The sequence below is a fragment of the Coptis chinensis genome, unplaced genomic scaffold (assembly GCF_015680905.1).
Source record: "Coptis chinensis isolate HL-2020 unplaced genomic scaffold, ASM1568090v1 utg1774_pilon_pilon, whole genome shotgun sequence".
NCBI classification, from domain to species: Eukaryota; Viridiplantae; Streptophyta; class Magnoliopsida; order Ranunculales; family Ranunculaceae; genus Coptis; species Coptis chinensis.
This window is the reverse complement of record NW_028238115.1, coordinates 1-72,089: the sequence shown is the minus strand read 5'-3', so window position 1 is coordinate 72,089 and position 72,089 is coordinate 1. Positions and strand designations below refer to the sequence as shown.

The following is a 72,089-nucleotide window of genomic DNA, read 5'->3' as shown; positions in this document are numbered from 1 at the left end:
AACTCAAAGTAAAAGACTTATCTTTTGTTAAAGCACTCTCCTTTGTTCTACTACGAAATTATTTCCTTAAGATTGTTAGAATAGTTGTATCAACACAGCAACTAGAGTAGAGCGAAGAAACAAGATGAACCGAGATAGAATTTAAGTAACAACCAAAGCGGATTAGGCTCGGTCTTAAAGAAAGATTTAAGCCCGCTTCGATGGTGCGAGAAAGGTAGCGGTGGCATCTTTCTCACGGGATTCAATGATTAAATGCGATCGACTTTTGCACTATATAACAGACTACCTACAGAAAAGAATATAACTCTCTGGCGGCTACAAGAAGAAGAGAAGAAGAATATGATAAATTATAGTTTCTGTTTCTCTGAGATGGGTTTCTGATCTGTTGAAGTCCATCCCTCTATGGACTCACAATCCTATTTATAGAGGTTAGGTCAGTCTTCTAAACAGATAAGGAAGAGAGACCAACTCCTAATAGAAACGAAAAACTCACGCTTTCGAGAAAAAGCAAAACAAGTTTAGGCAATTGGTCAAACCACTACCCACAACAGTAAGCCCAAGTTGCATCTTAGTGCATCATCAACGCGTTGCCATTTGCCATCAACAGTAAGCCCAGGCAGCGATTCTTATGTAGTAGTTTAGCCTATACTGCGAGCACTAGGGAAACACAACACAACACACCAAGCTGCATCTTTATTGACTATGTGGGTAGCAAACCTTTTCGTAATCAGTACATCTAGCTAACTTGAACACAAAGCAAATTTTTGGTATGCTGCTCCGGGACATTGTGATCATCCCTGTCAAAAACCGTGATCTAATTTAATGTATTTTATGTTTATCGAAAAAAAAAAATTAATGTATTTTATTAATGTGGAGGCTTTGGTGCCCAAAGAACTCGGAAATTAGATAGAGATAACGAGACAGAGTGACAGACTCCTCTAAGACCTCATTGGTGTGTGGGGTTTTCACATTATCAAGGACGTCTTAGTCAATAGAGTATTGGTGTTTTACCATCTACTCAGATTACAATGCTGACCACGCATACATCCATTAACTTGGACGTGTGGTTCTCACGAGTTGAGCTTCAAGGTCTCACCATAGATTTGGCTTCATGAATCATGATGCTGTAGTCGAAAAGTAAATCAGTTGCGGGTTATGTTTTCCATTGATTACAATCTTTTTTGAATGGAAGACGAACTATTGTGTAATGCGTCTTTGTATAATGTTAAGTCTGGTGTCTCTAGTCAGTATACGAGCAGGATTGGGCTGGGCTATCTCTCTTCTTGTCATTTTTAATATTAAGAGTCCTATATTTTTTTTTCTCCTTATTTTCACCCTGACACAGGCACAGGAGCTCAAGTGGAGACAATTGAAGCCTATATAAGAGTTGCATTTGAGATTTTGAGATGCCCTTTACATTGAAACCCTTTGTAAAGAATTACAACTGTAAATCAGTAGGTGGGCTAGACACAAGAATCACCTCTAACTCTCTAAGACCTCATTGTTGTAGAATGTGATCATAACTATGGAGAGTCTTTAATCACCAGCATATTGGTGTTTAATCTTTCTCTGAATCTAGGATACGAGTATATGACTCTCTCAAGAGATGAATTTCAATGGCCTCATCATAGCGTTGTCTTCATGATCCAAAATCTGCATATAGCCCAAAAGCAAATAAAGTTAATGCGGATTAGAGTCATACTTACTTCATAAGCCTAATGACGTTTGTGCACTCCATCAATTGCAATCTTGAATAAACTGCAATTATTGGTTAAAAGGTTTGTGTACGACTTTGAAGTTTGGTGCGTGTCTAGTCAGACATTCAAAGAACATCAACATATAAAAAGAGAAAATCGAAGGTATATTCATGCTTATATTTACCATGGACTACCTAAACTTTAACAAAGTTGCAATACTTTGAAGTTTGAACTAACTGTTATTGCTTGATGCAGGCACTGACTAGGGATATAAAACATTCTCCTCGTGAAATTATTATAACGTAAAACACTGGAAATTAGCATTTAGAAAGAAGGCATACAACGGTTAGTTACCCTGAAGTCCTGAACAATGTAAAAACTTGAGATCGTATGTCCGCTAAAGCATTTGGCAACCAATGCAACAAAATACCAAATCAAAATTTCCCGGGGCAGCATATAGGCAGGGCGAGCCTACATCAACGGATCCTGGTCTGATAGTGGTCGCATTCAATCATTCAGCCCACAATAATTTTGTGCCTATTTGACTTGGACTCCAAGAATAAAACACTTCAATTATGAATTAAAATAATCTTGGTCAGTACTCAGAAGTCAGTACTCAATAATGATATATTCTCTCCTTTTTTGCTTATGCAGTGTGACAGGCGCCATCGGCATCAATATCGTTGAAATATTCATAATTTTGTTGAGATTTTTGGTTTTCTAAGAATCAGACATGGGTAATGCACACCGGTATTGCGACTGCAGGCTTTCTGGAATTGCTTAAACTTTCGTAATTTGGTAAAAAATTTCAGGTTTAGTATTCTCAGATTAACAAATTTCTGGACAGTGTATGCTACCTAACATAGCAAGAAAATTATTCGGAGCATCTAAAACTATGTAGAATATGCATATCTACTTGTATACGTACTAATGAATTTGTAAACACTTCCCCGTGGTGATTGAAAACATCGTACTGTTTTGGCTTATGGGTTGCTCTTGGAGTCTTCAGCTACGACAAGAAATCAAAGGGGATTTGAAAAGAGGACGTAGCTCAGCCACAGAACTACGTAAAGATCTTTTCATTTTAGATCTAGCTATCGCTTTCCCTACATTATTTTCCTATTCATTGTCCATACATACAGGTGATGTTGATGATCACTGAGATAAGGCTAAAAGGACTTAACATCATCCTCAAGCGTAATCCAACTATGGTATGCGATGATTAGGTGAGCTAATATATACAAACAATAAGAGATGATATGAGAAACTTACATGGCAATGGTACACATAACCGGGCTCTGCAGTAACATCGAACGGATACGAAGCATTAGAATGTAAAAATGAAAACCGAACTAAGATCTTAGTAATGCATCCCGGGATCATTTTGTACACATTTTTCCACCCACTTTCATGCGCGGGCACCGCAATCTGTTTGCCTTGTGCATACTTGTCAATATTGCACTTGATCGCATCGTTCTTTTTAGTCATACATTGTCGAAACTCAACCACATTAACTAACTTTCTCTGTTCCAATGCAACGAATAATCCTAAATGAATATGCAACGGATGATTGTCCTCTGTTAAATTAATCACATTCCACAATTCTGTAGTCCCAGTTTTAGGAGTTTCTGTAACGGGTTCCTCATACGATTTTCCGTTCAAGTATAAATGAGTTGGCTCGTCAGTGCTACTAGCGTATTCGTACATTGCAATATACCTCATATTTGATATGGTGGAAGTATCTGGTTGTGGATACTTAGTCAGCTTTACTGGAACACGCGATGTGTCCACTACCCGTTCTGGTCTTATGATGAACTTCATGACTTTTCCATTGATTTCATCTGCAGGATCACCAGATGGGTATGGATAACGTGCATCGTTGGCTAAGATCGTTTCTCCATATTTTGATGTAGCAAAGTCAATAATCACATCAGCAATTTCTGATGGCGCAAGCAAAATATTCTTGGTAACAACTGGATGTGCCAAATAAGTAGAATCAGATGCCACGTGAATGAATGTCATGCCGTTGGTGAAGAAAAAATCGAAAAGAACCGGGCGTTGCTAGCGTTAAGTATACGGAAACGGTACTTTCTACGCTGTACAGTCAACCGTGGCCATGCTTTGCCGTTTACAATGATTGCATCTCCAAAATACTCTGGTTGCCATTGTGGATGTATAGATGGATTATTTCCAGTGCTGTTCATATATATCGAACCATCCGTACGAAAGCTACGATCAAAGACAACTAATGGACGATCAAATTCATCTCCGTGAGGGAGACCCAGGGCGCCTCGAGACCAGGATCGCGAATTATATACGAGCCAATTAGACCAGCTAAGAGATTGACCCTAGTTAGGCCCATGGCATGATCATGGTACCATAAATTGCCAGGATGTTGGGCATTGTGGTAGTGATACTTTTTCTTCGTCCATTGGGGTCCTTTGTCTTTGAATCCAGCGGTGAACCATGAATTAGAGTTGCCATCGCTCTCAGGTTCATCGATGCCACCATGAAGGTGTACTACAGTGGGAATACCCTTACCGTTGACAGGTATGGCAGTTGGAATAGTTGGGTCCCATGGTAAAATGTGTTGTGAAGGAAGGTGGTTTTGCCATGTCACATAGGTGTCCACACCATGAATTGCTTCTATGGTCGGACCTGGAACAGTTGCTGTTTTTCTGGATGTACCATATGCTAAAACTCGTGATAGTGGCAGGTCTCTGTGGAACTTCTGCAAACATCAAAAGCATGAACGTTCACTTTTGCATTATTAGGATAACTCAAGCTAGTAATGTACAGGACGTCAGGAACCAGGTTTTGTGAAGACTGAAGATGAGACAATCATTTTCTGAACCCCATACAGAGCGTACAACCTACTGAACCTGGTAAACTATAGTGTTATCCAAATTTTAACAAGTCAAAATAAACCTAAAATAAAATCTAAAAGTTTTCGAGAGAATTTGGTAAGAATTTAATGTACGTCATATTATTGAAGAGCAGTTCTTCGGTACGCAGACTGTATGGTGCGCAAGCCTCATACGACCATAGATTCAGTACTTCTGCCGTCCTATACACCCCACCCCCCTGGTATGAGTGGCTGTGATTTCACAGCGCACCATACGCCTTGCGCACAGAAGATTTAGCCATTATTGAAATGTAAGCAAGCGAAATCATATTTGGAGTGGTAGGGGGAAATATACATGTTCAAAGTGCTACCTAATTATTAAGAGTCAAATCTACCTAATTAACTGCGCCCAATGTCCAATGAACATATGAAAAAATAAAATAAAATGCCTAATGTACGTTGAGACACTGAGACAAGTGGACAACACATAAAGCTTGAGAGGACAAATTGGGATTCTTCTTGAGCAAAAACAAACACTAGGTCTCCGATTAGAAAAAGACATAATCAATTCCTATGGATACAGCTATATGACTAAGGAGTTAGGAGTGACTGAGTGAGTACACAGCGTGTCTTTAACTTATTAATATAAGCACTCATTGATTTGATTTAGTTTGTTGTTAGGTAACTAAAAGTATATAAATTAACTAATTAACTAGAAAAAACAAATACGACACACATAACTAGATGTTGGAAATGACCAGTGAAGCCAAACGGTTTCACTGTCAAAACCCTGTATATATAATCTACTGCTGGTAAATACTTCTCCAATTTTATTTTCAAAATGGGTTAATTAGTATTACCCCACTAGATGAGCCAATTAGGATTTCACTCTTAATGGATGGGGAAATTAGGGTCTTCCCCTAAAATTCAAAAAAAAAAATGAACTTGACTTGATCGTATTTTTTTTTGTGTGTATTTCGAGAGAGAAGACTCCATCTAGGAGGGAAAATCCTAATTGGCTCATCTAATGGGGGTAAGACTCGTTAACCCTTCCAAAATTAGTTCTCAATGTTTTTGTTTACTTTCGGATTAGTACTGGATTAGTACTGAACATAATTTAGAAATGAATTGGAGATAGGAAAAATTGACAGGAAGAAATAAGTACAGAGTGATATATCAAAATTAATTAAGGGCGTGATTCTTACATTTTTATTAGAACAACAATATTTTCTTTCTTGATTGAATTGAAAAGTGCATATTCACAATGATATTACCTATCCTATCTATTGGTAACCTAAAATTTAAAATGTATTAAGGAAACAGTTATATTTGACGACACATAATTGGTTGACAGGAAAAAAATATAACTTTCGTTTAAATTTAAAATATAATCAATAGTTAGATATTGCTAATATGGAATTGGATAACAGGATATAATTCTAGTTGAACTTGGAAGAAAACTAACGTAATGACTAATGAAGTTCATAAGTAAATCAAATATGAGTATATGCAAAGCTGAATATTTCGAGCTCTTTAAGGTAAGGACAAGGAATCTCACCCATTTCTTCTCAAACATGCCAATCTTGAATGATTTGGCCACCGTGACACCGTTCTTAATATCAAAACCTCGGATTCTAGGCATGTCCGGAAGCTCATCCACAAACATTGTTAGCCTTGATGCACTAATAAGTGTCCCAACTTCCCATCCACTACTTCTCGCGAGCAGCAAAGAGATGTGGAAGAGAAACAAATAAAGCATCACCATGTTCACCATCTTTAGTTTACAGAATTATTGAAAAGAGTAGAAAAGAAGAGTGTACTGTCCCAAAGAAAGAGATGGAGTTGTGAACATTGTAAGGATTATGCGTTTTATATTACATTATCTAAGAAGAGGAAACAGATTAATTGTGGCCTAGTGTTAGGTGAAAATGAAAGAAGGTATTGTTTTCATCTGTGGGGATTGGATGTTTCCCAAAAAGCAAGAAAAAGCTTGATATTCTATGAACAAGCGTGGTTAGTTTTGCCATCAACTTTCATGAGCTTTTGTTTGTATTATTTGAATGAAATGACCAAGTTTTCTCCAAAGCGTACCTACACCACCACATAATGGGATTAATTTGTTGGGATATCTAGATCTAGAACTTATTAATTAGTACTTTTCAAAGATGAAAAAGAATGAAATATAGCAAAGTTAAACCGAGTAGGCCGGCTCTTGTGGAATTTAATTTCCCTCGATCTGTATTGTTAGTCCATCAGTCCATGTCGTGTGGTGTCCATGGGCGGGGCCCTTAATTTGAATATATACTTCCTCACTTCCTCCTATTAGAGACTTTAAACCCATAATAATATACGTCCAGGGTCGGACCTACAGGCTACAGCAGCGCTAGCTAACCCCCCACCACCCCAATTTTCTCCAAAAAAATTAAAAAATTAATATACTACATATTATATAGTACTAGTATTTGTCCGTGCGTGCACGGTGCAGATCGTCGATGACGAAACCAACCGGTAAGGAGAAGGAGTGATGACGGTGGTGTTTGGAGAATGTAAGTACTTTCCGTTCTACACTACAATATACGTGTCTACACCAGGTCGTTCTCCTTCAGCTCATACCACTCTATCAAAACGTACCAATGACCAGATCCCAGATCATCCCAAGCATCAGTTACAGCTATATATGGAAACAACTCAACTAGCACAATTCTAGAGCTCAGTCAACGCACCAATCAAAGAGACATTAACTTTGTAACATCAGAGTAATGAGGAATCATCAAGATAACACACAATGTGGATCTACACATCATAACGGCCTGGAGTAAATACGGAAGGTCAGCTCAAACAACTATAAATAGAGAGAGATGAACTACGTAAGGCTTGATTCAAGTTTATCCTAAAAAACTTGATACGTAGGCAACTCTTATCCCAAAAAGAGTGCAACCATTCCCTATCAAACAAATCGTCAGGCCATTGTCCCCCAAACACCAAATCTCTACATTGGTGTCATCGATCTGCCGGTTCGTTTCCTTAAGAAAAGAACACTTACTCTTTTCTCAAACCCATGAAGCTGGTCTGAAAAACCACCACGAACCCCTCACTTAGATGTTAGCAGATCAGATGAAGACGCTCCAGGAGGCCTTCATCACGTTACAACAAGAAAACCGGACAATGCGCGAGCATGTTACCTCCAATGCCAACAACGGCACTCCAGACGCAGTGGAGAACAATGTCGTCACAGCCCTCACCACCACCACCACTAATCAAAGGTTGGAAGACTGTCACACCCTGAATTTCGACAGAATTCGGAAAAACATTATTTGTTCCCGACTCTTCGATCTTCGAGGTGTGACGCACTCTCAACTCCCAAAAACCCATAAACAGTTTAAATATGCGGATAATTTAAAAACCAATAAAAATTTTAAACTTAAACCAAAGTCCTCTTCATTACAAAAATTAACAAATGAAAATGCAAATAACTTTATCTCAACTGAAAATCTATATCACCTCAAAGGAAAACAAAGCCTATCTTGAAAGCGACGCTAACGAAAAACCACGAGCAACAACCAATCTTCTTCACCCTTAAACCTGTCAAGACTTATCAACTATGTTCATTTATTGAATACACCGATAAGCAAACATGCAAATCGGTTGACATTATAAAATCTTTGGTGTGAGTAGCTCTAAAATACAACATATACTTATACATATATATACACCATCCATACGGCAGTTAGTTCCTCTACCGAGGTGCCTTAACTTTTAACAACTAATACAACATCCTTAAGTACAATAATTAAGGCAGGTAGTTCCTCCACTGATGCGCCTTAACTTCCCACTAACCACACCACAAATTATACGCATAATAAATAAGGCATGTAGTTCCTTCATCGAGACGCCTTAGGTTCTAACTAAACTATAATCAGCCAAGCATATACAATCATCTATCTAAAGATATATCATTAACCAACATATTACCATAATTATATTAATTAAGGCTTTTTTTGTGTCTCTAAAATCATGTCGTATCTATGTCTTACCTAGTTTCCCTGGCTACCACAATCGCTTCCCCCGAACATGTACATCCACATGCCTCCCCTCACATAATGAACCACTCTGTGCGTAACTACCCTGAGCGGGATGCCGCACACTAGGTAACCCTCACACGAAAGTCATTATGCAAGTACTGTCACTATTCGGCATAAAATATCGCGCGTCTCGTTCTAATATTGCGAACGGAATAATCAAGCCACTATTCGGCTACGATTGCCCAACACATGGGTCAATCACATTACTTACGCCAGAAGGGCCATTCAGATTCACTGAAATGCCAGAAGGGCTAATCAAATTGCACACGCCCACACAGGGCAAATCACATGAGTTGTGGTAGCTAGGTTCTAGGATTTTCGTTACGTAATTTATTCAGGCGTCATACATTTATGACTCATAAAAATTCCACTATATCACGTGCAAGTCAAATACCTTATTGCACTAAGCCATAATATTTAGAAATATCTCAATATATCTCATAACCATTTTCTTTCTTTCACGTGCCAATATATTATTGCACTAAGCCACAATCCCGTGGGCAAATATTCACCAATACTATACTACCTCATAGTAGCATCTCACATATATAATAATGGAGTGTTTATACATTTATTTCTCCAAAACTATTGCATTTAATATATATATCCCAACATATTATATAACGTCACAATTGCTTCAAATGTATTGCATACATTTTTATAGCGTTTTAGGAACATTATATCTCCTAAAGTTTCTATCTCGTCACGTGTCAAAATATACACAATATCAACGTCAAATCATTTTTAGATAACGACAACCAAATTTATACAAGCTTCCACAGCATTTTAGCATTTGATTTGTCCATACAATTTACAACATAAAATATAGCACAATTAAACAGTCCACCGTCCACAATCAAATCCCAATACTAAAGTCCATAAATATAAGTCCGTATATAATTTAATACTCATAAAAACATATATATCAAATTCTTATTATCAGAATTCCCCTCAAGTTACGTGCCAATATTATATTGCACTACTCACGTCAAAACTTAATTAGATAATGACAAACAAGGTTATATAATATCGACAATATTTTATTACTACATTTGTCCATATTCTTAAATATGAGAAAAACTGGAAAAAGTCAACATTCCACAGTCAATGGTCAACGGTCAAAGTCAACAGTCAATGGTCAAAGTCAAACTGTCGTTTCCATGTTCGATAGGTTCAGGGTCATAGCCATGGTTCGTGGCTAAGGTCAAGGTGCATGGCTCATGGGCTCATGACCAAGGTAATTGTAACGCCCGTATTTAAAATACGTAATTATTAATTTATTTATTTATTTATTTAAAATTCGTTAAATTGGATTTTGGATATATGGGCCTGGTTTCTGGGCCCGAGTCTGTGTTGAGCTTGGGCTTCAAACCCAAGTATATAATCACATTGTTCTAGAGAATAGGGTTCTTGGAGAATAAAAAAATAATAATAATGGAGGCAGAGCTAGAAACTCGTTTGCTGGAGGGTGGAGCGAGACAATTCGGACAATGAGGGATTCGTGGAGCTGTTAATCCAAGTGAGTAGTTACTTTTTCTAGTTCGCGTGAATAAGGAAAAAAAAAAAGCTTTACTGTTCAATATTTTTCAGCTCAGTATTTGTCTAGTTTATTCTACGTCATGGGTTGAATAGTTACAATGGTTCCTTGGTGCCGTATGGAGTGATGGAGGATTGAAACTCCAAATTTTTGAACTGCTGGCTCTCTAAAGTGACTGTTATGACAGCGCGAGCCATCATAACAACAACAAAAAAATTGTTAGGTTTATTGCTTTAATTGCAGGTGATTTGATTTGTTTTTGGTTGGTGGAGTGTTGTGTGTGTGGTTGTGGGATGGAATACGGTGGTCGAGTTATGGATTGGAGTCCGTGGTGTGGTTGGGGTGTGATAGAGCTTGGTGGAAGCTCCCAAGACTTGTTAATGGCGGCTTGCCCAAACACTGCTGATAAAACAGTTAGAACGGTTTTGGTTGATTTTGTGGGTTTGTTGAGGTATGTTTGAATGTTGGAATTTGGATGGGGGTCATTGAAAGGTGGTGGAAGCCATTAATGGCGGTTGGAATATTCTAGATCTAGTTTTGGGTGAAGTTTGAATTGAATGAATTGAGGATTTCGCGTTTGTTAAAGTGGTGGGGGTTTGTACCTTCTTCATTTTCGGTTGGTTTGTTTGGGGTGGTGTGTGAAGGTTTTGTGGTGGTCGATTTTGGTGGTGGTGGAGGAGAGAACTGTTGGGGAAGATGAACAGTAATTTCGGGTTGGGCTTGGGCCTTAGCAAGTTTAAATTGGTTGGGCCAAAACTTTATATTTATGTTGGGCCGGTTCTATTTCTTGCTGGGTCGAAATCTAATTTAAGTGGTTGGGCCTTAGCTAGTTTGGAGTGTTTTGTTTGGGCCCTTTTCTATTTGTTTTGTATTTTAGACCAGTTTAATTAAGTTTTGTTTGGGCCAGTTCTAGATTAGTTTTCTTTGGGCGATTTAAATTTATGTAGTCGTCCTTATGTCAATTAATCGGGTCGTAAAATAAATGAGTTGATTTTAGACTTTCGGGTTCTAAGGTTTGGGCTTGGCCAGTTGGGTTCGAACCATTACTTTGGTCATGAGCCCATGAGCCATGCACCTTTGACCTTAGCCATGAACCATGGCTATGACCCTGAACCTGTTGAACATAAAAACGACAGTTTGACTTTGACCATTGACCATTGACTTTGACCATTGATCGTTGACTTTGACCATGAACGTGTTGGCTTTGACTTTGACCATGACGTGTTGACTTTGACCGTTGACCATTGACTGTGGAATGTTGAATTTTTCCAGTTTTTCTCATATTTAAGAATATGGACAAATATAGTAATAAAATATTATCAAAAATTATATAACGTTGTTTGTCATTATCTAATTAAGATTTGACGTGAGTAGTGTGTAAAACATATATATATTGGGCTTTGATTGTGGACTATGGATTGTTTAATTGTGCTACATTTTATGTTGTAAATTGTATGGACAAATCAAATGCTAAAATGCTATAGAAAATTATATAAATTTGGTTGTCATTATCTAATTAAGATTTGACGTTAATATTGTGACCTTATATAATATGTTGGGATATATATATTAAATGCAAAGGTTTTGGAGACATAAATGTATAAACGCTCCATTATAGTATATGTGAGATGCTACTATGAGGTAGTATAGTATGTGTGGATATTTTCCCACGGGATTGTGGCTTAGTGCAATAATATATTGGCACGCGAGAAACGAAAGTGGTTATGAGATATAATTAAGATATTTCTAAATATTGTGGCATAGTGCAATAAGGTATTTGATCTGCACGTGATATAGTGGAATTTTTATGAGTCATAAATGTATTACACCGGAATAAATTACGTAACGAAAATCCTAGAGAACGACTACCACAACTCATGTGATTTGCCCCTGTGTGGTGATGTGATATGATTGGCCCTTCCGCGTTTGATGAATCTGAATGGCCTTCTGGCGTAAGTAATGTGATTGGCCCTTCTGGCGTTTCAGTAAATCTAAATGACCCTTCTAGCGTAGCCGAATAGTAGCTTGATTATTCCGTTCGCAAAATAGAACGAGACGCGCGATATTTTATGCCGAATAGTAGCAGTACTTATATAATGGCTTCCGTGTGAGGGTTACCTGGTGTGTGGCATCCCGCTCAGGGTAGTTACGCATGGAGTGGTTCATTATGTAAGAGGAGGCATGTGGATGTACATGTTCGGCGTTGGGAAACGATTGTGGTAGCCAGGGAAACTAGGTAAGACATAGATACGACGTGATTTTAGGGACACGCAAAGAAAGCCTTAAATAATATAATTATGGTAATATGTTGGTTATTTGTTTAGTTAGAACCTAAGGTGCCTCGATAGAGGAACTACATGCCTTATTTATTATGCGTATAGTTTGTTGTGTGGTTAGTGGGAAGTTAAAGCGTCTCGGTGGAGGAACTAACTGTCTTATGGATTGTGTATATATTTGTATAAGAATATGTTATATTTTAGGGCTACTCACACCAGCATTTTTATAATGCTGACCCGATTTGCATGTTTGCTTATCGGGTGTGTTCATTAAATGAACATAGTTGATAAGTCTTGACAGATTTAGTGTTGAAGAAGATTGGTTGTTGCTTGTGGATTGCGTTAGCGTTGCATTTCAAGATAGGTTTTGTTTTCCTTTGAGGTGATATAGATTTTCAATTGAGATAAGTTTATTTGCATTTTGATTTGTTAATTTTTGTAATGAATAGGACTTTTGTTTAAGTTAAAAATTTTATTGGTTTTTAATTATCCGCATATTTAAAACTGTTTATGGGTTTTTGGAAGTGGAGAGTGAGTCACACCTCGGAGATTGAAGAGTCGGGAACAAATAATGTTTTTCAGAGATTCGCCGAAATTCGGGTGTGACAAAGAATGGTTCGGACTTAACCGCCAAGCCCAAACCTTAGAACCCAAAAGTCTAAATGTTGAAAGACCCATTTGGATCTCTATTAAGTCCTATGGACTGGCCCCAAACAATCAAGCTAAACTGGCCCAACAACTTAAAACAAAACCGGGCCCAATCAAAACAAAACAAACCGGCCCATTGAACTAAACCAAATTGGTCCAAAACTTAATTGAACTGGTCTGGCCCAACAATTTAAAACAAAATTGGGCCCAACCAAAACAATTGAAACTGGTGTGGTCCGGCCCAAAGAAACCCACCCAGGCCCAAGCCCAATTCGTCATCTTCTTCCTCCAGCAGCTACCTCCACCACTGGATCGACCACCGTCGACCTCCACTCGACCACCCAATGCAACCAATTTTTAAATAAATAATTTAATTAATTAATAAATAGAAAAATACGTATTTTAAATACGGGCGTTACAAAGACTTTGCACAAAGGTTGGAGAAGTCGAACAACAAGACAAGCGCGATCCAGATCGCTCAGAAAATACTCCAGACGTACAAGGTGATAGGATTATATACTAAAAGCATTACTTTTGTATTAACTCTAATTCTTTATATTTTGAATGAGAATCATATGGGCAAATGTTATGCATATTATATATGTTATTAGTTATATGCATGTGTCTAATACTTTATGTTGTAGATGATATGGTGTGAACACAGTAAGATCATATCATCGCATACCTTATAAAGTATAAGTAATCGTTCAAAACCTAGATGGATTTGGACAAACCATTGGTACGGTTGTAGTATAATCCGGGTGATTAGTCTATCTTGACTATAGGATTACACTAGTACACTTTGTGTGTATTGAACAAGACCAAGTGAGGTTGTTTCTCCTTATACTGACTATATAAGAGAACAAACACCTCTGTTATTATGGATGCTTGTCCTCCTAATCCGGATATAATAATGGCCACTTACATGCATTGTACATTACTTTAAATCATCAATGAGTGAGATTCATTTGTGAATCAACAAACTCGATGGATTGGGTAATTACATTGTATGTAAGGTGTGCTGTTGATTATAGAAGGAATCCGTGTCCCGCAAGAAGTCGGGTTGATGATGTCCCCTTGAGAAGCTCAAAAAGATTGTCATGTAAACCCTGCAGGTGGATTTATTCCGACATGACAATGAGGTTGAGTGGTACTACTCAAGGACATAAGAAGTTGATTAATATAGTTGTCAGTAACTTGACTTAATCAACGGACATTCGATATCTTAAACACGGGGAGATTGATAAGAGCCCAAAACTGTAGTTTTAACCCCTTAATAATCATACTGTTAGACCAATTATGTGAATATTAAGTAAGAGTTAATACCGATTACGTGTTTTATGCATTTCAGCTTCAAAGTTCATTATAATGCGAAATGTGCCACTTTAAGCGAGATAAAGGAGCAAAAGTTAGTAGAACTTCCGAATGCCATATCTTTGGACTCAGACCTCGGAATTGGGCCTACCTTATGTCAAAACGACCGGCTCGGAAAGAGCTTTCCAATGGTCCAAGCCTTGACCCAATCAGAGGAGCAGAAGTGGACGAAAAGCCTGTGGAAGCCAACTGCAGCCGAAGAGGCCTTTTTGGACTGAAAGAATTGGGTTTTGGGCCTGATTCTCTGGCCCAAACCCTGGCTCCAAGCCCATGCACGATTTTTAGATCTGGATGTATAAAAACAAAAGCTTAGCTCTTTGTTAATGGTAGATAGTTAGGTTAGAAAATAAATTAGGTTAGAATAAGAAAAGTAGCCATTAAACCTTAGTTCTAGATCTAGTTTTAGATTAATTAATTAGTTTTTATTCTTGCCTTAAATTCAGTATTAAATTATTGTTATTGATTTCATTAGATAAATAAATTAGTGTTCTTGATAATCTTGTTCAATTTCTTTACTTATTAGCTTAAATCCTTAGATTCAATTACTTGTCATTATTAGTTTAATTCAATTATCGCATGAGTAGTTTCAATTGAGTTTAAACAAGTAAAGTTCAAATCTTTATATTATGTCTTGTTTAGATTTCACGAGAAATGATAGTTTAATGACTTCTAGGCTAACCCTCCATTAGAGGGGTTGAGGAAGCCTTGATGAAGACTTGATTTTGTTAGTGAGAATTCGTCCTCATAATCTATTCAATTCTAGAAGTAATTAGTTCACCATGAGAATGGGTTTAATACTTCACATGCTAGTTATTACTTGGTAGAGATTGTCATGAATAGTTAGGGATTAGATTTACCAATTGTTATGCGATAACATTTCAATTTGGAGTCGACAGTTCTTTGTTAGTAGATTAAGTAGAGTTAACATGATTCAATCCCCTAATTCCTTATCATAGAGTCTAGTTAGTATTTACGTAGTTTAATTATTATATCTTGTTAGTATAAATTGAATCAGTAGTATAATCATAGAATAGATATTTCATATAACACATCACTCTCACCATTGTTCTTTGGGTTTGATTAGTTGAATTTGTTTAAGTCTTGAGAGTTAAGAGTGGAACGATTCCCGCACTCTATATATTGCATGAATATACATGTGAGAGTAGGAAATAAATTATTGATACCGTAAGAATAAGGTTAGAGTAATCTAATTGAGTTTTTACGGGTTATCAAATGGCCACGCCATCTTAATCTCGTTCAAGACAGGAATTCAATTGCTTGAATCCAAGGGCAATCCCCCATTCTCTACCCACCCACCCTTTTAATTTTCATTCTTATTTTTGAATTTTTGAACCGCTCATTCTTGTTTTAGGGCATAGGGCTGTGGATTTACAGAGAAAAACACTGCGGTGAAGGTATTTCTAAATTTTCGAAAATTCTGAAAATATTCATACATAATATTTAATGTGTTGTTGATTTACTAGAATATTTTCAGATTTTTCAGAGTTGGTTTACCTTGTAAAAAAATACGATCTTTACAGTGCTGCATTTCAGTTTTCACAACGTATGTTCTTGAAAAACAGACAAATAAGGTTACTTAGGGAGTTCTAAAAATTCTATAATTTTTACAGAAGTATCTATCCTAATCCAGGAGTTTGTAGTAAAAATTTGATGAGTTTTTGATTTGTTTTGACCTCCTAAATAGTAGGGTGTTTCCAGTGTGTTTCTGCAGTGTTGCAAACACTTAATATCTGAAACACCAGCCAATAAGGAGAGGTTGTAGAACTCCAATTGCTCTAAATTTTTTACAGGAACAATTAGGATCTGTCAGGAGTCTCCTGTAAAAATTTGGCAATTTTTGGAGTTGTTTTGATGGGTTAACCATTCGGTTGTTTGTATTGTGTCCGAAAACGGTTTTGCAAACTTTGGAGGGCTGTAGAGGGACTTTCACTGCTCCGATCGATCTGAAATTTTACAAGCTACTTGATAGACGTCTTAGCAAATTACTGTAAAAATTTCAGATTTTTTGGAGTACGATAAAAGGCCTAAAACTTGAAAACCCTGGAGCGCGCCCGCGCCCATGTTGAGCGCGACCCGCCCTTATTCACTGTAATTTCAACTTACCTTGAGCGCGCCCGCGCCCAACCCGCGCCCTACCCGCGCCCAGCAAGGAAAATTCATCCGAACAGCCCAATTTTCATAGGAAAATGCATATTTCTATTCCTTAAAGTTATTAAGTGTTTTAACTTGTTAAATACACTGAAATCGCGTGATACAAGACGCTATTCGTAGCGAAGCAAGGAAGCATTCGTCTCTCCTTCTTTCCTCCTTGTTTCTTACGTCGGAGGAGTTTTAATTCTAGTATAATCGGGCTTGTTTTCTTAAAACAAAATACCACACGCCTATCTAGAAATGTATGCTTAGAGTTGTGGTTGCATATTAATGCCCCTATAGTATATTTGAAAACCAATATGACATATCAATATGTAGACCCAACAATCATATGATAATTATGCAAACCCTTCACCATGTTCATCTTTGTGGTAAGATCGACCATTGGGCTTCTCAATGCCCATCATATCAAGAGCAATCATGTAATTATTATGGGAACCCTTCACCATGTTCATGTTGTGGTAGTCGGATCATTGGGCTTCTCAATGCCCATCATATCAAGAGCAATTATGTAATTATTATGGGAACCCTTCACCATGTTCATGTTGTGGTAGTCCTGATCATTTGGCTTCCCTAATGCCCATCATATCAAGAGCAATCTTGTAATTATTATGGGAACCCTTCACCATGTTCATGTTGTGGTAGTCCGACCGTTGGGCTTTCAATGCCCATCATATCAAGAGTCCACGAGCCTACTATAGGATATAATAATAATTATGAGCCTCAATTTTCAAATTTTTATAGTGACTCATACAATCAAAAGTTTCCTAGTCATCCAAACTATTCATGTAATTCCACCAATAATAACAATCAACCATTCAAATTTCAACCTAACCCATCACGCGATGCGACATCAACCGAGTCACTCAAACGCCAATAACTATAACTATCAAACACCATACCAACCGGACCCACACCACCAAGCTTCACCTCACTAACAACATTCGATGAAATGATGGCCCAAAACAAAATAATACTTCAGAAATAAACCGGAAAACCTAAAGATACTAGGTTCACCTACGCCAGACATTTCTACCATGCCAGAGATCGACACTATTCCCATAACTAACCCAGTCAACCTAGTTCACACCTACCCTACATTTCATGAACCATTACCTTCCAAAGACCCTCCCATTAACCATGATATTAACTCCACACCCCACTGGATGAGGAAATTCTTGTAGGCGACTCTTTAGGACTAGTTTAGGATGACCACTCAAACTTGAGCGATGTCTCCGAGGAACTTCCAATCGATCCACGACGATGAATATAATGATTACACTTTAGAAGATATTTATAAAGATGTGACGAAGGAAGAATTTGATAACTATTGGCATTCCCGTAATATGGACCCTCCTGTTGAGCATGTCCAGGCCTTTGAGTTTGCAAACCGCACTCGGCTGGATGATGTCTCAACACATTCGAATAAGGCCATTGAGGATACTTGTAGTGTTTTAGAGGAAAAGGGTGAGGACATGGAGATTAACAATTCAAATCTAAGGCATGAACAAGTTAATGTGCAAGAAAACGAGGAAGTTACATCTTTAGAGCAATGTGAATCTCAATTCAGTTTGGCAGCTGAGGAAATAACAATGGAAGAAATAGAGAAAAATCTTAAAGATAAAGCCACAAACCATAACCTTGTGGATTCACCTAAGCCAGATGTAGAGTTCTTAAGAGCATGTGAGGATCCACCACCCAATGAACCACCAACCAACCACCATCCACCGAGTTACCACCTCCTATAATCCAACCATCTACCACAACTAAGCCATCCATTCACCCACCATTTAAAAGGAACCTCGATTTTGCCCTTGAGCCAATTGCACCGAGACCATCTATAATTTTTTTCAACCCTCACAATGAAGAGTGTTTGCCTAGCACACAATCCCACGAGTACACCATTCCGTAATTGAGAGACAAGCTCGACCGAGTGTAGTGAAAACCTAGTTTGTCTTATTTTTCCTTATCCGAGCTTCATGAAAGACATCATTATCCACACTTCATTCCCTTCTCACCTAAAGTATCGCTAATTCATCTTTTTGGTCATTCCAACTATTTAAAACAATTACAACATGATGGTTTGCATATGTTCTTTGATAGGATGCATAAGTTTTCATTCCTTCGCTTACATGTTTGCTTCCAATTATACAACATTATTACGTTTGGGGTGCATTTAGTATCATGTTTTATGGCTAGACCCTAACTCTTCCGACTATTTGTTTATAGTTGACCACGCGATCATCCACTTTGTGCCACCCCAGTTTCATGCTTGTTTGGGGGTGGTTGCGATCTAGGGAATCGGCGTAAAATGACCCCACATTAAGTCTCGAATCGACTTTTAAAAAAAGACCCCGTTTTAAAACAAATTTTTACAAACCCTGTTTTCAAAAATTTGTTTGGGGGAATCAAGTGTTTGGTTTTTCCATGCTTGATCACTCAAATTCTTATTCTTACCCCCACCTCGCTGCCTTGAAGAGTAGCTAGATTTCTTCTTGTTTGTTGTTTTGATGTTGTTTTTTTATTATTTTTAGTAGATAGGATGTTACGTTGTTAAATTCCGTAGTTAACTTTGAATTTGGTAGTTAAATGTTGTTTGAATTTCAATTTTAATATAATGTGGTTCTTTTCAAATTGTGCATGGATTTTATTGTTAATCCCACCTTCCCGAATTGTTTGGGGGTGGTATTATTTATTATATCATGATTTGTAGAAGATCCTCCATTTTAGAGTTTGTTTTGGAGTGAAGGTTGAGAATATTGTCGTAATTGGCATACCTATGATTAGATGTGGTGGTAGGATGAAATCTAAGAGAGTTTAGAAGTTACTAGTCTAAATCCAATATGAAAGATATTAGGGTTGTTATAGAATCAAGAATATGAGTTGTTTCCGTTTTCGGGTTCGAAAATTTTATTGTTTCCGGAAATTGCCTTAAAGCTTTTTGGCAACCTACCGATTCGTTTTAACAATTCAAAACCTATTTAAACTCCCTTCTTTCTACACTAACAAACCACAATACATTCCACCATCATCCCGCACCATGCACTCCAAGTTTTACTTTCTTTTTTATCTAAACTCCGGTTTCAAAATTTCTTCAGATGACCGCCCTCAGCCATTGGCTCGACCGCCCTCATCTATCGGACCTAGAAGGCCAAGGCAAAAGCCGAAGCGACCGCCCTCATCTACTCTGGACCTAGAAGCCAGCATACAAAATTTGGCGACCAGCTCAAACACTTGGAATTCTAAAACTTCAAAGCGCCGCTTCTATCGAGGCGACTCGCCTCGACTTCCTTTGGACCAGAAAAATTCCGTTTTCTACGGGTAGTTTCCGGATCATTCATAGCTATTCCAGGCGTAATTTTGAGATGACATCTCCTACATTGATATCGGAACAGTCTTTTCGAAGATTTGTTTCAAAGCACTACTTATGGTGCTTGGTTTTGCGAGGTGATCACACACACGTTTGGGAACCGCTTATGGTTCTTGCTAGCATTTGTTCTTGGACTTGCCATGCCATTTGAAATACATTACCCATGATGCTATTGGGTAGATAATATGCATATCTACACTTATGACTTTTGCATGAGGCTTATGGGGCAGGCATTTTTCGTATATCGAGGACCAAGGGGAATATAACGTCGCCCTTGGTAGCTTTGTCCATGAACATTGAACTGTTATGTTTTGGATCATGCTAAACATTTTAGGGAATGTCGCTTTTTTTCTCTTCGTGAATGATGCCACTTGCGCCGTCTTCCTTGCTTTAGCCACGGGACGTATGTGCCATGACCTTCCCGTAACCTTGATGTCTAGTTTAGCACGAGCCCATAGCATGAGGCATAAGTATCTTCTTATGCCTATATTAGTTTGCCGTATTATACTATGTTTCTTCTCTGTTTTTTGTGCCCATTTCACGGACTGGGTTGGAGTCGACATTGTGAGACCCACCAATTCTATTATTCGATCTTTCCGTGCAATGACTTGGTAAGGGTGGAGGATACAACCTCATCAGGTTGCACCTTACACCCCATCCGACCAAGTGGCGCTTAACAGGTTAGCATCCGTAGATGATAAATGGCGGCAAGCTTGGCAAATTATCATGGCATGGCTGAACGCGAAAGAACCTCATATAGAATAGGAGGATGACGAGTAGATGCTGGGGTGCAGGTAAGTTTTAGTTAAGTTAGTGTCTGCTTATGTCCCAAGCAATTTAATTCTGTTAACCCCATAATGGGTGGAACTCTTTATAGAGTCAGCGTCGATTTTTTATTACTATATTTGTATGTTTTAACCTTGTTTTGCGGATGTTCCCCGAATTTCACGCGTTTCAATGGTATTTTTCCTACCCTCTTTATTTAAATGCTTTGAGGACAAAGCATGCTTCTTGTTTGGGGGCATAGAAACACGTGTAATTAAGACATCCGTTAGGATATAGATAGGTATAATATGCACTTGTTTTCTAGTTAAAATTTCAAAACTCAAAAATAAAAATAAAAAGTATGCTATACACTTAGGAATATTGGTATTGTTTTCTTTTCTATGCTCTTAACAATCTAGAAGTCTCGCGTAGCTTTTGCATCGGAATAATAGTTAGGAACTTAGGTTAATATGTAGGTAATAATCTTTGCATCTATCTATAAATATATTACATGAGTATCTATGATTGTTTGGCAAGAAGTTTTCGAAATCTAGGCTAGAGTACTTATTCTACAAATCCTGTGAGAATATAGCCTAAAGCCTTATATGAGTGAAACATTTGAGAAATGACACAAGGGAGAAGTAAAATCCGGATAGAGAAATCACACGTCCACTTGCTTGATCACTAAACCATATCCTAAGCGAGAATTTAGGCCCTCTTTGGATCGATATAGCCAGAAATTCAAACCTATGAATTATTGTCCGCTAGTCGCCCCTCTGAGCCTTTCTTTAGCCTTCCATAAACCACAATTCCTTTACCCTGTTACAAAAACAAAAAAAAATAAAAATAAATAAAAATAAATCAACCTACCCAATCTAGAATAAGTCTGAGAATAGAATGAGTGAAGAAAGAAGAAGAGAAAAACATGTGTAAACAAAAGTTAGTTAATTGCTTCAGAAAATAAAGAAAAGAAGTTTACATCCAAAGAAAAGAAAAAAAAATAAAAAAAAAATAAAAACTCCAAAAAAAAAAAAAAAAGAATAAAAGGAGTCAAAAGCCAAAGAAAAAGAAAAAAAAAATATGGCTAAGGATGGAAACAAAGTGTAGAAGCAAAAGTAAATAACAAGGTTTTCTAGTTACATAATATGAAGACTCTATTATCTCGGACTTGTCCTTTTTGAATATCCATTTCCTTCCTTCTTAAACCATCTCCTAATCCCCATGAACACCTAATAAAGACCTCTAGCTCAATTAGGAATAGGTTAGTGGGATAGTAAAGTGGCAGATGTGTTTGATCGACCCGGCTTCCTTGTTGTCATTGAGATTGTAAGGTAAAGTGTGCCCACCGCATTAATCGGAGTAGCTAAAACTTGAGTGGAAAAATCAGAGTGGTTTTGTCTTGACATTTATGTGAGGACCTACTTAAGGACGCTTATTTCGAAGTTTAAACGGACCCGCTATTACATTTCATAGTATTACTCATTGTTATATGTTTATTGTAGATGATTGATTATTATGCATATATTAGCTTAGGGTTCTGATTGGGGTATTCTTATGTATTTGCTAGTGAGATGTATAGATAGTTGAGACATGAAGGAGAAAACAATAGTTTTATTTCTTAGTCGTTGTAGTATAGATGAAGTTTGTGAGTACCTTCATCGAAAAACTCTCACGAGGCTATAACTCGTCCACTAGGGAATTCCTAGTGGTTTAGGCCTTGTTGCATATGGTCAATGCAATCGCGACTCAAATAAACGAGAGTAGTAGAACTCCCATTTTGGTCACTTATTCTAATTTTCATCTTTGCTGGAGGACAAGCAAAATCTTTGTTTGGGGTGGTTTGATAAGAGCCCAAAACTGTAGTTTTAACCCCTTAATAATCATCTTTGTTAGACCAATTATGTGAATATTAAGTAAGAGTTAATACTGATTACGTGTTTTATGCATTTCGAGGGCTTCAAAGTTCATTATATGCTGAAATGTGCCACTTTAGCGAGATAAAGGAGCAAAAGTTAGCAGAACTTCCGAATGCCATATCTTTGGACTCAGACCTCGGAATTGGGCCTAATTTATGTCAAAACGACCGGCTCGGAAAGAGCTTTCCAATGGTCCAAGCCTTGACCCAATCAGAGGAGCAGAAGTGGACGAAAAGTCTGTGGAAGCCAACTGCAGCCGAAGAGGCCTTTTTGGACTGAAAGAATTGGGTTTTGGGCCTGATTCTCTGGCCCAAACCCTGGCTCCAAGCCCATGCACGATTTTTAGATCTGGATGTATAAAAACAAAAGCTTAGCTCTTTGTTAATGGTAGATAGTTAGGTTAGAAAATAAATTAGGTTAGAATAAGAAAAGTAGCCATTAAACCTTAGTTCTAGATCTAGTTTTAGATTAATTAATTAGTTTTATTCTTGCCTTAAATTCAGTATTAAATTATTGTTATTGATTTCATTAGATAAATAAATTAGTGTTCTTGATAATCTTGTTCAATTTCTTTACTTATTAGCTTAAATCCTTAGATTCAATTACTTGTCATTATTAGTTTAATTCAATTATTGCATGAGTAGTTTCGAATTGAGTTTAAACAAGTAAAGTTCAAATCTTTATATTATGTCTTGTTTAGATTTCATAAGAAATGATAGTTTAATGACTCTAGGCTAACCCTCCATTAGAGGGTTGAGGAAGCCTTGATGAAGACTTGATTTTTTGTTAGCGTAGAATTAGATCCCTCATAATCTATTCAATTCTAGAAGTAATTAGTTCACCATGAGAATGGGTTTAATACTTCACATGCTAGTTATTACTTGGTAGAGATTGTCATGAATAGTTAGGGATTAGATTTACCAATTGTTATGCGATAACATTTCAATTTGAGTGACAGTTCTTTGTTAGTATATTAAGTAGAGTTAAGGGATTCAATCCCCTAATTCCTTATCATAGAGTCTAGTTAGTATTTCTGTAGTTTAATTATTATATCTTGTTAGTATAAATTGAATCCGTAGTATAATCATAGAATAGATATTTCATATAACACATCACTCTCACCATTGTTCTTTGGGTTTGATTAGTTGAATTTGTTTAAGTCTTGAGAGTTAAGAGTGGAACGATTCCGTACTCTATATATTGCATGAATATATATGTGAGAGTAGGAAATAAATTATTGATACCGTAAGAATAAGGTTAGAGTAACCTAATTGAGTTTTTACGGGTTATCAACGAGCATATAATATAGAGCCCATAAACGCTGACACGTAATTTGGGATTAGGGCGGTAATACAACAATGGCCTTTAGTGGAATAAGCCATTTGTTGACGGACTTGGGCCGTGTGTTCGGGGCGAACATGGGAAGCCCAAGCCCGTCAGGAGGCCCAACCCTAATTTCTCCTCATGGTCCCCTGTTGTAGCCTATAAAAGAGAATACTCTTTCTCCGGCGAAATTCACTATTCACCGGTTTCAAAAAAAGGCAAGAAAAGTAGATCTGAATTTGTTTCGATCTTGAGAGAGAAAGAAAGGGGTCGGTAGATCGTTGTCCACACAACGCCCAATCTATTCTAAAGGAATACAAATGTAAGATCAAGCGGGTTGATTTCGATTTGATAAAGCTTGGATTCTCGAGTTATCTAAATTGGATTCAAAGGTATGTTTTCTATTCAAAATCGTGAGAACCCCATTGATTCTCCTGCGCGTGGGTTCTCGCGGTTTGTAGAAATATTCGTATTCTGAAATAACGGTTCCTACACCTGGCGTCACCATTCACAACTGAAATCAGGGACAAGCAACCTCCTTCAAAGTTCATCCAACCAACGTTCTCGCTGTACGACGGTAGCTCGTGTCCATGCCATCATGTAGCTCGTTTCAGCTAGACTCTCACACTCTACAGCGCTCTAGAATACGACTACCTGAAGTGCAAACTCTTTCCAGCCAGCCTGAAGGACGGAGCTTTAGAATGGTTCTACACTCTCACCTCTGACTCAATCATCAACTTTGATAAGCTAGCTGAGACGTTCGCAGCAGAGTTCGTCCACAACAGGAAGAAACAAGCCGACCTGGACTCCTTGTTTCAACTAAAGCAAGCACATGACGAGACGATATTCCTAGGACATTTCAAAAAGGAGCTCCTCTCAATAGAGCCAGGCTTAAAGGATAGCTTTGCAACTTCGGCATTCACCAACGCTCTCCTGGATGACTCCGACCTAGCAGGATCTCTGATGCACAACAAACTAGAACGCTTTAGACGACCGTATCACGAATTGACAAGTACATAAAAGCACGAAGAGTGGTGGCCCAAATAAGAAGGGCGAGAAGTTCTCACGATGGCGACAAGCGAGAACCCAAAGAAAACAAACACCACTCGGGAAACAATAATAATAACAACAACAACAAGGGCTCCAACTCCCACAATCCCTCTTACACAAAAAAGGAATTCTCCAACTTCTCTAGGACACCAAGCCAGATCCTGAAAAAGATCTATACTGCACCATACTTCAAACCCAACATCAACAAGGTAATCGTCATACCATAACGTCCATACTGCCATTTTCACAAGCTCCACCACCATGACACCAATGAATGTTGGAGTCTCAAACACTACCTCCAAGACTTAGTCGAGGAGGGCAAATTGAAAGAGTTCCTGCCAGAAAGTGACCTTAGGCATAAACTGGATGCCAAACGCCACGTATAGGAGCCGCCTGACCGCGAACGACACGCCAACAACAAGTAGGGGCGAGAATAGTCCGATGATCTAAATCTCTAGGTCGGTCGAGGCACAACAAGAGATAGCACTCCTCCGACAACGACGAGGAAAAGGTAATCAACATGATTATTGATACCTCCCTCCATCTAAATCTCGTCCGGAAAAGCGCGATGTAGGGTAGGAGCGCTTTAGGAGATCTACCACCTCTTCCACAAAGCTGAAATCATCACTCCTACCAGCTCTCAGTCAACGACCTCCATAGCATTCACGAAGGACGATCTAGACATAACAAACCATCACTCCACCATCCGGAAGAACATTCACTCCACTAAACCTCTATAGAGAAGAAAACAAAATCGGGAATTTGTTTGGAGAAGAAAACAAAAGAGGGATCCTATGGGCCTGTTTGAGATCACTAAAACAGCATACCACCAGATAACTCTACATTTGTCCATGTCATAAGCCCAGAAAACAGAGTTAGACGGTTAGAACCATAGGATGGAGGCCATGCGGACCCCACACTTCACTTATTTGTTATATAATATTTGACAACTTAAGAGCATCTCTAGGTGGTGGAGGCATCAAGTGTCATGTTTGAAGCTAGATTTGATGTAAGCATCCACAAACAATGACCAACTCTAAGTGGTAGAAGCAAATCTAGTTAATAGTGGAACTCATTTTTATTTTAAATATCTTTTTTGTTAAAAGTGAATTCCAAGTTAGTTTTTTAAATTAATAAAACTTTGTTTTGCATAAAAAAGTGGCGAGAGTTGCCCTAAAAAAAATGTCGTGCGACACTTGGAATGTTGTCCAGAATGTTGAAAAAGTCCCAAAAAAAACCCCCCCACGCAACACTCTCACTACCATAGTGTGGAGTATCGCGTGACGCTTGGAATGTTGCCCAGAATGTTGAAAAAGTCCAAAAAAAAAAACCCCCACACAACACTTTCACTACCATAGTGTCGTGTCGCATCCGTATCCGAAACTACAAATTGGCCTCTACAAATACGGTTAGACACTTGATGCCTCTAACTTTGCCTCCACCTTATTCCGAAATTCTGAATGATAGAGGCAAATTTGCAGTTGATGCCTCAACTAATAACTAACAACCGATGTACAGCTAGCACACTATATATTCTAAGTGTAACTTAGTAGCCGCCCTGCTTGACTTCAAATCCTGGTTCTACCCCTACATACGTCCAAACCTCACACATGTAGAAGTTTCTTCAGACTTTTCCTAACATTTCTGTCAATATATATGGTTAAGTTTAATAAACTGTGTAGAGGGTTAGATGTTAAGCATTGTATTTTTGAAGAAAGTGGCTCTAGTCCTGTACTCGAGCCATTTTTGCACAAATTCTCACTAATAAGGTACTAATGGTGATAATATATAATAGAAAAAGGTCATGTCTCTAAACACTTCGGAGTGGTAACCTGTAAAACATTAGCATGACCCAAAAAATAAATTTGAGCAATTATTGGTCCAAGTCACATATAAATCCTTTTCATCTTGACTTTGCAAAATTAGTAGAGCCCAGTGATTTATTGGTCAAAATGGATTGCCTTGATCAATATGCAAGTCTAGTATGTACACTAACTTCTTTAAAAAAAAAACGGAGGCCGGGTGTAATAATAAATTCATTACGTCATTAATTTTCATTGTCACCTGTTGAATTTAGGTTTTCAATATCTTTTATTAACCCAAAGTCATGTATATATGTTTACAAGGAGCCCTATCATGTGACACGCATGTGTCGTATATAAAACTTTACATAATGAGAACAGAAAATCTAATCTAAGGCGGTGCTTTATCACTCCCCCTCAAACTCAGCGGTCGAAGATGGACGAGTTTGGAATGCAAAAGTTGAAACCGATGCTTATGAAGCCCTTTAGTGAATAAGTTAGATGTTTGATCAACGGAGCGTACAAACCGAACCAAATGATCGAGAACCAGAAGTAACTCGCTCACAAAGAAAATGATCATCTAATTCAATATGTTTAGTACGAGCATGAAAGACAGAATTAAAAGCCATATAAGTCGCACTTAGATTATCACAGTAGAGACTGATAGGCCGCATAAGAGGAATATGGAGATCTGAGAGAATATGAGTGATCCAAACAGTTTCAGCACATACATGGGCAAGAGACCGATATTCTGACTCGGCACTAGAACGAGACACAGTCAGTTGTTTCTTGGCAGTCCAAGAGATAAGATTAGGACCCAAGAACACACAAAATCATGTAGTCGAGTGACGTGTGTCCAGACAACCAGCCCAATCAACATCATAGAAGGCATGAAGAGATAAAGGACCAGAAGCTGGGCGAAACACTAAACCAAAAGCTAGTGTACCTTTAACATAGCGGAGAATACACTTAACCGTAATAAGATGATCAGTTCGAGGAGTGCTCATAAATTGAGCAACATGATGTACCGCATATGCAATAGCAGGCCTAGTCAGAGTTAAATATTGGAGAGAGCCGACCAACTGGTGATACTCAGAAGCATCAACAAGAGGAACCCCATCAGAAAGGGAAAGCTAAGACTTGGCACTCAATGGCGTGCTACAAGGTTTACACTCAGTCATGTTACTGCGCCGAAGAATATCTAGTGCATGCTTTGTCTGGGAAAGATGAAGACCAGGATGCATGGAAGTCACTTCAATGCCCAAAAAATAATGCAGAGGGCCAAGATCCTTCATCTCAAACTCACAACTGAGAGTGGAGATAAACGAGGATATAAAAGACGGCGTATTTCCCGTAAGCACAATATCGTCGACATATAATAAAAGAATCAAGACCGTCATCATTCCTGTAGACAAACATGCTATCATCTGCACAACTCTGTCGAAAACCAAAATGGAGAAAAAAAGTGCTAAAACGTTGAAACCAAGCCCGGGGAACTTGTTTAAGCCCATATATAGCTTTGTGAAGCCGGCATACATGATGAGGATATTGTGGATCCACAAAGCCAGTTGGCTGAGTCATAAAAACTGTCTCTGAAAGAGGACCCTGAAGAAATGCATTCTTCACATCAAGCTAACGAAGAGGCCAAGCACAAGAAGTAACAATACTCAAAATAGTGTGTATTGTTGCAGGCTTAACAACAGGACTAAAGGTTTCATCATAATCAAGGCCACATTTTTTATGGAAACCCTTAGCAACAAGTCGAGCTTTGGGACGCTCAATAGAACCATCAGAGTGACATTTCAGCCTGAACACCCACTTATGATCCACTACATTTTGAGATGATAAAGGAGGACTACCACACTAGTGACCAAGTCCGGTTCTTAAGCAAGGCATTAAACTCATCTGTCATAGCATCACGCCATTCTGAAATTTGAACTACTTGAGGATAACAAGTTGGCACCAAGTACGGTACGGGTTTAAAATGTTGTATTTGAAGAAAAACTTAGTTTATGTTTTAAACGGAACGTTTCGGAAAAAAAACAGAAAAAAACTTAAAAAAATGTGGGGCATAAAAAACGGGTTTAAAACGGTAAAACGGATTTAAAACGTATAATACGTAAAAGAAACAGTAAAAACCGATGATAAAGAATACGATAGATAAGGAGTTAGATTTTTTTTTTATAAGAGTGGAAAAAAGAATAGGCACATAAAATAAAAAATAATAATAATACACATGAAAGAAAATTCAAATACACGAAGATATCAAATTATCAATTACTCATCCAAATATTAAAAGTTTTAGATTCAGTACCAAAACACGACCTTAAATAAGATACTACTAATTACCAACCATAATGACATAATCAAGTACTATAAATAAATGAATAACTTTAAAATTTCCAAGTATTTAATAGTCCAAAACAAAATAGAACGGTCTCAATAAGTTAATCTAACATCCACTCTTCAAAAAGGTAAACTCTAAACCACTTTTTCTTCTCGCGTTTTTTTTAGATAAATAATAATAATAATAATAATAATAATAATAATAAAGCTTTAAATGGGAGATTTTAAAAATTTCGAGTTTTAAATGTTTTTTAAGTTTAAAACGCGTTTAAAATGCGATATTTTGAAAAGCTCGGGTTTTAAACTGATACAAGACATCTTACCAATTTATACATACCAATTTAACGGGTTTTAAACGTGTTTTTTTTTTTAATAAAATGCCAAATTTGGTGACAATTTTAATTTTTGTTTTTTTTATTATCCTTGTTTTTTTTTTGCTGAAATTATGTGTTTGTCCTCCATCATAAATGAAACAATAAAAATAAAAAAAGGAACCCAATCATTAATGTTTTGGACACTCGGTAACTTGGTTGCTTCTAAGTTCTAACGTGGCAATATGATTGGCCCATTTAAGGGCTTAAGATTTTTTTGCCACACGTATTTAGCTTAAGAAATAGCTTTTTCTATCAAATTGTCGAGATCTTTAATTTCTTAATACTATGCTTAATTCAACGCTCATTGCACGTATAGAAATGCTAGTATCCTATAATAAAAATTCCATTGGTAACGGACCATTTAATTAAAGAGATATTTAGAAGACTCCCATTATGAATTTGCTGGTTTTTGTCCCGGCAACAAACAACTGCCGCCATTCGACCTCTTTTTTTTGGGATTTAGAATTGTTGTATATGGTTAAATACTTAAATTGTGAATTTTAAAATGCTATCAAATGAAATGTGATTTTTATTGTTGCATGCGCAATTGTGTAGGACTTTGAGTTATATTGGGCACCACCAGCAAAATTCTACTCGAGTGTGTGCATTAAAATGTCTCTTCATTTTGGGCTTTATGGATGTAAATAGACCCAACAATAGGGTGGTAACTGGCCCAACAACAGTCTTTCTATTAGACTTACTATCAATTATAACCAAGAATTTCATCTAGACCACACTGGCCTATTGGAAGTACTGAAGTAGTGATCATTTCAAGTTAATAGGTTATGGGATCAAGTCTAGGACTATAGGTAGAGAGAGAAGAAAAAAAAGTACTGGTAGGTATTCTCCTTCTATAATACCTCTATTTTTGAATGTACACATAATAACCTAAATTTTTATAGCATGTCAGCTGTTCTGTGTTGCATTTATAATTCTCTAGACTTAAGTAATACTGAGATTAATTATTAAAAGCCCAAAATCCTAAACCCAAAACAACTGGCCTATGGGTTTTGAAAAAAAAGCCCGATATATCTCCTATCTATATACTAAAGCAGAGAGTTTTAAAGGAAGATTTTCTCTCTCCTATGTGGCACTCTAATATGAGAGTTAATCTTTTCTCTATCCTATGTGGCACTCTAATATGAAAGATATTATTTTCTAATAGCCTACAGTCCCACGTACATGAAACCTTTTTGGAAAGTTTGAGTGCATTTCTAATTCTTATATTTGGAGAGTTAGAGTGTATTTCCAATTCTTATATATTTGATCAAATAAAAAAAAAATGCTAAAAAATAGGTGATTTGTAGAAAGTAATTTTCTATTACGAATTAAATATTTTTAGTGTTCCAATTATTATATATTAGCTTGTAGGCCCGTGCATACGCACCGACTCTTTTGAAAATATATATATATTTTTTTAATAAATTGGGACTACCATTTTAGTCGCTAAACCATTTTAATTTTCTAACAAATTGTTTTAATTAAGTTTTAAAAACCAGTTTTTTCCAATTGGGAGAGATATCATATTTTAATAGGAGAATAATTCCCGTTTTAATTAGATATGCTAGATTTTCCCTTTTCAATAGGGGAGGAATTTCCATTTTAATTGAAGAATGATTCCCGCTTTAATTAGAAGTGTTGGAATTTGTTTTAATAGAATAGGAATTCCCATTATAATAGGAGAGAAATTCCCGTTGTATAAAAGGATTCTCGTTTTTCAAATAGGATAGAAATTCCCATTTTAATAGAAGCAAAATTTCCGTTTTAATAGGAAATGATGTGGAATTTTAATAAAGCTCAAAAAATACCCCTTGTGGGAGCTTTATTATTAAGATATAGATTTGATCAAATAAAAAAAAATGCTAAAAAATAGGTAATTTGTATAAACTAATTCCCTATTACAAATCATACAATTTTAGTGTCTATGATAAAACACCGATTTATTTCGAATATCCTTAATATGACCTCAAAACATAGTTAAAAACAATTATATAAAAAATAACATCACAAAAAATATATAATAGAAAATAAAAAAATAAAAAATAATAACGGTAAATCAATAATAACAAATATTTTAAAATATGTATAATACTAAATGAAATTAATGTAAAAAAACAATTAATGGGGAACCAAAAACTGGATGCAAATGTATCAAATTAACCTCAAATAATATTTAACGAGAAATTGGAAACTGTATGCAAATGCAATCATTAAACTAATCTTAAAAGGTAATTAATAGAAAATCGGAATATGGATACAACTACATTAAACTAACCTTAAAGAATAATTGACGAAAAATCAAAACTTGGATGCAAATACATCAAACTAACATCAAAAAATAATTGTCAAAAAATCAGAAACTGGATGCAAATGCATTGAGCTAACCCTCAAAGATTAAATTAACGGAAAATCAGAAACTGGATACAACTGCATTAAACTAATCTCAAAGAAAAATTAATAATAAATTGGAAACATAATGCAAATGCGTGGAACGTACTAATCTCAAAACATAATTAACGGAAAATCGGAAACAAGATACAACTGCACTGAACTAATCTAAAAAAATACACTAGATTCAAAACCTCAAGAAATAATTAACGGGAAATCGGAAACTGGTTGCAAATTCATTTAACTAACCTAAAACAATAATTAACGGAAAATCAGAAACTATATGCAAATACAACTTTATCAAATAATAAACCAGAAACCAGAAACTGGATGCAAATGCATTAAACTAATCTCATGAGAATAATTAATGAGAAAAATCGAACTGGATGCAAATGCATTGAACTGACCTCGAAGAACAATTAACAGGAAATTGGAAGTTTGATGCAAATGTATTGAACTAACCCAAAAGAATAATTAACGAGAAATCAGAAACTTGATGCAACTGCATTGAACTGATCTCAAAAAATAAATAACGGGAATTGGAAATTAAATGCAACTGTATTGAACTAATCTCAAAATATAAATAACGAAAAATCAAAAACTGGATGTAAATGCATTGAACTAACCTCCAAACATAGTTGGGTTATATGTTGTGGGAATGTCTCGATAAATATAGTTTTGCATTTAAAATGGTGTTTATCTTATCTTTTTCTGTATGACTGGGAACTCATTGCTATTCAAGTAGCTTCAATTTATATGAACTTCGTCTTATTAGGCAATCTCACAAAACTTCAATCAAACTTTTATTATTAAACAACAAAATGAAGTTGTAGGCCGGGTTTTATCAAATGTGAGTTTTTTTTTTAATGGAGAGTGAGGTTTTCACATTATAAGAAATTTGGTTGAGTGATTAATATAATATTAATATATAATAGTTCTGCATATTTGCAAATATTTTTCAGAATAATTAATATAACACCCGTTCGTAGATAATCTTTGAAGATTCCACATAGTGAGTTATACATAATTGAAAGAATAATTAACGGAAAATCGGGAACTGGATAATCTTCGATGATCCCATATAGTAAATTAAGCATAATTTACTTTTTAGGTCATGTTTGTAAGGACACTACAAATAGATAAGTAGAAGTTGGTATTATACACCACATTGGAAAATTATAAATAAATCGGAAACTAAATTATAATACATAACTGAGCTCAAAGAGTAATTAACGGAAAATCGAAAACTTTATGCAAATTAAATTAACTAACGACAGAGAATAACTAATGGGAAATTAGAAATTGGATGCAAGTCTTTGAAAAATATTTAACGAAAAATCGGAAACGGTATGGAAATACATCAAACAAACCTAAAATAATAATTAATGGGAAATCGAAAACTGTATGCAAATGCATTGAACTTAACTCAAAAATTAATTAACAGAAAATAAAAAACCGAATGCAACTGCATTGAACTAACCTCATAGAATAATTGGTGGGAAATCGGAAACTAAATTCAAATGTATTGAAATAACCTCAAAGAATAGTTAACGGGAAATCAGAAACTGGATATAATTGTATCGAACTAACCTCAACGCATAAATAATCAGAAACTAGATGCAGATGTATTGAATTAACCGTAAAGAGTTATTAACGGGAAATCAGAAACTGGATCCAAATGCAATGAACTAATCTCAACGACTAATTAATGAAATATTGAAAAATGGATGAAACTGCACTGAACTAACCTAAATGAATAATTAATGGGAAATTATAAATTTGATGTAACTGCATTGAACTAACCTCATAAAATAATTATCGGACAATCGGAAACTTGATGCAAATGCATTGAACTAACCTCAAAGAACAATTAACATAAAATCGAAATTTGGATGCAACTGCATTTAACTAACCTCAAATAATAATTAACGGAAAACCAAAAACTGGATGCAACTGCATTAAACTAAAATTAGATATTAACTAACGGGAAATTAGAAATTGGATGCAAATGCATTGAAATAACCTAAAAAAATAGTTAACTAGAAATCGGAAATCAAATGTAACTGCATCGCACTGATCTCAAAGCATAAATGTCAACTTTTTTAGCTTTCTCACATGAGTAATTAGGAACCCAAAACAAAAGTGAGTAAAACAGACTCTTACATGTATGCAAACTGTATAGAAATTGTAAACTATCGAACTAACCTAGAAAAACAATTAACGGGAAATCAGAAACTGGATGCAGATGTATTAAACTAACCTCAAAGAGTAATTAACGGGAGATTGAAACTTGGATGCAAATGCAATGAACTAATCTCAAATACTAATTAATGAAACATCGAAAACTGGATGCAACTGTACTGAATTAACCTTAATGAATAACTAATAGGAAATCATAAAGTGAATGTAATTGCACTTAACTAACCTTAAATAATAATTAATGGGAAATCGGAAACTTGATACAACTGCATTGAACTAATCTCAAAGAATAATTAATGATAAATTGGAAAGTGGATGCACGTACTACATTAAACTAACATCAAAGAATAATTAATGGAAAATAAAAAACTTGATGCAAATGCATTGAACTAATAACCTAAAACATATTTGTATTATATATAGGGGGAGTGAATGTCTTGACAAATATTGTTTTGCATTTTAAATAGTGTTGATCATAATTATTTTATTGTGATTGGGAATGTCTTGCTATTTAAATAGTTTCAATATTATCTTCGCCACATTAGACATTCTCACAAAACTTCAATCAAACTTCAATTATTAAACCTAACAATAAAAAGAAGTCGATGAGTTTTATCAATGTTTGATACTTCCTTTTTTATAGAGAGTGGTACAATAAATTTAAATGAGTAATTAATATATTTTTTCACATCTCATAGCTATACATAGTTGGTAATATTTTTTAGAATAATTTAATATAATGACACCCGTTCGTAGGACACGTTTATATGATAAATTTTTTTAAGTGGGAGTAGTGTATTCTTTGAGGATATGGAAACAATAAATCATTTTTATTGATTTGTACACATTAGTATGTAAGCCGAATGGTGATAATTTACCGCTAAATCACCATAAATCTAATAAAACTATTATACAAGCTAGATCGAGTTTAAGATAATTCCATTTGAAAATTACAGATTAATATTATAAATCACAAAGTGAAGAGTCTATCTCAATTTGATTCATTAGTTTCCAAGTATTTATGCACTATTATCATTTGCTTCATTAACGATATTTCGGTTTATTTTCAATAAATATATATTCTGATTCGAAAATTTGCCGCTAAATCACCATAAATCTAAGAAAACTATTATACAAGCTAGATCGAGTTTAAGACAATTCTATTTGAAAATTACGGATTAATATCCTAAACCACAAAGTGAATATGCTATCTCAATTTGATCTCTTAGTTTCCAAGTACTTATGCACCATAATCGTTGCTCATTAACGTATTTCAATTTATTTTCAAATAAAAATATATTCTAATTCGAAAATTTGCCGCTAAATCACCATAAATCTAAAAAAACTATTATACAAGCTAGATCGAGTTTAAGATAATTATATTTGAAAATTATGAATTAATATCCTAAACCACAAAGTGAAGAGACTATCTCAATTTGATCCCTTAGTTTCTAAGTACTTATGCACCATAATCGCTGGTCATTAACGTGTTTCGGATTATTTTCAATAAAAATATATTATAATTTGAAAATTTGTGTGAGATATTTTGTAAAGTATTTTCAGCACACAAAATATTTAATAGGTCCGGGCCGTATGCCCGGTCCAAAATCTAGTAGAAGCCTAAAGCCACGCAAGCATTCCAGTAATTTCAGATTGTGCATCTAACATGCATCCAGTTGTACACATTCCTTCCTCAAGGGGCTGTCATGGCCCTGCCACAAAAACTGTAACATCCAAATAAACAAAAAACAAAGCAATTATACCCATCTCCAAATTCTTTATCAATCAATAAATAATAAAATGGATGATTCACCTGTACATTCCCCAACGTCAATGGACGGAGATTCACGTAGAATAACAGCCAGGTCATCATTAGTAGATTCATTTAGAAGCTGTGGATTATCTGGGAGAAGAATTGATGGAGAAGATTTAAAAAGGAGAATAATATTACCTGAATATATACGTCTTGCAATGCGTGATTCGATGCAGTCTAAAGATGTTAATGCATGTGAAGGGTATACTTGGGATGGGAAAAGTGATGCACCTGAAGCTCCTATGGTTGTTTTTGTTAATTCTAGGAGTGGTGGACGTCTTGGCCATATTCTTAAAGGCAGGCTTCAGGATTTGTTGGGTGATGACCAGGTCTTTTTTTTTTTTATTATTATTATCTTATAATGTGTTGGTGAAGTTAAAGCGTTTGTTTAAATGTATGCTTAGGTTAGATGACTTATGTACTTTACATTCATAGTTTGTACGATACATTCTTTCCCAGACTGTAAAAATTAAATGTAAGCTTAGTATTTTATATTCCTTTAATGTAATTGCAGGTTTTCGATCTTTCAGTTGTAAAGCCTACGGACTTTGTCCGTTATGGGTTGGCATGCCTGGAGAATTTGGCCAATCTTGGAGATCATTGTGCAAAAGAGATTCGTGAGAAGCTGAGGGTGGTGGTATGTTGTCCTGAATCAGTCAGTTAGTCATTGTCTTATCATTTGATGCTTCTTTTGTTATGGGTAATGCGATAGAACACATGATCCAATAGTGTTGTCAACATGTCATTGGTTAATCTAGTTGAGTGGTTCGGAACACCATGGTATACTTGGTGGTATGAGGACTAATGTAGAACAGTAAACATAACATTGACAAGAAAATGTATAGGAACAGAATCAGTAGGACTTGAACCACCCTTATAATGAGTTGAAAAACAGATTTAAGATCGACTTGCTCTCATACCAAATTTGGTGTAGACCAATTAAAATAATAACAACAAGAGAATTAATAGGAACTTTGTGATCGAAATCAAATATCTGGGGAGAGACACTCACCCATACAACTTAAAGAGAAATTCCTACAATCTAATCGTGGATATGATGCTCTTAAATATATCAAGGGCTTCAATTTTTCCCTGATCCCTTGTTCTAGTCTGCGAAGATGTTTTCGAGAACAGCAGACCACATTATAATGACTGATATTCTGATTGCATTTATTTAGTCGTGGACCCTCTTGAGTTTAGGTGTTTGTGCCTAATGGAATATAAAGTTTGTTAAAAAAACATAAAATTGCTCTGGCAGGTTGCAGGAGGTGATGGCACAGTAGGTTGGGTATTAGGAAGTCTTCAAGAGCTTTATAAGCAGAGTCGAGAGCCGGTTCCACCAACAGGAATCATTCCACTTGGTACAGGGAATGACCTATCTCGGAGTTTCGGTTGGGTAATAGTTGAATTTTCCTGAGCTTTTAGATTTGAAAATTTGGACTGCCATTGACTTGTTTTCTTGAATTTCATCATCAGGGTGGTTCATTTCCTTTTGCGTGGAGGTCTGCTGTTAAGAGATCTCTTGATAAAGCTGTTACTGGCCCGCTCTGCCGTCTTGATAGGCAAGTTCTCTGTTTTCATCAGTCTGGGTTAAGCCATTATTGAATGGTCTGATAGTGCATCTATATCAATCACTGGGAGTAGCTTATAGAGGGGATTTTGCACTCATATTATTATTACCTATCAGGACTTATAATCTCATCTGGTAAATATATTTATAGTCCACCTTCACTTAGGGTTTGATACCACCACTAGCTTGGGATAATTATCTCCCAGTGAGAGTATGCTGAAAGAGGTGCCTGTAGAATGAAACTTGCATATCTTCCATATCTTGTCCCTGTTTCACATTCTACACATATGCAAAAAGATGTACCTCCGGTTAGAATGAAAGTTAACCATGGTTGTAGTCCTATGCTTTCTTCTCCTGTTTCATCATGTGTTCTAGGAGGACATCTCCCAAGGGGCGGACTAGGGGAACATGTATTCACTAGCCAAGATTTTCAAACTTCAACGGACATCTCCGCAGGATTTATATACTTTAATGCATGGCTTAATATATCCCACATGGGACTAAACATCTCAACAGAGGATATGGCTTAGCGTGACATTGGCCTCTTTTTACATTGGATAAACTGTCACTTTTCTTCTAACTCTGGTTCATTTGGGAACCCTACTTATCATCTTCCTGCAAGTTTTGTAATGCTAGTGATTTCTGAAACAGGGCTCAGAGATTAGAATCATGGTCTTTGAGGTGAAAGCTTACACGTGGTTCTTGTCGGCTCTATTATGTTGAAGAAAGGGATAATTTTCTTGATTTCATCATAAATTGCCAAATTTAAGGATGAGTTCCCTTTTAAACGGCATTTCCTTAGTTTCTTCTACGGCCTTAGCCTGATAGTCTTTTGTCTTTTTAGCCATGGCGGGATGCAAAATGATAAGTGTGCTAGGGTTGTTATCCTACTTGGGATGTGTTAGTTTCCTTGTTGATACCTGCTTGCCTTGCTCCAAAAGCTAATTGGATTGGGAGCATCTTTATAAGGCAATATTGTGGAGGATATGGAATGAGGCAATTGGAGAGTGTTTGAAAACAAGGAGAAGGAAGTACATAAGATTGTGGTGGACATCTAGGACTCTAGGACTAGAAGCTTCTATATGATTAGTCAAGGGGCATCAACTTTTTTAGGGAACTTAGATTTCAAGATTTCATGTGGAGTTGGGATATTCTAGTTTTTAAGTCACTTCGACTCCTTCAATTGTTCTGACATAGATTCCAGCATCTTGGGTTAGGGCTTCCCTGTTGTATCATAAATGATGGTCCAGTATTGTCCTGGCATGCTGTTCTATTTTGAAGGACGTGGATAATATTGGCTGTTACATATGTTTTCAATTAAGCAGCATTTTGAAAAAATATCTTTTACTTCTATGCAGTTGGCATGTTGTTGTCTCTATGCCATCCGGAGCAACTTTAGAATTACCCTACTCGCTGAAGCATACAGAGGAGTGTACTTTTGCTCAGGTTGTAAATTTGGCCATTTTAATTCTTTTATAGTAATTGGCTGACTTATTTTTCACGTTGGTGTTCTGCTCTCTCATGTCAATGTTGTTGGAATATATACATTCAGATACTGTGTTCTTTGATGCACTAGCGAATTGGTGATTGCATGTATGGTTCTAGATAATTTGAGATCGCCCTCCCACTCTTATTTATACTAATGCACTCACTAATATAATGTTCTTTAACAATTTCAGACATTTAGTTGTTATTTCTTATTTGAAGTTTGAAAATCTTGGTTAGTGAATACAAGTTCCCCTCGTGGTACTGTTTTAAAACTTGTTTGTTTAGCCATTATTTGTTGACATCCTTTTCTATTTAAATTTTTTAGGTACACTGTCTTGTTTTCGGCATTGCAACCAGTTTTGTATATTGGAATTTGTAAGTTTTGGTGGAATAGACCAGGCACCTCTTTTTTTTGGGACAAATTAGACCTGTACTGATTTCGATCATTTAACTACGTTTGGATTTTCCCTGGAGGATTAGGGTTATCTATTGCCATATGCATCCATTATCTAAAATCAATAGATAAGGGTTATGTATTGTCATATTTATCTTGGGACAAATTAGACCTGTACTGGTGTAACCGAGCATGGCGATGCCCTTTTCAGCCTATTTTTACGCTCCATCTGCGTGTCTCCGAAGCACATATTTTTCTTTTCTTTGTACTCCTTTCTTTTTTTATATGGAATTTGGGGTTGATCACGAGTCTCATTAGAGCTTTCTAGAAAAATATAAATTTCTGAAAACCATCTTTTTATTTGAAACTTATGGCATTATGATTTTCCAATTCCAAGAAGTACAAGTGTATGACCAATCTCTTCCCCATGTATGCGTCCTTCCTCCCTTCTACATAAGGTCTTTAATATGCATCTTATCCTTTGCTATTTTACATGCTATGCCTTTAGATCATGCCATTGCCTCGGCGAAGAGAGCAGCAGTAATAAAATCCTCGTAGAGCAGCCATCCTAACCCAACATCCACCACTAATGTGTGGTTTGAGAAAATGTCAACCTTTTGAGTTGGGCTTTACAAAGATATAGTTTTCCCTGAAAAATTTCCCAATTTTTTTTTAAAAACTTTGTAGATATGTAGGTATGTTTTTATGTGTTGCTTTTGTGTGTGGAGTTGATTGTCAGATTCTCATAGGAGAGAGTTTGATCATACAACATAGGCTAGTGAATTTACGTGTCATATCAGACATAGAAAGGTCTGACAAACTAAAAGAGATAGTCTAACCTAGAAGGGAAACAACTTTATGTCCTTCTTTTTAACTAAGTTGATATAAAAATATATTTGGAACTGAGGTGAAAGTGAAACAATGAAAGATGAAGCGTTTAAAGGTAATATAAGCGTGTCCCTTGCATGGATTATCATTGTTAAAGTATGTTAATATTGACCTCCCTTCAGTTTTTGGTTGTCATGTGAGTTTCCCCCTAAAAATTCCAGTAAATGATTTGCTTCTAGGCTCAAGGTTAGTGGTAATGATCACTGATAATTAATGTGCAGATAATAATGATTTTCACTACATTGAGAGACCTGTTCATAGTTCACACACAAATATTCACATTATGTATGTTTCTACAGTGTGTATCTTACATGGATGACATTGGTGTAGAAGAAAATGAGACAACACGATGATTGACATTTTTGTATGTGCTCTACTTTTCGAAACATTTATGTTTGTTTAAACTTTTGAATCTTGGGTTATCAATGTATAAAATATATTACACAGGATTGTTTGTGTTCTTGCTTATGTTTTTCTTCTTCTCCGTGTTTATGGAAGCTCTATAATTAATTTAATCCCTATTATCATCATTATAGGATTTGGATGCAGAGGGCGAGTTACCGGATAAATCAACTTGTTTTGAAGGCGTGTTCTATAATTACTATAGCATAGGTATCCATTATGTACTTATCTTGCTCCTTAAGCTTACTATGAGATGCAATTTTTTTAAAAGCAGTTGAATTCTTTTTAAGAACATGTTTTACCAAAATTATATGTTTGACACTATTGTACTGAAAGAGAACACGGGGTGGGTTTGTTAACTTTAGGGGATTGAGTAAACTCTATGTTACATGGACATATTTTGAGAATAATCCGTCTCGGATACGTATCCACGTTTCCGTGTCGACACGACATGGACACATTGTATATGATATGCCTCAACTTTTGATATTTTGCCGTGTCAGTAAAGAAGGAAGCTGAGCAAATGAATACCAAATTGTGTTTAAAACATAAAGTTTCAGAAGAGTAACACTGTTGCACCATGACACCATCACAAGTCCTAGTAATCATGGGATGTGTTAATACGTGGGTTGTAGATGCTTGTACAAGAGCACCAGTAGTAGCACCAGTAGTAGTAGAAAGAGCAGTAATAGCATGGCCACCTTGAGGCTCATAAACCAAGTCTTCTCCTTTTCTTTCTTATCTGATTTAATATCCTCCATCTCGGTCTTATTAAATTGTAATGTTTTCTTAATGGAATTCAATAGTTTGGTTATAACTATTTCAGTTGGGTTTAATATTCTTCTTGGACCTGTCTTGGACTGAAACCTATTGGGTGAGGCCCTCTGCTGCGGTTGTTTCCATAGCACTAGGAGCTTAGTAACCTACCCTGTTGCCATTGCATACCGCTCACGAATTAAATTCGCATCTGAGTATCCAACTCATTTTGAATTGAAGTGTGGTAAAGTGTGCAAATTGTTTTTTCACAGTGTTTTACTATTCTTTTACTTGTGAGCGTATCATTTCTTTAGAAGTTTTTAAGTTTTTCTTTTGCTGTAAAATTAGTTAATATTCATGGAATGGTAGTAATGAAAGAAATGATGCTGTATTCTATTTTTAATTTGTAAAAACAAAATTTACATGACATACACATACAAACACAAATGTGTGCATGCTTAGGCGCTCTGAATACTGGTAACTTTTGATTATGTGTTAGCGTTCTTGCCTTCGCTCTTGCTCTACGATGGTTACTTGGTGTAGGATCTTGAACCATGCTTGTTTTAATAATTTTTCTTACAGGAATGGATGCCCAAGTTGCTTATGGGTTCCACCATTTGCGTGATGAAAAACCATACTTGGCACAAGGTCCTATTGCAAATAAGGTCTGATTGGATGGTAGTTTTCTTACGACTCTATATGTAGTACAGACGATTGAACTAGCATTATCATTTAGAACTAATAAAAAAAATTCTTCGCTTGCAAATAAGGTCTGAGACTCTGAGTGGATTGTGTTGTGCAATATGTTACATTATTACTCAATTGTCATTTGAAGCAAATCTAGTTATTGTTTTGCCAATACATTAGTTTTGCGATGCCCTGATGTGATACAATACTTCAGTTGCGTTTGGATTGCCATTCGCCAATGTATCTGTTGAAGGCTGGTTTCTGGTGCAGATGATATTCCCACATTAGATATCATTCCCCGGAAAAATGAGCTCATGTGAATAGGTCTAACCTTGTCAAAAGCTGTTTTGACTGTTAGAGATACATCCTTTTTTTTTTTTTTTTTTTTTTTTTTTTTAACAAGTTTTGGCAAGACTATATATACAATTGAGCTAATCTGTTGTGGGGAGATTATCTTCACAAAAATTCAGCCCTCAGTTCATCTTGTTGGTCCACTTTCGGTGGTGGAGCTCTTTTGGAGTCTACTTAAGGTGTAGTTCATGTAACGGGCTCCGTATGCATATTTTCCATCAATTCTATTAGGGTACATTCAAAATGGGGAAGCTAGTTTTATCTGTAATTTGTACAAGTACATGTAACATTTATCTTGTAACATGTTTACTTGTCAAAAATTGATTTATAAATATGATATATGTGAGATATCAACTAAGTCTCCTCTTATCACAGTTGATATACTCTGGATATGGCTGCACGCAGGGGTGGTTTTGCACTCCTTGCATGAGTGATCCAAGTGTAAGGTTAACTACTCGTCCCTGGAAAACTCAACTTTAATCTTTGGGCTACTTTGATGTCATATATGATCTTGTGTAACTCAAACTTAACATATTGTTGTACTTTATTAGCTTATAATACTTTTGTTTGATGTCCACACTTGGACTGTTGAGTTTATCTATGCATAATTCTTTAGATTGACTTTTTTTCATGGTATTTCCAGAACTCAGACACCACTTATGTGCTTATAAGTAGTTCACGGCAATAGTGTAACTGTGTAAGCACATTTAGTAGACTAGCACTTCCCTTTTTCTCTTGCAGCTCTTTATAATTTTTTGAATGGTGTGCGACTTTGTAGGTTTGTAGCAATGATTACTATTGTTTGTAATATGATAGCAGGAGGATCCTTACATTTTCTCATAGTAGCAATCAGATGTGCATATGCCTCTGACCTGTCTCTAAATTTTGTAGAGGACAAGAATTTATGAGCGACCTGAGCCTTTTAGAATCAAAACTGCTTAGTTACTACTATATGTTTATATCAATGAAATATCTATTTACCGATCAAAAAAAAAAAAAAAAAACTGCTTAGTTACCATAAAATAGTGTAATTTAGTATGTATCCTCCTTTTTCACTCTTTTCGACTTGTGTTCTGTTGCTGCATTAGCTCTATTCTTATTGTAGTCAATGTCTTTTAACTGTCAATTACAATACAAAAACACACTCAAGAAAACCTTATTAACGTTATTGAGATGTTTGTTTAATAACACATATTATTTCTGTATTTCTTCGTACTTATGTACTGTTGGTTTAGTATAATTCCTTTCATTGATCAAAGTGCTGCGATATCTTTGGGATTTTGAGGAAATTGGTAGCCGAGGTTTTAATAAATCAAACCATTTTTAAAATTTTCCAAAATTTAGGTTTTTGAAGGATACCAATATGGCAATATTTAGGTCTGAAACAACATTTTGTGTTATGATTTCATGTATTAATGAAACTGTTGTATGTGTTAATATTTGTTCTTGAATTATCATTACATGTAGGGGACTCAAGAATATATTGCAAGATGCATATTAAAAAGGTCAATTGTTCAGATTGGGAGCAAATTCGAGTTCCTTCAAGGTATTTGTTTATTGGTTTATACATTATTAATTTGTTTCCCCGATTATCTAAAGACCAAAGAATAACATTTTTCTCAATTTAGTTATTTTCTATTAGAGTCCCTCTATACATACTCCCTATTCTTACTCTTGCGAACCTCCATATATATGAAATTAGTCGATTCAACTTTACAGTAAGCTCTCCATGTCGTTAGGATCATCACTAAAAGTTAATTCAATCGAAAATGTGCAATCTTATGAAAAATCAAATTAAAATTAACAGTAAATACAACGCTCTATAGTTTTCAATTTTTGTTGAAGTTTTTAATGCCTTAGGAGTTTCAGGTTGGACTTAATTTTGGTGAGAATGGTCTACATCACATGGAGAACTTATTGTATGGCTGGATAGTCTAGTGTGTCTTTTGTGTGGGTCCTACAGTAGGGATTTTATATTAGGAGTAAGTATAGTGACTAAATTTAGAGAAATCCTTATCCATAATAAAGACAGGTTTCCACTTTGAGATATTTTTTTAGTAAGTTTTAGTGATTATTTCAATATTTCTTGGTTTCTTATTCAATGTATTGGGAAGTAAAAAAAATGTCTTAACTTTTATTTAAATTGTATGATTCGGATCGCTAGTCAAGTTATAACTTTACGAGAATATTTGCACATTGAGGACATTGTGCCCATTGTTATGCATTCATTAAAGAATATGTTTTATTTTCAAATTGCCCCTAATTAGTATTTTACTCTGAGAAAGAAAAAAAAAAAAAAACCACTATGGCCAACATCCAGAAGGTGTAGGCCATGTTTTTCTGCATTAAGTTGATAATTTATCTCACATTAATGAGGACTATTAGTTATTTTCTTGTTTAAGCCTTTAGTAGGCTCAAACTGTGGAGTATAGGTTTATGTGTTTAACAAATTTGATATTGTGCATGCCCCTCTTTGGGCCTAAAACATATTTACGTTAGAGATGGGATGCATGGGATGCAACACTTGGAAACAAGATATGAAAAGATTAATGCTAATGTTAATGTTTTATTCGCGTTGAATTACTTGGAAACAAGATATGAAATTTTTGTTTGAAACAACCAATATAGTAATACTAACTTCTGGATTCGAAAGTATGGGTCTAAGGATTCTTTATAGCAACAACCCCCTTACTTCTACTTTATAATCATGGGAGTCTAATGTGTTTAGGTTTTTCTTAAAACAAAAAACTTTGATATATCATAAAGTTTTTGCTAATATCATGTTTTAATAATGTCATTGTAAACGATTTTTCTAGATCTTTCAAATGATATCAACCATTAACCAAAAAAAGAAAAATAGGTCTAGTGCTGAAGAGAGGCTCACCAAAATGAGTGCTGAAAAGGCAAAAACACGTACCTCCTTGAGGCACGTCTTCCATTATGCTGGAACGCACGAGGGCTTTTCTAGTAAAATTACATTTAAAGAGGTCGGCCCTTTTGAGGTAAAGATACCTTCTAAAATTAGAGGGTGACTTTCATGTGTGAATTGTTGAGATGTTTAGTCCCACAAGGGATGTTTAAAACCCTCGTGTAAAAGTATATAACTCCTGGGGACTCTCAACTCATATTCAATTAGTTTTGAGTTGGAAGACCCAATGTTTAATATGAGACTCTAGTAGAGTCCAGTTGGGTGTCATGAGACTCTTGTAGAGTCCGGTTGACTAAATTTCACGTGGAGTCTAAAATGAGACAAAAAATACAAAGAAAAAAGAAGAATGGTGGATGTGTATATGGTATCCAAATAGAACAGATAGTCCCAGATTGAGTGAAAAAGAAGAACAATATACTAATATGGATTTCTCCGAAATTATTACCGAGGCCTTTTAAGAATTAAACCCCTCACCTAAGCTTAATGTGGTTAAGTTGGGGACAATATCGGTGTTGGTACGATCCATGGGCCCTGAAGTAGGCCTAACAATCAGAGTGGGCTATTTGGGCTATTGTTGTTGGCCCTTGTACTACACGTCCCCCAAGTATGTTGTCCATGTGCTCCACAAGTGAGGGGGGCATGTTGACATGTTTAGTCCACAAGGGATGTTTAAAGCCTCTTATAAAAATATATAAGTCGGGGTTTCTCCACTCATACCCATTTGGTTTTGAGTTGGATGCCCTCGAAATTTAATATGAATAAAACATGTATGTGCTGTAATTTTTTGGTAGTCTAAGAGAATATGAATCTAAGATAAGTACTTGCGATTTGTAAAATGAAAGGTTATGAACCCTTACAATTGTGGTTTTATTCAGTAATAATCCATAACGTATTTGAAGACAAAAATTTATAATTAGTAGAGCTTGAGCTTGATTACTAGTCAAAGATTAAGGTGTACTTATTTGCAAACATATGTTTTCACAGTTTTCTATAATTTTGTTTCTTTTTGGTGGCATTCTAAAATTTTGTTCAGTGTATGTCACTTGACGTTTGTCTTGTTTAACGTAAATGTTATCTCCCATTTCAGCATTAGGGCAATAGTTGCATTAAATCTTCATCACTATGGAAGTGGAAGGAATCCATGGGGTAATTTAAGACCAGAGTATCTTGAAAAGGTATGGCTTCATCACAAAATGGTATTGCACTCAACATGGTTTTTATAAATTCATTGTGGTGCACTCCCCTCAGTTCTTGTGGGTCCCTTAAGAAATACATTGTAAACTCTTGCAAAAAACCAATTGACTACTAATTGACATTGACACAGGTATGTGTATTCATATTCGTATTCAACCCGGCGAATTACCAAGAATTGAGATATTTATCCTTTAATAAATATACACATCCAACTCAAAACTAATTGGTGATAAGTCGAGAGGCCCCAGGATTTATATATTTGATTGTGAAACTTTAGACACCCTGGGATTATAATCTCGACACCCCCCCTCATATGTGGTGGTGTATCTTGAGCCTAACACATGTACAATTTGTAAACAGTGACTCACCTGTGCAGTAACATGGCCCTTTGGGCCAAAGAAATAGCCCGCTTTGATACCATAATAAAGTTAGGTATCTGCTCAAAACCAATTTGTGATAAGTGGAGAAGCCCTAGGATTTATATATTTAATTGCAAAGCTTTAGACACCAGATATGGGATTATAATCTCAACAAATATGTTAGTGTTTTTGTTATTTTTCGTCATGAAAACAAAATGGGAAATATGATTTTTGAACGAGGAAACAACCTAGTAGCACATTTTTTTTTTTTTTTTTTTTAGAATAAATGTTTTGCTTTTGTTACTTATATATGTTCTCCTCCCAAGTCAATAAGTAAATAAAATAAAGTACTTATGTTTTTATGTCTCATGTGAGTTTGAGTAACAACATGTCTTTATGAGTTGGATGAAACGGAAGCGTAAATTGTCCTCCAAATTTTGTATCAAGAGAAGTGGGAGGACATGTCAAAATTTCCAAAGGAAGTAGGGGATTACAGAAGGATCTCCATCAGAAAGAGAGATAGATGAGATTGAGAGTGAGAGATGGAGAAGGAGGGGGAGGGGAGGAGAGACATATTTGATTAGGAAGACAGATGCGGAGTTCTTTAATTAGAGAAGAATTGGAGATAAGAAGATTAGACGAATAAAAACATTATGTCAAGATAAAATGCAGAGTCGAGGAGAAAGTTGTAAGAAGGTAGATAATTTAAACAAACTTCTTCACATTCATATTTTGTTCCTGTTTTTCTTTTAAACTTGTTTGGAATTTTATTCAGAAATATGGTTCATTTATCTGAATTTTGTCAACTTATTAAAGGACCAATATAGAAAGTAAAAGAGTGTCTTTCGCTTAATGGTACACAAGCTGTGTCTGAACATAAGAAAACAAGCACTTTAAGGCATTTGTAGACCTCTAAATTCGCTCTGACATAGACTGCCTTGTTCAGAAGAAAACAAGTAAACAACCTTCTTTCAAACGAATGCAGTAAGTTGTCGCACTTCAGAATGCCTGACTCTATTTAGTTGTACGGTTGCTCTTTATGGTGGAAATTTTCAATTCTACTCCATTTGTCTTTGTCTTTCATGCATTTTGTGCGCAGGAGCTTTAGCACGGTTTCAATCCTAATGTTCCACATAAGCTAAAGCTTTGTATATCAAAAATCCTTAGTTGCACAAGGTGGATGTGGGCACAAGACACTGGTTTTTCGGTAAAGACGTAGCGACGTGGGGTTTGTAGCAACGTGGGGTTTGGGGTTTCTAGGAAGTGCTATGATATTAATCTTTTTTATTACATTAGATCAGAAGATGTTCATAAAAGTAAACTAGGAGGGAAATGAAAGATATTTGAGATTTGGTTTCGGAATATTTATTGAGTAGGAGTTTTATCTTCATGGTCAAATTTTGTGATAGAGGTCATTTTTCTTTATTATTTCATTACTTCATTAAGACAGGGTAATGATTATTCCTTATGGAATATATTTATGAATATTTACTCTCAATGCTTAAAAATTTAACAGGGGAATAGGTTTCCTTGGTAGAAACGAGATTCTGAAATGCTTCCATCTTATGAGTGTGTAAATTGGGGTTACGGTTCAGTCGCAGCTTAGAAATGTAGCTTTTTGCAACAAAGGAAATTTTAATCTGTGGATTATTCCATTGATTTTTATTGCGATGATGATGAGGATGAAACAATCTTGTTTTGTATCTAAAGATTGGGCAAGACATTGTTTAGAGTGTGAGGGCAAAAAAACTCATGTAGTCTCAAAGCGTAACCCATTGGAGTTGAGTTTTGAATTCCAATTATAATTTCTGCAGTCACAAAGTATGCTTTCCATTCGGTGCATGTCTTAGCAGAAAGTTCGTTTCTGGGTTGCTGTTGGAGACCTGTGTTCCTTGTCATTGCAGGTTGACAAAATATGCCCCTAGAGATTCAGTAGATTAGTGACGGGTTTATACTCAAACAAGGAGAGCTGGTGCGAATCCATTTCGTGAAAATGTTGATGTTTTGGGTATGTATAGTCTTTTAAGATATTACACGAAAGCTTTGTTGAGATTATTCATCCCCAATTCCGAGGTGTGTCCCACCTATATACCCAGAGTCTCCTCTCATATTCAAAGAATTCACCCTCTCCACAAGTTTGGGCTTATGGAGAAATTGGCAATTTGACAAGCTTCGGATGACCATCCGTGCTACCCAGAAAGTCAGAATACCAAGGATGAAAATCCACTACATCTCTTAACAATCTAAGACTATCAAAGAAACGCCATACTCCAGTGATAACTTGTAATGAATGAAAAAATGGTTGATGTACTTTACTTGCTTCATACACATATACATTGTTTTGTGATATGAGCTTATTTAGTCGTTCTGAAGTCCATACATAATCCCTCTTCTCACTCTTCATCCTTTCTTACTCCCTTTGTTGGACCCCAAAAAGTCGGGAAGATTGCCATTGCCAAAAATTTATTTGTTCTCAAACTCCTAAACCTTTGAAAATTCTTTTAATAACTGTTCACTTTAGCGGTCTGGATTTTCCAGTTTTGAGAAAACTTTATTAACTTTAATAGCATCCGATCGGATTGATTTTTTTTTTCTTTTTTCATAAACTAAAATGAGCTTCATGACATGAAGAAATTTTTTCTACAGTTGGATTGTCCAATGTAAACTTCACGTGGAACCCACAACAGGGAGTGAGCTCACACAATCTTTGAACTATAATGTCTAAAAGCACTATTCATCTATCAAACTATTTATGATTCTTGGCCTGACTGCCTTTAAAGTACAGTTTTACTCTGACAAAGCAAGTATTGAATTTTCATATTTATTTTTCAGAGAGGCTTTGTTGAGGCCCACTCGGATGATGGGCTCCTTGAAATCTTTGGCCTGAAGCAAGGTTGGCACGCATCTTTCGTTATGGTTGAACTAATCTCTGCAAAACACATTGCTCAGGTTAAATCTTGTTCTTTTTATCTTTTTTCGTTTATTTCCCTTGAAACCATGTGTATTGCTTGCATAGGCTGGTCAGCACAACGAGAATAAAATTGAGACTAGGATATCAGTGGCGTTATTGAAAGAGTATCTGCATAAATGTTTATGTAGCTGTGTCAAATTGATCTGATTGTTACAGACTATATGGTGATTCAAGTTTTGTGTAATTGAAATGTCCTCTTCTTTTGTTCCTTCTCTCTTGAATCCCTGAAAGATCATTAGCTCAAATTTCCCCACATTTGGTGTGAAGTATATTTGGGCATACCTTGAGAACTAAAATCACAGTTAGACTATGGTGTTACTGTCATTTTGCAAAGATATAACTGTTGTGTAAGGCTGTAAGCTCTTCTTGGCCCCTTCTTCTTTAATATGTACTGTTCTCCTAGTCTTGCTGTTATCATTATGGACTAGTACACTTGGTATAGATTGAGGCGGTGTGTACAGTAGAACTGTACAACCGCAGCATTTAAATTGCTCGTCTGACACAATCCGCGGCTTTCTTTCAGGCCGCTGCTATAAGATTTGAGATCAGAGGTGGAGAGTGGCAACAAGCCTTTATGCAGATGGATGGGGAGCCATGGAAACAGCCAATGAATAATGTATATTCAACTTTTGTGGAGATTAAGAGAGTACCGCATCAGTCAATTATGATAAGTGGTGAATGAACCTGCATGGACATTTAAAATAAGTTTTGAGTATGATTCTTTTTGTATATTGTGTATGTAAAAAACTTCAATGGGATTGTAATTTGTGTTAGTTCAAATCTCTGATCATTGCCATCGTGTTATATTAAATCACCAGCATGGCAGCATCTCAGTGAGGTTTTTTATTTTCTTTTCTAAAGGTGACAGGCTGTGAACCCTCTCTGTCACGATGGTTGCAATTAGATGATTCTAGTATATGTTTGGGTAAATCCTTAGATATATATTATAGCTACTAGCCATATGGGCACGCTCGATGAGCGTGATTTGGTCCCTGAGGCTGTTAACACGCTTAATAGAACACATATTTTTTATCCCCTTTACAGCAGTATCAATCAAAAATCAAATAAAGAAGGTAGTATCATCCACAATAGTATTTGATGTACGTGTTTTTTTTAATATCGATGGAAAAAAAAATTGAACTGGAATTCTGGAAAGTTACTGAACCCAAATTCACAAACCAGTGCGAGAGAGGTATCATGCTTGGGATCAATAAAACTCGGGCATCCATCGAAAAGTCTTGCAAAAACACTACTAATCCTGGATGTCTATCTGAGTAACCTTCACAGTATCATCTTCTTTCGATAATCTGTACCACTTTGAAGTCAGCATGAGATCTGACTACTTCTGTCTCTGTATGTATACCTAATGATCAAAAATTAATTGCGTTGGTTGCCTGTCGCCTTAGCAAGATTATAGTGTAGAGATACACACTGTAACTTTTGTCACAATTATCAGTAAATAAACTTTATACTACCCCAGTCCCCTTTCATCGCAACCAAGCATTATTCTGTCTCTCAATACGTGACCAACCTCTACCGAGCATAATCACTTGAGCACCAAGAGAGCACCAAGACTGGCGTGGCTATAAAGACACATGTAATCCCTATTTTTTTTTCACTACCTAGAAACCTTGTTTTCCATGCAGACAATGTATTTTAGATGATAAAAGCATCATAACTAATGTTCAAACACCACAAAAATATCAGATGTACTAAAGTATCTTGAAAATAAAGTACAATCAAAATTTTAACAAACCAAAAGACGGCAGTTAAGTCTAGCAGACCAAAGGATAAACAGAACTTAATATAATATTTATGGGAAAAGGCAAAAAAGAAACGTCCCCAAGCGAATTAGAATTCAGCAAATACTTCGGTCCTTCACATCGAATTCAGCTCAAATAAAGAAGGTAGTATATTTTTTTCTTTTCGATGAGATAAAGAAGGTAGTATCGAATTTCAGCATAATCAGTAAAACATTATATAACATGTCCAAAAATAGGAGAATTGCAAAGTTGGACGTATGCGGAGATATTGTTTGATATACAAACAAAAACTGCAAAAACTTACAAACAGAAGTAGGAGGTTGGTAATTGAATATACGTGGAAATTACAAAAGAAATTATCAGATTCAGAGAAGACAATTTAAGTAAGGGAACTTACAATGAGGAGAGATATGGATTATGGAGAAGATGTATCGGATCGCACATGCATGTTACATTGTTGAAGAACGTCTTAATTTGTAGACAACGTTTCTAGTAAAAGTGCATGTGAAACCCTTTATGACTCCATTTCTCACCAATACTTTGGTTGTGCTCCCGACACACCTCGCGTGATAGTGCAACATACAAATTGACCGTGATCGAACACATGATATGGTAAATAGATTCCCACATGAGGTAATGTCCGTCATTGTGAGTTGTGACTTGTGCAACCGTCAAAGAGAACCCCTGCTTAATTGGGAACTGTTTTCTAGTGAAGTCGAAAGGAAGATTGAGATCTTCTGATGGCTTCATCGGAATTTGATGAAGAAAAGCCGGTCTGCCAGCATGACTTCCAGCAACCTTCACCAACCAAAGTGACTCACCTACTCAAGACACAGATTTCTCAAACCTGATCAATGGCCAAAGGACATCACCTATTAGAAATCTGTTGAAAATGAAAAGAATGCATTCCAGCAAGCAACAGAAAGTGAAACACATCCTCCAAGTTGAAGATTCCATTAAAAGAAAAACAAATAGGAAACACCAAAAAAAAAAAAAAAAAAAACATAGTTTAATTTCAAATTTAACCCAATTGAGAATTGAATCCCGAAAACTTATGTAATTTTGTCATTAATTTTTTATTCAAGTACACTACACTTTCGAAGAACATAGATCCAAATATAGTGTTATTCGGTTTCAAAATTCATACAAACTTTAACAACCTTGCAATCGCCCAATCTCTTTAAGAAAATCCAAGGGAACAAAAGCCAACCTTTTTTTCGTCTTTGCGGCTATCTCGGCATTGTCATTGTGGCACCTCTGCTGATTCCGCGAATGATTGCCAAAACTTACAGCCGAGTTTTTCATATAAGCAAGTGTTACTGGGACCAAGGAGGAAGCACTTTTTCGATCCAACTTTTCACCCTGGAACTGTGGCAACTGAAGACAATAAATATCGTATGCACAGGAGAAAGCACTGTAAGCATGCTATCACAGGTTAATTTTTCCTATTTGCTTATGTGATTTGTTACATTATGAATATGCATAATTAAGTATTCATCATAAACCTTGATGTGTAATAAGGGCTGAGAATTGCTACCAGCAATCTCAAGTAACTTGAGAAACAAAAGGTTCTTATGAAAAGGCCTTCTGCAGGGAGCTATGAAAAGGATCAAGCGATCCATTCTCCGAAACTTGGTGACTCTATAGAACAACCAATGCTTCAAGAGAGAGTTTTGATGGATTTAACTGCGCACAAAGTAGTTTCGCTCCATTCTTTGGTACAGATGATGTTGCCCGTCCATGTGAGAATCTAGCGCCTGGCGTCCTAGGCAACGTCTCCTAGCCTAGTAAAGCATCAACTGGAGATCCTCCAGAGATGTATATTCCAGGCTTTGTTATTCATATTGTAGCACAAAAGGCGAGCTTTCTTCCTTAATGGAAAAGCTGGAGTACTAATGAAAGGGAGCATAATTATAGATCCTATATACCAAACAGAGAGAACTTCAAGAATATCATTGTTTCGCCATGTATGTTCCTTGATCATCTCCCTTGGAGCTAATGATGAAATAGTATTATATTCCTATAGTTTCAGTTTCATCATTTCATCCGCTTATGTAAAATGCCAACTGGTGAGGAACTTGGAGAGAACTAATCTCAACTACTAACATAATTTTTATTTGCACGTTGATATTTGCAGATGCCACTATGCCATGCCATGCCATGAAGAAAGCACTGGAAACCAGAAGAGCTCAAGTTGAAGCCAGTGAGCCTGATAAAGTCTGAATTATCTTTACTTCTTCAGTGAAGCCAATTGCTATTGCTTTGTTTGCAGGACAGCGGTTTCTATTACTCCTCTCCCTTGTATGGTGGGTCACCTATGTCATGTAAATGTTACGACTCCACCGAGGCCATGAATATGGGGCCTCTAAGAGAGGGATATAGAGAGACGAGTTGGGGAGCAAAATTTGTGCGATCATTTTTCGATTGGCTAATGCTTTGCTACTTCATTCAATATCATTTAAAAGCAAAGATAATCAATATTCACTCTTGTAACTATTTTCAAACAGGAATCTGACTGTTCGTGAACCAATGAATCACACAAAGTTCTAATCATACTAATAGACATTTGCAAATTTGAAGTAGCAAATTGAACTGATCTATACAGAGATAATTTCAAACATTTCCACAATGAAAACAACAAAACTCAAAACCCCATTCTAAATAAACCAAAAATAAACAACATTTACCTCAAGAGCAAGAAAATAATAAACTCAAAGATTAACAAAAAAAAAACTCATATGAGAAATTACATACCTCTTTCTAAACTCTCTTTCTCCAATAATCATGTCTGAAGAAAACAATATCTTCAATAGCAAGTGCACGCCGCTTTTAACGAAGTCAGGAAAAGAGGGTCATATGTTTGTGTAATACGGAACCACTTCAAATTCAGTGCTTCTCAATAACAATTCTCTCTTGTAAAAGAACCTCTGCCAGGTTCAAGTACTGCACAACACAAAATTTGATACGGACAGCAGACCTACAGAAGGAAAGAGGTGTGTATAATTAACAATAGCAATAAGGTTTACATGTCAGTATTAATAAGGAAAAAAATGGGCTGAAAAAAATGCATGAACATGAATTGTACCTTCAAATTCAAAAGGTTATATCAGCAGATCAACTTTGTAGTACTGTAGATGATATGCGAGCGGCAAACCTCTGGACCATGTGGATGTTTTAGTTTGTCAAGGGAAAACCAAGTTCACACCTTACGAAAAATGACAAAAAAACAACAAAAACAAAAACAAAAACAAATACTGTATATAACTATATACTACATGTGAGGCTTTAAATGTTCGAAGTGGGACAATACTGTATATCTCAACATCCCATTCCGAGTTAAGTGCACCAGTTTCATGATCCACTAAGAGGATAGCCAATCGTAGCCACAACTTACAATTTATAAATGTCAGAAGAAAATAGCAGCTAATCTTTCATCTTCTTCTTACAGCAGAACCCTATGATGTGGATTGCTGAGTTTGGGAGTCTGGCTGCCCAGCCTGTTCCTCGGGCAACCGTTTGAAGTCTTTCATATGCTTGCTGGCTATATTTAGTGATTTCTGCTTGTTCACCAAGAGCTGCTTGTAACCTCCACACCTGAGATGGAAATTCTTATTAAAACAATATTATCAGCTATAGTACCATGAAACTCTAAAAATCTCATCGAGATGATCATTCGTTACATGGAACACGATTAACAGTAAAAAAGCAATCGTCAGATCATATGAATGAGAGCCCAACATTTATCCCAAACAATTCAGTAAATGGTAGAAAAGAATGACATGCACCTCTTCAGCGAGATCCTTTTTTGGCATCTTCTTCACAATCTCGGTGGATAACCACGCAAAAGTATTATACTGTGTTAACATTCGGTCGACAAAAATCAGGAAACAGAAATAGCCGTGTATATCGGACAATACAAAAGACCACGGATGTGATCCGAGTACTTAATTCAAAATTTCAAACCATAAGTTTCACACTGACTACAAAACCATGTAGCACACAGCACCAGTTTCATGATCCACTAAGAGGATAGCCAATCGTAGCCACAACTTACAATTTTTAAATGTCATAAGAAAATAGCAGCTAACCTTTCATCTTCTTCTTACAGCAGAACCCTGTGATGTGGATTCTTTGAGTTTGGGAGTCCGGCTGCATGACTGTTCCTCGGGCAAGGTCATAGCTTGGGTGAAGCCGTTCATCACTATCAAACCAAGAGGAATCAAGTACATCCACTGCAACAAAAGAGGGAACAAAAGGAGGGGAAAGGAAAATGAGGTTTAGAACTAAATAAACTGAAAATTCAAAAGAACCTGCCTAAATAAATTTTAAAAAATCTCCAAACCATTCAAAAGAATCGAGTTGGCAACTTTGAATGGTTGCTAACAATAGAACGAACCAGTAGATCCTTGGCGTCCACGTGTTTCTTTTTTAACATGGTGCATATCTGCAAGAATAAAAGGTGGGATACGTAAAGATTGAGAGGGAGACTAAAAGAGAAAGAATTAGTATATTTATGGTAATTTAAGTCTTAATTTATGACTAATAAATATAGGCGTACAATTCATATAGTCATATAGTGCGTGCATTTGGTTTTCAACCTGAATTTACACGAAACTCCTTTGTGAGTGTGTTATAACTTAAGGGTATAAATGGAAATAAAAGTCAAAATGACGGAATAGTCCTTTTTAAAGGCATTGAATATTTTATTTTAATATCTAATCAAGGGTATTAGGTGGTAGAAAAAAGGCTGGTCTAATTTAAAAGGCCAGGTTAATTATGGTGTATTTTACTAATAGAGATACTCTCTTGACTCTATTTTTCAAGGCTTCACAGAGTCTCCAACTTTTTCTAAACTCTAATACTAATTACGAAAAAAAAAAATCCAAATCTTTTGATATATATACCGAAAAGCGAGGGTGCACCTGTGCACAAGGCTGTCCACCACACATTTTAAAATTTTTGACCGGGTCTTTAAGTTTTGAGGAAAAGGAACAGTGAACAACAACTAAGGGTAAAAATGTCAATGCGACAAGTGAGGGTAAAAACGTAAATGCTCATTCTCTAAACAAAAAAGAGTTGTGCTTTAATGGCAGAAACCAAAAAGTCGGAAAAGAGACAAAAAAGAGTTGTGCTTGGATCGTTTGAGGTCGGATTAATAAGTTTGAGGTCGGATCATATCTCATTTCAATAAATTGAATTCACTTATAAAAAACAAAACAAAAATAGTATGATATATGAGGTCGGATGATATATCTAACTGATATCTAATGGCAAGTAGACTACAATGTCATTTGTTGTTGGATACTTAATTATATGCTATATATAGTAGTTTAATAGTAGTATGCTACATATAATAATTTAATCGTAGTATGTTATATCTAATAGTTTAATAGTATTATGTTACATTTAGTAATTTAATATGAGTATGCTACATGTAGTAATTTAATAGGAGTATGCTACAAACAAAATGAATAGTTAAGGGTAAGAAAGTAACAACACATCTTCTCTCCCTCTAACATTTAGAATGGTGCGAACTAAACTTTTCCCTCTCACTAAAATCCGTTCAACTTGAGAACTCTTGCCTCCATTTCTCATAGTGTACTTTGATCTTCAACAATTATAAGTATAAGGTTAGTTGATTTCTTTTTTGGCTCCTTATCTTTTTCATGTCTAGGTAAAATTTCACAATTGAATGGTGTATGATTTAATGTCAAATGAAGTTGACATTGAAATTTTCCAAAGCGGTATATGGTTTGAACACCATAGTTATTTGGTTCTGACCATTATACTGTTCAAGCATTTATGTGTTTTTTTTTACTATTACCACTGTGATTACTTCGTAGAGTAAGAAAACGAGTGAATATGCGCTAAAAGTGCACTTGTTTCATGTAGCAATCCGATGATGAATCACTTCTCTGATGACGAAGAAGATTGGCTTCGAAATTCATATTTTGATAGTTTTACGTATGAGGATAGTGATTTTGTGGATATCACATCTATGGGGGAGGGTGAAAATGTTGAAGTTCATGAGAACAGTGATAGAGACAGTGACGGGTGTGAGGCTAGTAGAGTTTTCGAAGTAGACAAAGCAACATTCTATTCTATGCAGTTCAAGATGACTGAAGAGGCTTTCGCAATTTACAATCAATATGCAAAGTTAGTCGGTTTTAGTGTTCGTAAAGATACTTATAGAATGCGTACAGATGGTGTTCGTGTTAAGCGGAGATTTCTATGCTCAGCTGCTGGTGAACGAAATGTAAACAGGGTGACACCCAGAAAACGTGACATCGAATCCAGAGAGTCGAAGGCCATCAGTAGGTTTAAATGTAAAGCCCGCTTTGAAGTTGGTTATGATTTTGAATCAAATTTGTGGGTTGTGAAGGATTTTATTGGGGAACACACACATCCATTTGTACCAGATCCGAGCTCGATGTTCTTAAGATCACATAGAAATGTAAGTGAAGAAAATTTGAAATTTGCTACGAGCTTAGTTGATGTTGGTATTCGTAAATGCAAGGTGATGGATGTTTTTGTACATAGGGCTAGAGGTTTCTCAAGTGTTGGTTTTTTGAAGAAAGACTTGTATAATCATATGGGGCTTGATAGGAGAAATCGATGTATTGATGGTGACACCAACACACTGCTGGCTTTCATGGATAACAAAGTGAAGGGAGATCCCTTATTTCATTACAATTATAACTTAAATGAGGGTGGGTAGCTGGTTAGACTGTTTTGGGCAGATTCCACCTCACGTGCGGACTACAGTTGCTTTGGAGATGTATTGTTGTTTGATTCAACATACAAGAGCAACCAATACATGATGCCGATTGTTGTGTTTGCTGGAGTGAACAACCATCGACAAATAGTAGTGTTTGGTTTTGCATTGTTGATGGGTGAGTGTGTGGAGTCTTACGAGTGGGTATTGAAATCTTTAGTTGGCGCAATGTATGGCAAACACCCTAAGTCAGTGATCACTGATGGTGACCCGGCGATGCGCGAGGCTGTGAGATCTACTCTCCCAAATTCGAAACACTGCTTGTGCTGTTGGCACATTATGAAAAATTGCCTAAAAAATATCCACATCCTTGGATTTTCAAAAGATTTCTGCTCTATTATGTTTATGAAGTGCTCGTCTAATGAGTTCGAAGAAAGGTGGGAAACACTCGTGAAGAAATCCCAAGTCAGTAATAACAAATGGGTGAACATGATATACAAGAAAAAAGAGATGTGGGCAGAATCATATCTCCATGGTGAGTTCTTTGCCGATTGCAGAAGCACCCAACGTTGTGAGAGTATAAACTCCGTAATCCGGCTTCATGTGAAAGTTGGAATGCAGTTGTTTGAGCTGTTTGGAAAAATAGAAGTGGTAGTTGCAAATATCCGGCACCGAGAGCACGAGGAAGAGGTGATGATGAATGTAACCAAACCAGTCCTTCATACCCACTTGAACGATTATGCAAATCAGGCTGCATCTATTAAAGGACGAAGTGATGTACACTGCAGACGATAAAAAAGATGTGGATGACAATATTCGTGTGTACACCATGAGTCGCCATTTGAATAGGTAAAAAAGGTCGACTGTGAGATACAATGTTGTATTGCAGGATGCTAGCTGTTCATGTGGGCTATTTGAGTCGTTTGGATTTCCATGTAGACATATCATTTCAGTTTACAAACATGAGGACGTTGGTGTGATACCTCAGGGCTGCTTTTTAAGGAGATGGACACGGGATGCTAAATCGGTTGTTTGATTAGGAGAACCCAACTTTTCTGACCGAGCGGCCTCTGTTATACGTTTCAGTGATCTTACAACCAAATGTAGGCAGATATGTTCGTGGGCCTCCCAAACAGCGGAAAGCACTGAAGCTTTCAAAGTTTTTTTATCTTCTTTTTCTACAAAGAACCGAACTCCATCTGCTTCTGAAGGCAGTCGACATGCTCCTTTTGAGATGCCTAACAGTCCAACGGAAAATCCAATAACCAATGAGACTTCACCAGCTTATGAAGGCAGCCCACATGTTCTTTTTGAGATGCCTTTTACTCCGCCTAAAACCACACATCGACAATCGGTTAATGATCCCCCACATGTAAAATCCAAAGGCCGACAGCAAAATCCTAGCAGACCTCAAGGTCACAATGAGACGAATAAGAATAAGTGTGGCCATTGTGGTGTGACAGGTCACACAAAACCCACATCCCCACTCTTGCATCCGAAGGACGGAGGTAAGTTTTATTTACCTTTGCGATTTTTTCTTTGGTATGGTCCCAACTTTGTAATGTCTATATTTCTAATTGTATATTTTGATTAGTTGTTGATTCTACTTTATTTCGGCAACATTTTCATTGTGTTTCACTATTTTACAGGTCCAAGTATTAACCGCAACTATGTTGAACTCACTGCTCGAGTTGCCGACCTACGTGAGGAAGATGACGAGTTGAACAGAGATACAGGGTGTAAGTTGAAAGTTTGATGTTATAAAATTAATTTTCGTATAGACCTGTGGATAACAGTTGGCATTGATAAGAGTGTCCGTTTATCGTTTACCTACATCAAAATATATTGTTACAAGGCGTGGGAAGTCATAATAACATGCATGCATGTACATTTCACTTTTAGTTTTAGAAATTTCCTTTTGGAGCACATGACATTTTATTTCTTTGGGTTATAAGTAAGTAAATATTGTTTGTTTCGTGGCCTTAGTGAGATTTGATAAAGGAACACCAGGATCTCGAAGGTACAAGTGTAGCAACTGCCAATCTACGGAGCACACAAAGCCTAGGTGTCCACATTCACATAAACACAATGGTGAGCAAGGTACGACACATGTTTTGGTTTCATACTTGTTTAACTTAGATGGGGATGACGTTATAGTGTAAACTTAGATTGTATGGTTCGCGTAACTCTTTTATTTTGATTTTCTGTTGAACTTACAGGAAGAAGTGGTGGTGATGTTCCTAATGGTGAAGTTATTGGTCATGTTCCTAGTGGTGATGTTCCAGGTTATGATATTGGGTACAACACTCTAGAAAAATTCAATGTTGAGAATTTTTGTAGTGAGGATGGGCGGGTGTTTTTCCGCATGACAGATATTTGATGTAAGGGAAAAAGATGTGCAATTGAACAATGTAGAGTAATTTTGTTGTTAGAAGCAGTTGTTCCTAAGCTTCTCAGAAGATTTAGCGATTGTTGTAATAGTTAGAGCAATTGTTACAACGGTATTTATTTTGGCTTCAGGAATCGGATAGATATTGTGATTTTGCGATTCGGGGAAGAAGTTTCGATGTTGGAACTTGTCGAGTCCATGAGTCTTTTGAAATGATAAAATGTCTTCATATCACACTTTATGTGGTATAATTTGGAATATGATACTCTAGATGACATATTTTTGATGTTAACTATTATGAAAGCGGTTCTCAAGATGATACTTTATGTGGCATATCTCGGTGTGTGTTAAAGTTGAGTTTGGGCCTAAAGCCCACAATTCGAATGTCAAACCCCATTTAGCCTTGCTCTTTTCTCTTTCTTTCTTCTCTATCAACAGTAAAAACAGCAAACTCCAAACTTCCGACAATAGTTAAATGGTAGAACCAAACTCAAAACTTCAAACAACCTAAAAATACAGAGCTTGCAAATCCACTTCTGAAAATGAAGAAGAAAAACGACTATGAAAAAAACCATCAAGGGCCGAAAGCAACACCTATGAAAGCAGTTGATACATCAAAGAAGAGAAAAAATGAGGAAAATGTGCATTTAGAGTCAATGGGGAGGGGGAGCAAAAAACGATACCCGGGAGAGAAGGTCAAAGACAATTTTTAAGCTTGTTGTTAATTTATGGATTTTTAAGCATAAGCATTTGAGTTTTTTTGAGGTTGGATTATTTAGAGAAATGTAATGCTATTAAATGATTGAATTTGAATAAATTCTATTATATTACTTATTTCCATGCATAATCTACAGGAAATATAGTTAGCAGCTAAGAAGAGGAAATGGAAGGAAGTGGTAGTTCAGAGAGTGGATGAAGATAACAAGAACAAGAACGAAGAGAAGGTAGTGGATGAAGATAAGAAAGAAATAAAATCTTATCCTTTTTGCTCAAGCTTGTTACCAGTTTTTTATCTTGCCAATAAACTCCGTGAGTCAAAAGTTGGTGTTGATTTTAATGATCTAATGGGTAGAACACCATTTGGTCACATTTTTAGAGTGTTCTTTGATGATTTGTTGGACAAACAAATGTTGGTAAAAAAAACAAGCATCATAGTGGATATTATTAAAACTTACGATGAAAGGGAAGAAACATTCAAGTTAGGAGAGGTGTTTGTCAAATTAACAGCTGAAGGTGTTTCTAGAGTGTTTGGTATGCCAATGAATGGGAGTAATGTGACTACAAATGTAGATGCGGACGAGTTGAGTAAAACGGGGATTGTGACTCGTCACTTTGGCGGGGAAAAGAACTTGTCCAAGGAATTGATTGTAAATGTTATTTATAAAGTGGTGAATTCATGGAATGGTAAGTAGGATGAAGATGACTTCATCAAACTTATTTCACTATACATTATCACCACTCTTCTTTTTCCAACACCATCAAGAACACAGTGGTGGTTTTTGAAGTACTTAGAGAGTGTAAAAAAAATGAATGAAGTATCCTGGCCAAAAGTGATACATCAAAACCTTATGTGCCGAATGAAGATGTACTACCGTGAGCCTACAAAAGTAAAATCTTCTTGCGTAGTTCTTCTTTTGGCAACTTACAATCTGAATTCACTCTAGTTTAGCCTTGTTTTTTTTTGTCATTTTATTATTAATTTCATTTTTTACATGTTTACTAACTCTTTTTTTTTGTGGATCTTGATATCAGTACTGGTTGTGCTATCACGTCAATTTGGTTGATGCAATGCCAAATAGAGGTGCTGATTATGTACTTTCATTCGCAAGATGGGATATTGTAACACTCAGCAAAATGCGACCATTACCCAGGCCTTGTCAAATTTGACCATGGACAAGGTGAGCGAATGTATTAGAATTTGAAGTCATTTTCCTTCCCCATATCAGTCTTCTTTGAAATTTCGATGTCGTCAGAATTTCATTCCAATTATGGAAGTAGTTTTCACTGTCTGGAACTCTGTTACAATGTCAAGTTCATTTTATATTGATTTGATTTTTTATCACTTGTGAAGTTCAGCTTCTTTCCCATGTCAAATGAACTTGACACTGATCATGACACATGTCAAATGCATTCTACAGTAGTTTTTTCCAATGTAATTTTTGCCCAGACAAATCCCCTATTTTCAATGTCAAATGAACACTTTATATTGCATTCTTATTGTGTGAAGTTATTATTGGTGTTTTTAGGTGACAACCGAAATCAAATTTAAGGAAGTGGAGCTTGTTACGTTGACAAGTGATCCGATTCCAATAGAAGAGGACTTAAGGGGAAGGTGTATTAAGTTGGAAGAAGAAAATCAAAGCCTGCGGGCAGAGAATGAAATCTTGAAGGCCAAATTAAAAGAAAGAGAAGAGGATGCTAAAGAGAAGTCCAAGAAGGAGTCTGGGGTTGAGGCTGAAAAGGAGATGTCACCTTTTAGAGATAATGACATCCAAGCATTGCCATTGACACCGTCTGTTCCAGTGGATGTTGATAAGCACCCAAAACTGTAATATTAAACCTCGAGAGACATAGCATTTTGGTCAATTATGTGTTTAATAATCATGTAATAATTATATTTTCGTACTTTTGCAGGTTTCCGCAATTAAAATGAAGATAGCGATAAAACATGCATCAAAGTACAGGAATACGGGAATATTTGGAGTTTCCCACTCGACCCCGTAAAGCCGAAGTTTCCAAAAGAACAGAACCAGTGCAGAACGGGCCCACATATGAAGAAGCAGGAAACTTCCGATGCTCAGATCGGATAAATCTAGGTGCCGACGTTGGCTAGTGAAGCTGCCAAGTACAAGAATACGGGAATATTGGAATTCCGCTCAATCCCGTATAAAAGCCCAAACAAAGCCCCGACTAGAGCGAAGTTTCCAAAAGAAACGAACCGGTCGCGAGCGCGGGCCCACATATAAAGAGGCAGGAAACTTCCGAAGCTCAAATCGGATAAATCTAGGTGCCGACGTGGGCTAGTGAAGTTGCCATAGCGACCCGGGCGACGAACTCTGCGCAAGGACAAAAGTAGTAAAAACGCCAATTTCGGCGCCGCCACTGGACACACTAAGTGGACACACTCTGCGGGCCCGGAAGGCATGATGAGTCAGCATAGGCAGGTGGCAATTGATGGTTTCAAATTGATACCATCTGTCAAGAAAGAAAACACGTATCAATTCAAACCTGGTGGTTTGAATTAACATAAGCTAAAAACAAAAACGTAAAATGACAAAAGGACAAAACTTAAAACAGATTGAAAGCGAAGTTTGGTTTTCGAACCATTCAATTAGCTAAAAACAAAACCTTAAAAATTCACGGGTCACTTTTGTATCAGCTATAAATATGAAGGGGTCGCCTTCATTAGAAACCAAAGACATTTTCATGCTTTAGCTTCCGCCAATTTAGTTTTTCTTTCAAGATTTACATTCTCGTCATTTTATTTAGCAGACTTAATACGATAAGTTATTTTATCCTTAATAAGCAGTCATTTCTTTTCTTGTTTAATTTCTGTCCTCTGCATTTATTTACTTAATGTATCACGGCAAGTTTTATTATTCCTCCTATGATGATGAGCTAATCCCCCGGGGAGGGTTATGCCGCTTCGTGTAAAAATCGGATTGACTTCGTTAATATTCTAGAATCACTACTTAGGAATTAGACATAGAATTAACATCCGGTCCCAAAATGGTGAGGCGTACAAAGTTGGAGTCGATGCTCGGGACAGATCTCGCTAAAATGAAAAATGTCTGTAGCGACTCTGCAGTGTCGACATGACTCTCAATTCGTCCGGTGATGTGAAACTGTGCGGGGAGCGAAATAATATACCGAGATGAGGTATTATCGAAACTCCTTATGCTAGTGAAATGCGACCTAGAGATGTGGGCATGCACTAGGGATCAATACTCGACGTCGTCTCCGAAACGAGACGAACTAGAGATGTAGTGATTTAGTAATAAAAACTGTTGAAAAATGATTCTTGCATGAGTATGATTAACTCTCTCCCTGCTTCTCTACTTTTATTTACCTACATATAATCGCCGTAGTAATTTATATTATTTGCATTACCGTTATTTTAATTAAAACCAACTAAAAGAAACCTAAAAATCCTACTCACCTAAAGTTGTAACTCCAGTTGTGAACCTATCCGTGCCCTAAGGTTTGGACGATCCCTTACTCGACCTATCCTACCAATCCCACGTGAGTAAGGTAACTTGACTAAAACGTACGACAATACGGACGTTGGACTTTGGACTTTGGACTTGGACTGTGGACCTCGGACTTTGGACTGTGGACCTCGGACTTAAGAAAATAAGTAACTGAAACCAATAAACGTGTGTAAACATATGTTTTATCAAATGGCGCCGCTGCACGCCGAAGGACTCTGGACTTAACATAATAACTGGAATACATCCATAAAAACCCCTCCCTTACCTCATCATCTTTTTAATTGTCATTTCTGTTACAATACTAACTCTTTACCGTAGTTTTTTTTTTTCTACTAACAAATAACTGTGAGCCAAGTTTTGTTTATCTTCATTAGCACAGTCTAAGTACTCCGTAGGAATTTGAAGTACTAAACAGACAAAAGAGTCTCGGACGAGACTGAATTAGTAAGCACGCGAAACTAACCTGGAGTATCAACACTCCGGTTTTAGTGATGAGCCACTTTCCTTTTTGATTACTCTTTTGGGCTCTTTGGTCCTGTTTTTCTAGTAGCATAAGCTCGGGAGTAGTCGATCGCTATACGAGGAATCGCGGGACGCCAGGTTTCAAACTCTTAAACTCCTCAAACTTTGTCGAGGATATTATTCGCTATAACCTGTTTTACCTCGTATATTTGTATGTTAACATGAGAACTCTGTGCATGTAAAGGTGGTTCGTCATCACATATTCACGTAACACAATTAATATGATTCGTATATATTTTGATATATGCGTAGCACCAAACCACTTGCTTAGAATATTTTTGTATGTGTATGTTACATCAATTCACATACGCGGTATTCAATTGCATGAGTTCGTTCTTGACATTCCCCTAACTCACACATAGTTGCACGTATAGGTAATATAGATTTGCATGGGTAGACTTTCTGCGTAAACTAGTATATGTTAGTTAGTTCTATTTTGGCATCTATCGTTTTTAATTGCATATTTCGTAATCAAGTCTCCATAATACACTAATCACGTAAATTAAAAATTAAAAAAAAAAAAAAAAAAAAAAAAAAATTAAAAATCATAGTAATTAAAAATTTCATCTAAATCATCTTAATAACACCCCGCATAATACACCATCATAAATCATCATCCTATTCCATCAGTGCCTAGGAAACTTGAAAAAAATTGAGGTTGCCTAATTAAGGAACGTGCTAGCACGAACAACCTCCCTCAATTCTCTCAGGTAACCTGGCTGCTGGAATATTCACACGTTATCCTAGCTTCCCTGCTCGAGTTAGCAACAGCTCAGGAAGACGTGCTTCAACTTCCTCCTTCTTAACTTCTAAAAAAAACTCCAGTCATTATTCGTTCCTTATGAGCACCAAATTAAAATTCATATTTGTATGAGACTACGGTCTGGTAAACATAAGGAATTAGAACTTACATATCATCGTCGAAAATACAAGAAACAACTGTTTATGTTATCTCCTAGGCATAGTTCCTCCTCTGTAAATCAACCTCGTCAAACATCTCCGTTTCCATTATCTCCTTTAATTATGGCTGAAGAAAACCTCCGCGGTCGAAAACCCTTTCGGTTTCTATCTAACGCCCTACGGGAAGGACACGCTTCCCCGCATTAAACTTCGATCGCGATTGTAGGTGATTTTTAGTATTCCGCCAAACATTTTCGGTTTGTTACTGTTTACCATGGTTTAGACCATGAAAAACCGTTACAATCATCTTCGCCGGATGCAACAAGTAGTCACCACTTTCCGCCATCCGACCGTTACCAACGAACAAGTCTTGCTTAGGTTGTTCCCCTTCACCTTAGGCGATAAAGCGGTTTGGCTCGCCCGGACAAGCGCCGCCAATCCATTGACACATGGGCCAAACTTGTTCAAGCATTCATGATAAAGTTCTATACTCAAAAAAGAAAACTACAGAAATGCTTCAAAAGATTCAATTCTTTTTCGCCCGGCACCCGAGGAATCCTTTTGGGCGTGGAGCGATTCTTGATCTACTTCTCGAATGTCCCCATCATCAACTCGACACCGCTGTATTAGTTCGTTCATTTTTCAATGGTCTCTCTGACCATCAAAAGGAAACATTAGACATCATGAACGGCGGTTGTTTCATGGACAAGGGCGCTACTGAAGCATACACTTTTCTTGAGAAACAGGCCTCACGAAGCACCCATTGGGGAAACACTGATTCTTCTAGATCTTCTAAAGACACTCCTACCAAAGTTACGTCTATGTTCGAGGTCAAACCCGATCCGGAATTAAAAACTCTAATCGAGACCTTAAACAAAAAGGTCGATGCTCTTTCGGTACAAGTAAATGAACAAAAACCCAAACAGGTCATGGCTGCCAACGCTTCCCCATGCCCTCTTTGCTTAAGTCCCGAGCACGGCCGATTCTTATTGTCCTTTGGTATATGAGTGTCCTCCCCAACCTTCTGAAGAGGCTTGTGCTTTCAACATCCCTAACGCACCTTGGCGACAACATCTGAATTTAGCTTGGGCACCCCCTGTCCAACAACAAGCTCCTCCAGGTGGCAACAACGTTCCTGTACAACCACCCGGGAATTACAATTCCTATCGTCAAGGAAATCCTCCACAATTTCAGCAAGGGCAAAGTAATTTTCCCAACAACGCAAATATGGGATACCAAAACAACCCGCAACCTTGTTCCCGTAACCAAGGATATGGCTACCAAAATCAACCCGTAAATAATAACCGTGAACTAGTTTCCCCGCTCCTTTGGTACAATCCACGGGCCGATAAAGCGGCTGAAACTTTCGACATACATGAATCACGAGAATCAAATCCTAGCTTCTATCCGGTCTCTTCGTTTTGTTAGCTCGGGATAAAAGTCAAAAGGCGTGTTCCTGGCCAAGCGGTTCCAAACCCTAAGCCTACAAACACGCCTTTGAACTCAACAATGCACCGGGACCTAGTAATCCAAGCCCGGGTGAGGTAAATGCCATTACCACTCTTCGTTACGGCGAACCATCGACAATAATATATTATGCGGGACGAGGAATCGACGGAAGCCACGACTAACGCCCTTCCAACTCATACCTCGCGAACCTATAGCGGACGAAGTTGTACCATCAAAATCTACACCTACGTCCCTAGGAAAAGATACCATTGATCCTTATGCGATTCCGTCAAAAGCTCCGTTCCTGCCCGTTTGGTAAAGAACAAACATGACGAACATTTTGATGAGATCCGTGAAACCTTCAAAAATTTGACCATAAACTTACCTTTCCTAGATGCGCTAAAGCATTTGCCCAAGCATGCCAAGTTTTTTGAAGGACATGTGCACCACCAAGCGGCGTACGGATGTACCTCAACAAGCGTTCCTCACTGGCGGTTTCCCTCGATTACCACTACCAATGGTGTGGTAAAGTATGGACAAGGACCAGTCGACCCGGTACCTTGCGTTGGGCGACAAGTATACCCATCTTTGCGCTTTTAGACCTAGGTGCGGTGTTAACCTACTTCCTACTACTTATTTAAGCGGTTAGGTCTTCATGAATTGAAACCTACCAATATGACTCTGCAACTCGCGGATCGCTCCATCAAGTACCCAAAAGGCATAGTAGAGAACGTTATAGTAAAGGTCCAAGATTTTTACTATCCAGTTGATTTTGTCATTCTAGATACTGAAGTAGCTTGTGACTCCATCCCTATCATCTTGGGACGTCCTTTCCTTGCAACTGCTAACGCTCTCATAAATTGTCGGGATGGTTCAATGACATTGTCTTTCGGGAACCTTTCTGTCGAACTCAACGTATTCAAAATAATGAAACAATTTCCCGATCCTATAATGGAGGGCGAGATTAGCCTGGTTGATAGTCTGGAACATGATTATTTCAGAAACTCTTTTCCCCCAGACGAGATACACCAGTTTCTTTCTTTTGATAATCCGGAGTTTGACGATGACTCGTACATAAGGGATGTCCATGCATTATTAGAGTCGATTACCACTATTGACCCTAATGCGTCGGTGCAAACTAATTGAGGAAGAACCGGATTAAGCTCTTTTCCATTGAAGAGATGATCCCTCACGAATCCTTGATCCCCAATCCTCCAACTCGATTTAAAACCTCTACCCCCGATTTGAAACGTACATCTCGATCCCGATGGTAGTCACCCTATAATAATTTCTGCTCACTTGACTACTGACGAAGAGACCGCGTTTGATTCATGTCATTCGTGAACACCGCTCGCTATCGGATGGTCCTTAGATGATATCAAGGAATAGACCCTAGCATATGCGCGCATCGTATACATCTTGATGATGGCACAAAGACATCATCACGAGAACCCAGCGCCGCCTTAATCCCGCTATGAAGGAAGTAGTGAGAGGAAGTTCTACGTTTACTTGATCGCGGGTATCATATACCCTATCTCGGATAGTGGCTGGGTTAGTCTGTCCACGTTGTTCCCAAAAAGTCCGGCATTCAAGTCGTGCAAAATGAAAATGGTGAATGCATCTCCACTTTCGCATTCCTTTGAAATGGAGAATTTGCATTGACTATCGCCAAACTTAATGCGAACCCGTAAAGATCATTTTCCTCTCCCATTCATTGACGGATGCTAGAATGTTTAGCGGTCATGCTTACTACTGTTTTCTTGATGGCTATTCGGATACTTCCAAATTGTCATCGATCCGCCCGATCAAGAAAAGACAACTTTCGCGTGTCCCTTTGGAACCTTTGCTTCTGAGACGAATGCCTTTTGGTCTTTGTAATGCCCGGGCACTTTCAATGCCTGCATGCTTCACATTTTTAGTGATATGGTGGAGCGTTATATGGAAGTCTTCATGGGCGACTTTTCTATTTACGGAAATTCCTTTAACGATTGTTTATCAACCTTTCCAAAGTCTTAGCGCGTTGCAAGGAGAAAAATCTGGTACTCAATTGGGAGAAGTGTCATTTCATGGTTACCAAAGGACTTGTTCTAGGTCATATTGTTTCAAAAGGCGGGATAGAGGTTGATAAAGCTAAAATTGTTAAGATTTCTTAGCTACTACCTTCCCCACGATTAGGGATATCCGTGCCTTTTTAGGCCACGTTGGGTTTTCTGGGGAGATTCATTCAGGATTTCTCTAAAGTTGCTCGACCCTTAACCAATCTCCTGCTTAAGGATGCAGTATTCGACTTCAATTTCAATTGCAAACAAGCTTTTGATACACTAAAAACCGCTCTGACTACCGCTCCTATTATTCAACCCCGATTGGTCTCAACCATTCGAATCGATGTGTGGCGCTTAGCGACTTTGCTATTGGTGCCGTGCTAGGCCAAGCGGCAGCGACGACAAACCTGTTGTCATTTATTACGCTAGTAAAACTCTTAACGGCGGCTCAGCGTAATTATACCTGGCCGAGAAAGAGTTCTAGCTGTTGTCTATGCTTTGGATAAGTTTAGCCCTACCTAGTTGGAACATCGACCATAGTATATCTTGACCATGCCCAATTCGGTACTTACTCGCGAAAAAGGTATAAAACAGCGATTGTTCCCATTTGGATCCTTCTCTTACAAGAATTCACCACGGAAATCAAAGACAAAGAAAGGAACCGAAAATGTAAGCCGACCATTTATCAAGGCTGGTTGGTGACATCGATAGTGATTCGAAGCTATCGGTGACTCCTTCCCAGACGAATACTTGTACTCTATTTTCTCATCTCCATGATGCGGATATCGTTAACTACCTAGTTCTTGAGGAAGTCCCCTCCTTTTGGTCGCGTCGATCATAAAAGTTCTTATCCTTTGTAAAATATTATTTCGGGATGAACCCTACCTCTTTAAGTATTGTTCCGACCAACTCGTTCGTCTTTGCATTCCGGTGGGAACACGCCGGCGTATTATCCTTTTGCCATGAACAATCTTGCGGAGGTCATTTCAGTGGAAAAGCTGCGGCCAAAAGGTGTTACAATGTGGTTTTCTTGGCCTACCCTTTTTCGCGATGCACCGCGAACATTGTGTAGCTTGCATTCGTTGTCAACACTTAGGTCGAATTACCAAACGAAATATGATGCCCCTAAATCCTATATTGATTGTGGAAATTTTTGATGTTTGGGGCATTGATTTTATGGGACCCTTCCCTATTTCTCAAGGTTTTCTATACATTTTAGTCATTTTGTAGACTATGTGTCCAAATGGATTGAGGCACTCGCATGTCGCTCGAATGACCATAAGACTGTCGTGAGATTTGTAAAAGAAAACATTTTCTCTCGTTTTGGTGTTCCCAAAGCTATCATCAGCGATGGGGGTACACATTTTTGTAACAAAATTTTTGGGTTTTTAATGAAGAAATATGGAGTTACTCACAAGGTTGCTACTCCATACCACCCACAAGCAGTGGCAAAGTGGAAGTCTCCAGCCAAGAGAGATAAAGTCTATGCGGAGAAAGCGTCAACCCGTCAAAAATTTGGTCTCTAAAAACATCGGATGCCTTGTGGGCATAGAACAACATTAAGACACTATAGGGATGTCTCCTTACGCATTGTTTTGGAAAACCTTGTCATCGCCGGTTGAACTTGAGCATCGTGCCTTTTGGGCCATCAAAGCACCGATTACAATATCATCGAGGCGGTGAGGCGAAAGCTGCAATTAAATGAGCTTGAGGAGATTGGAGTGATGCTTATGATCTCTCGAAATCCTACAAAGCTAATATGAAAAGAGTGCGACAAGCACATTTCGCGTAAGGATTTCAAAATTGGCCAAAAAGTTTTACTATACAACTCAGTTACACATCTTTCACGGTAAATTGAAAACCACGATGGTGCGGTCCCTTTCATTGTGTCACCTGCAAAACATTATGGGGCAATCTCTTTGCTTAATCAAAAGATAACAGTGAATTTCAAGTCAATGGACAACGCCTAAAAACATTACCCGCAGTGCTCACGGATGTTGAGCAGGGACTCTTGAGGAATCCAATATACCGGACTAGATGTTTTCGTTTGGCGTACTCAATCTTGTTTCTATAGAGAGTCGCCATTTTGGTAACCGGGCCATCTTCTATCTTATGATCTCCAAAGTTCTTTG

General features: G+C 36.8%; 3 protein-coding genes and 2 long non-coding RNA genes across 10 annotated transcripts; 2 read left to right on the top strand and 3 right to left on the bottom strand.

Moving 5' to 3' along the window:
* Positions 1 to 1,362: 1,362 nt before the first annotated feature.
* On the bottom strand, positions 1,363 to 6,565 carry LOC147473799 (multicopper oxidase LPR1-like). Its single transcript, XM_086587037.1, is given in 5 exon segments — positions 1,363 to 1,653; positions 2,970 to 3,737; positions 3,740 to 3,981; positions 3,984 to 4,428; positions 6,101 to 6,565. Coding segments are annotated over 5 exon segments (1,725 nt in total). The 5' UTR covers positions 6,317 to 6,565; the 3' UTR covers positions 1,363 to 1,599.
* Positions 6,566 to 35,819: 29,254 nt separating this feature from the next.
* Positions 35,820 to 50,748, top strand: LOC147473798 (diacylglycerol kinase 7-like). 6 transcript variants are annotated; one of them, XM_086587034.1, is made up of 13 exons: positions 35,825 to 36,306; positions 36,492 to 36,614; positions 37,236 to 37,373; positions 37,454 to 37,539; positions 38,906 to 38,993; positions 40,617 to 40,681; positions 40,854 to 40,929; positions 42,058 to 42,140; positions 42,889 to 42,959; positions 43,981 to 44,059; positions 46,530 to 46,617; positions 49,828 to 49,944; positions 50,490 to 50,748. In XM_086587034.1, exons 1-6 carry the CDS (start codon positions 35,965 to 35,967, stop codon positions 40,668 to 40,670), a joined length of 831 nt encoding a protein of 276 aa, XP_086443160.1. In that variant the 5' UTR covers positions 35,825 to 35,964; the 3' UTR covers positions 40,671 to 40,681; positions 40,854 to 40,929; positions 42,058 to 42,140; positions 42,889 to 42,959; positions 43,981 to 44,059; positions 46,530 to 46,617; positions 49,828 to 49,944; positions 50,490 to 50,748. The 6 variants fall into 6 exon arrangements, with proteins under 6 accessions (XP_086443158.1, XP_086443160.1, XP_086443162.1 ...); XM_086587032.1 differs by lacking the exon at positions 40,617 to 40,681 and having other exon boundaries at positions 35,820 to 36,306; XM_086587035.1 differs by lacking the exons at positions 38,906 to 38,993; positions 40,617 to 40,681 and having other exon boundaries at positions 35,826 to 36,306.
* On the bottom strand, positions 50,582 to 52,704 carry LOC147473797 (uncharacterized). Its single transcript, XR_015210281.1, has 2 exons — positions 52,127 to 52,704; positions 50,582 to 51,329 (listed from the first exon to the last, which is right to left on the bottom strand). It is a non-coding gene; the product is annotated as an uncharacterized LOC147473797 (long non-coding RNA).
* Positions 52,705 to 53,051: 347 nt separating this feature from the next.
* Positions 53,052 to 54,888, bottom strand: LOC147473796 (uncharacterized). The gene is made up of 3 exons (XR_015210282.1): positions 54,815 to 54,888; positions 54,484 to 54,706; positions 53,052 to 53,097 (listed from the first exon to the last, which is right to left on the bottom strand). It is a non-coding gene; the product is annotated as an uncharacterized LOC147473796 (long non-coding RNA).
* A 2,743-nt stretch (positions 54,889 to 57,631) lies between these two features.
* Positions 57,632 to 58,447, top strand: LOC147473795 (protein FAR1-RELATED SEQUENCE 5-like). Its single transcript, XM_086587038.1, has one exon. It carries the CDS (start codon positions 57,632 to 57,634, stop codon positions 58,445 to 58,447), a length of 816 nt encoding a protein of 271 aa, XP_086443164.1.
* Positions 58,448 to 72,089: the final 13,642 nt, after the last annotated feature.

Excerpts from the sequence above, each read along its gene's own strand:
- LOC147473798 (XM_086587032.1), top strand. The coding sequence starts at position 35,965 with ATGGATGATTCACCTGTACATTCCCCAACGTCAATGGACGGAGATTCA. Across the intron at positions 36,615-37,235 it reads GTGAGAAGCTGAGGGTGGTG|GTTGCAGGAGGTGATGGCAC; the intron begins GTATGTTGTCCT and ends TTGCTCTGGCAG. Across the intron at positions 38,994-40,853 it reads AGGAGTGTACTTTTGCTCAG|GATTTGGATGCAGAGGGCGA; the intron begins GTTGTAAATTTG and ends TCATCATTATAG.
- LOC147473795 (XM_086587038.1), top strand. The coding sequence starts at position 57,632 with ATGAATCACTTCTCTGATGACGAAGAAGATTGGCTTCGAAATTCATAT.